A 72089-nucleotide genomic window follows, 5' to 3' on the forward strand; every position below is an offset into this window, starting at 1 on the left:
GACCTTCCATAGAGAAGTGCAATGGTTCAAGAAAGTACATTGTATTTTAGTAAAAGGCAATGGAAATGGCAAGAACTTCTGCCCCTAATACCTAAATCCCATGAATGAATTAAAGAGAAGAAGGGAATAAGAGAGTCATGAGCCAGAGTAATGCTCAATTATATAGACAAATAGACTCCTTCCTACAACATAGATAGCTGGGATGCATTTGTTAATGACCATAAGAAAGAAGCATGTTGTTGGGTTAAGTCATGGAAATTATTTCTCTTTTGAGCTAGGAATGTGAAAATAATTAACAAGAAACCTCCAGTCATCAGGTCGTCTGCATACATTTTTAAGCTGAGGCAAATTAGACTGAGGATGGTGGGTGTATGGAACTAGTTGCCAGAGGAGTTAGTTGAGGCTGGGACTATCCCACCATTTAAGAAACAGGCAGGTAGACAATAGACAACAGGTGCAGGAGTAGGCCATTCGGCCCTTTGAGCCAGCACCACCATTCAATGTGATCATGGCTGATCATTCTCAATCAGTACCCCGTTCCTGCCTTCTCCCCATACCCCCTGACTCCGCTATCCTTAAGAGCTCTATCTAGCTCTCTCTTGAATGCATTCAGAGAATTGGCCTTCTGAGGCAGTGAATTCCACAGATTTACAATTCTGACTGAAAAGGTTTTTTCTCATCTCCATTCTAAATGGCCTACCCCTTATTCTTAAACTGTGGCCCCTGGTTCTGGACTCTCCCAACATTGGGAACATGTTTCCTGCCTTTAACATGTCCAACTCCTTAATAATCATATGTTTCGATAAGATCCCCTCTCATCCTAAATTCCAGTGTATACAAGCCTAGCTGCTCCAGTCTTTCAATATATGACAGTCCTGCCATTCTGGGAATTAACCTAGTAAACCTATGCTGCAAGCCTTCAATAGCAAGAATATCCTTCCTCAAATTTGGAGACCAAAACTGCACACAGTACTCCAGGTGCGGTCTCACTAGGGCCCTATACAACTGCAGAAAGACCTCTTTGCTCCTATACTCAACTCTTGTTATGAAGGCCAACATTCCATTGGCTTTCTTCACTGCCTGCTGTACCTGCATGCTTCCTTTCAGTGACTGATGCACTAGGACACCCAGATCTCATTGTACGTCCCCTTTTCCTAACTTGACACCATTCAGATAATAATCTGCCTTCTCATTCTTACAACCAAAGTGGATAACCTCACACTTATCCACATTAAACTGCATCTGCCATGCATCCGCCCACTCACACAACCTGTCCAAGTCACCCTGCAAACTCATAGCATCTTCCTCACAGCTCACACTACCACCCAGCTTTGTATCATCTGCAAATTTGCTAATGGTACTTTTAATCCCTTCATCCAAGTCATTAATGTATATTGTAAATAGCTGTGGTCCCAGCACCGAGCCTTGGGGTACCCCACTAGTCACTGCCTGCCATTCTGAAAGGGACCCATTTATCCCCACTCTTTGCTTTCTGTCTGTCAACCAATTTTCTATCCATGTCAGTACACTACCCCCAATACCATGTGCTCTAATTTTGCCCAGTTATCTCATATTATTGGCTAGCTTACCCTCGTACCTCATCTTTTCTCCCCGTATTGCCTTTTTGGTTATCTTCTGTTGCACTTTAAAAGACTCCCAATCCTCTGGCCTCCCACTCTTCTTTGCTATGATATACTTCTCTTTTATTTTTATGCTGTCCTTGACTTCCCTTGTCAGCCACGGGTGCCTCTTACTCCCCTTAGAATCTTTCCTCCTCTTTGGGATAAATTGATACTGCAACTTCTGCATTGTTCCCAGGAATACCTGCCATTGCTGTTCCACCGTCTTCCCTGCTAGGGCCTCCTTCCTGTCAAATCTGGCCAGCTCCTCCCTCATGCCTCTGTAATCCCCTTTGCTATACTGTAATACTGACACTTCCGATTTTCCCTTCTCCCTCTCAATTTGTAGAGTAAAACTTATCATATTGTGATCACTGCATCCTAATGGCTCTTTTACCTCGAGTCCCCTTATCAAATCAGGTTCATTACACAACACTAAATCCAGAATTGCCTTCTCCCTGGTAGGCCCCAGTACAAGCTGTTCTAAGAATCCATCTCGGAGGCACTCCACAAACTCTCTTTCCTGGGGTCCATTACCAACCTGATTTTCCCAGTCTACCTGCATGTTGAAATCTCCCATAACCACCGTAGCATTACATTTGCGACATGACAATTTTAGCTCTTGATTCAACTTGCACCCTATGTCGAGGCTACTTTTTGGGGGCCTGTAGATAACTCCCATTCGGGTCTTTTTACCCTTACAATTCCTCATTTCTATCCATACTGATTCTACATCTCCTGATTCTATGTCACCCTTTGCAAGGGAGTGAATATCATTCCTTACCAACAGAGCGACCCCACCCTCTCTGCCCACCTGTCTGTCTTTTCTATACGTTGTGTACCCCTGAATACGGATAGGACAGGTGCACGGATAGGACAGGTTTGGAGGGATATGGACCAAACACAGGCAGGTGGGACTAGTGTAGCTGGGACATGGCAGTGGTCTGAAGAAGAGTCTCAACCCGAAAGGAGGTGGGGTAGCGTTGCTGGTTAGGGAGGAGATTAACGCAATAGAAAGGACGGATATTAGCTTGGAGGATGTGGAATCAATATGGGTAGAGCTGCGAAACACTAAGGGGCAGAAAACGCTAGTGGGAGTTGTGTACAGGCCACCTAACAGTAGTAGTAGAGTTGGGGATGGCACCAAACAGGAAATTAGAAATGCGTGCAACAAAGGTAAAACAGTTATAATGGGTGACTTCAATCTACATATAGATTGGGTGAATCAAATTGGCAGAGGTGCTGAGGAAGAGGATTTCTTGGAATGTATACGGGATAGTTTTCTCAACCAACATGTAGAGGAACCAACGAGAGAGCAGGCTATTCTAGACTGGGTATTGAGTAATGAAGAAGGGTTAGTTAGCAGTCTTGATGTGCGTGGCCCCTTGGGCAAGTGACCATAATATGGTTGAGTTCTTCATTAGGATGGAGAGTGACTTAGTTAATTCAGAAACAACGGTTCTGAACTTAAAGAAAAGTAACTTTGAGGGCAAGAGATGTGAATTGGCCAAGATAGACTGGCAATTGATTCTTAAAGGGTTGACGGTGAATATGCAATGGAAGGCATTTAAAGACCGCATGGATGAACTACAACAATTGTTCATTCCAGTTTGGCAAAAGAATAAATCAGGGAAGGTAGTGCATCCGTGGCTAACAAGGGAGATTAGGGATAGTATCAAAACAAAAGAGGAAGCGTACAAATTGGCAAGAAAAAGCAGCCTACCAGAGGACGGAGAAATTCAGAGTCCAGCAGAGGAGGACAAAGGGCTTAATTAGGAAAGGGAAAATAGATTATGAAAGAAAACTGGCAGGGAACATAAAAACTGACTGCAAAAGCTTTTATAGATATGTGAAGAGAAAAAGATTAGTTAAAACAAATATAGGTCCCTTGCAGTCAGAAACAGGTGAATTGATCATGGGGAACAAGGACATGGCAGACCAATTGAATAACTACTTTGGCTCTGTCTTCACTAAGGAAGACATAAGTAATCTGCCGGAAATAGCAGGGGACCGGGGGTCAAATGAGATGGAGGAACTGAGTGAAATCCAGGTTAGTCGGGAAGTGGTGTTAGGTAAATTGAATGGATTAAAGGCCGATAAATCCCCAGGGCCAGATAGGCTAGCCCTAGAAATAGTGGATGCATTAGTGATAATTTTTCAAAACTCTTTAGATTCTGGAGTAGTTCCTGAGGATTGGAGGGTAGCTAATGTAACCCCACTTTTCAAAAAGGGAGGGAGAGAGAAAATGGGGAATTACAGACCAGTTAGTCTAACATCGGTAGTGGGGAAAACTGACGGCAAAATGGCGGCGCGCGTGCAGACGCAGCGGCCCCACGCTCTCCCGATTTTTCGAGTGTTTTTAATGTTTTTTCAAGTTCGTCAAGTTTGTCACTTCAACAACTCTGGACAGTCAGCAGTAGACAGTATAGTCGTGAGTTCTTGCTGGACAAGAAAACAATAACATCAACAACACTGGACGCTACGCTTGCAGAGGAACTTAGCGGCCTCAGAATACTCTGCCTGACCTCGGCCTCGAGTGCTGCCCCCCGGCTGGAAAGGAGACGCCGCAGGCGGTGTGAGAGGAGACGCCGCAGGCGGTGTGAGAGGAAGCAGAAGAGGGGTAAGTGCGGAGGCATCCGGGCTAGGCTAGCGGCTAGCCCACACAGACCGGCTATTCCGAGCATGCTAATGGCTAATGTACGCTCACTGGACAATAAAATGGACACTATAAGACTTCTCCGGTCGACCCAGCGTGAGGTGAGGGAATGCTGTGTTTACGTTTTTACGGAAACATGGCTTAATGACAACATCCCGGACTCCGCTGTTCAGCTCGACCGGCTAACATGCTACCGATCGGACAGAGCTACGGTTAGCGGGGGGAAGACTCGCGGCGGCGGTGTGATTGTTTACATCAGTGATGCTTGGTGTCGGGACGCTGTGTTGGTCTACAAACACTGTTCACCGCTGGCGGAGTTTATGTTTGTGAAGTGCCGGCCTTTCTACCTCCCGAGGGAGCTAACAGCTATCCTGTTAGTCGCTGTTTACATCCCTCCCAGTTCCAACAACAAGGACAGAGAGGAGGCACTCTGTGAACTGTACCGGGCCATCTCTGAGCAGCAGACAGCACACCCAGATGACTTTCTCATCGTAGCTGGGGACTTCAACCATGCTAACCTAAAAACTGTCATGCCTAAAATATACCAGCATGTTGATTTCCCAACACGAGAAAACAACACCTTGGACCTTGTTTACACGACCATCAAAGGAGCATACAAGGCTTCCCCCCTCCCCCACATCGGCCTCTCTGATCACCTCACCGTTCTGCTGAAACCGGCATACAGACCCCGGGTGAAAGTCACCAAACCGGTTTCAAAAGAGGTACGTGTTCAAGATTCAAGATAGCTTTATTTGTCATCCAATATTGGACGAAATTCAGTCACCCACAGTCCAACAATAAAAGCATTAAATAGGCATTAAAATTACACAACCCCAAAACCCACAAAAACACAGTCCAACAATAAAAGCATTAAATAGGCATTAAAATTACACAACCCCCAAAACACACAAAAAAAGAAACATCCATCAAAGAAACATCCATCACAGTGAGTCTCCTCCAGTCCTCTCCTCACTGTGATGGAAGGCCACAATGTCTTTCCCTTCTCCTGCCGTCCTCGCCCGCAGTCAGGTTGTTGTGGTTGCAGGCCGCGCCGGACGGTCCGCAGCGGGCCAAGCCCAAGGCGAGTCGCAGCCGCTCCCGCAGCCTCCGAAGACGGCCGGCTCCTCCGATGATAAGTCCGATCTGGGGCGGGCGAACACGCTGCTGCTGTTGCTGCACGTGTGGCTCCCGACATTGACATTAGGCCGCGCCGGACGGTGAAATGTCCACGACCCAAGCTCCGCGATCCGGGGCGGGCGAACCCGCTGCCGCTGCCGGAGCTCCCGATGTCGGCATCCACGCGGCCCGAGCCTAAGGCGAGTCGCAGCCGCTCCCGCAGCCTCCGAAGGTGTGGTCAGAGGACAGCACAGCTGCACTCCAAAACTGCTTTGAGACTACAGACTGGGACATGTTCAAGCAGGCAGCAACATACAACAACACAACCAACATTCAGGAATACACAGAGACAGTTACAGGCTACATCACCAAATGCATTGATGATGTGACCCACACCAGAGCCATCACCATCCGGGCTAACCAGAAGCCATGGCTGACAGGGGAGGTCCATGGGCTGCTGAGGGTCCGCAACGTTGCCTTCAGAGAGGGCAATCCAGCCGGTCTCAGAGCAGCCAGGGCCAACCTTTCCAGTGGCATCAGGAAAGCCAAACAACACTACACCCGGCGCATCACAGCCCACTTCAGTGACAGCAGAGACACACGGAGCCTGTGGAAGGGTATTAGGACAATCACGGACTATAAACCCTTACCACAGACCTGTGACAGTGACACCTCTCTCCTGAACGACCTCAACGGCTTCTTTGCACGCTTTGAAGCACAGAGCAACACACCTGCGCAGAAAACAACTCCCCCCCCAACGACCAGGCTATTTGTCTGTCTCCAGGCAGTGTGAGGAGCACACTGTTAAGGGTTAACACCCGAAAAGCTTCTGGACCTGACAACATTCCTGGTCGTGTGCTAAAAGACTGCGCAGCTGAGCTCACAGATGTCCTCACAGACATCTTCAACATCTCCCTGAGCCAGGCTGTTGTTCCCTCGTGCTTCAAAGAAACCACCATCATACCTGTGCCCAAGAAGTCTTCTCCATCCTGCTTCAACGACGACCGCCCTGTAGCGCTGACTTCAACCATCATGAAGTGCTTCGAGAGGCTGGTCATGAAGCAGATCAGATCCAACCTCCCCTCCTCCCTGGACCCGTTTCAGTTTGCATATCGAGCTAAGCGGTCCACTGAGGATGCCATCTCCTCTGCTCTACACCCAGCCCTCACCCACTTGGACACTAAAAACTCATATGTTAGGATGCTGTTCATAGACTTTAGCTCAGCATTCAACACCATCATCCCCCAGCAGCTGGTTTGTAAACTAACAAATCTGGGCCTCAGCCCCCTTCTCTGCAACTGGCTGCTGGACTTCCTCACTGCCAGACCCCAGTCTGTACGGGTCGGCAGCAACACATCGGACACCATCACGCTGAGTACGGGGGCCCCACAAGGATGTGTGCTAAGCCCCCTGCTCTTCACCTTGCTGACCCACGACTGCACACCCACCCACAGCTCCAACCACTTCGTTAAGTTTGCGGACGACACAACCGTGGTGGGTCTCATCAGCAACAACGACGAGACCCACTACAGGAAGGAGGTGAACCAGCTGGCCGCGTGGTGCACAGACAACAATCTCTTCCTGAATGTGGAGAAAACAAAGGAGATTGTTGTCGACTTCAGGAGAACGCACACCCAACACCCCCACCCACTGACCATCAATGGTGCTGCTGTGGAGCAGGTGAGCAGCACCAAATTCCTGGGGGTGAACATCACCGAGGATCTCTCCTGGAGCAACACCACGTCCATCGCCAAGAAAGCCCAGCAGCGCCTCTACTTCCTCCGCAAACTGAAGAGAGCGGGAGCCCCCACACCCATCATGTACACTTTTTACCGAGGCGCCATTGAGAGCATCCTCAGCAGCTGCATCACTGTGTGGTTCGGAAGCTGCACAGCCTCCAGCCGCAAGCCCCTGCAGCGCATAGTGAACACTGCTGAGAGGATCACTGGCGCCTCACTCCCAACACTCCTCGTCCTTTACACCACCCGCCTCACCCGCAAAGCATTGAGCATTGTGGGTGACCCCTCCCACCCTTCCAACAGCCTCTTAACCCTCCTTCCTTCAGGGAGAAGGTTTCGCAGCCTGAGGTCGAGCACCACCCGACTAAAGAACAGTTTTTTCCACCAGGCTGTCAGGATGCTGAACTTTCTCCCCTCCCTTCCTCCTCTCTCCCCTGCCCCCATTGGACCTGGACTTTAACACCCCACACACATGCACATCCAGCACCAGACACTTTTTTTTAACGCTGCTATGGACAGGCTTTGCACTACTATTCTTTTTTTTTTTTTTTAATTGTAATATGTTCATCTTCATCTTTTTTTCATTGAAGTGACTATATTTTATATTGATTGTTGTTTGCTGTGCCTTTTTAATTTTAACTTAATTTAATGCACTTTATTCCTCGGGATTGTGGGAAACGGTATTTCGATTTTCTGTCTGTGTAAACTAACTGAAAATTGACAATAAAGTTGACTTTGACTTAAAGATGGGATAGCAGCACATTTGGAAAGTGGTGAAATCATTGGACAAAGTCAGCATGGATTTTTGAAAGGTAAATCATGTCTGAAGAATCTTATAGAATTTTTTGAGGATGTAACTAGTAGAGTGGATAAGGGAGAACCAGTGAATGTGTTATATCTGGACTTCCAGAAGGCTTTCGACAAGGTCCCACATAAGAGATTAGTATGCAAACTTAAAGCACACGGTATTGTGGGTTCAGTATTGATGTGGATAGAGAACTGGCTGGCAGACAGGAAGCAAAGAGTAGGAATAAACGGGTCCTTTTCAGAATGGCAGGCAGTGACTAGTGGGGTACCGCAAGGCTCAGTGCTGGGACCCCAGATATTTACAATATATATTAATGATTTGGACGAGGGAATTGAATGCAACATCTCCAGGTTTGCGGATGACACGAAGCTGGGGGGCAGTGTTAGCTGTGAGGAGGATGTTAGGAGGCTGCAACGTGACTTGGATAGGTTAGGTGAGTGGGCAAATGCATGGCAGATGCAGTATAATGTGGATAAATGTGAGGTTATCCACTTTGGTGGCAAGAACAGGAAAGCAGACTATTATCTGAATGGTGGCCGATTAGGAGAAGGGGAGATGCAATGAGACCTGGGTGTCGTGGTACACCAGTCATTGAAAGTAGGCATGCAGGTGCAGCAGGCAGTGAAGAAAGCGAATGGTATGTTGGCATTCATAGCGAGGGGATTTGAGTATAGGAGCAGGGATGTTCTGCTGCAGTTGTACAGGGCATTGGTGAGACCACACCTGGAGTATTGCGTACAGTTTTTGGTCTCCTAATCTGAGGAAAGACATTCTTGCCATAGAGTGAGTACAGAGAAGGTTCACCAGATTGATTCCTGGAATGGCAGGACTTTCATATGAAGAAAGACTGGATAGACTCGGCTTGTACTCGCTGGAATTTAGAAGATTGAGGGGGATCTTATAGAAACTTACAAAATTCTTAAGGGGTTGGACAGGCTAGATGCAGGAGAATTGTTCCCGATGTTGGGGAAGTCCAGAACAAGGGGTCACAGTTTAAGGATAAGGGGGAAGTCTTTTAGGACCGAGATGAGAACATTTTTTTTCACACAGAGTGGTGAATCTGTGGAATTCTCTGCCACAGAAGGTAGTTGAGGCCAGTTAATTGGCTATATTTAAGAGGGAGTTAGATGTGGCCCTTGTGGCTAAAGGGATCAGGGGGTATGGAGAGAAGGCAGGTACGGGATTCTGAGTTGGATGATCAGCCATGATCATATTGAATGGCGGTGCAGGCTCGAAGGGCCGAATGGCCTACTCCTGCACCTATTTTCTTTGTTTCTATGTTTCTATATCCCTTGACTCCACTAGCCCCTAGCTCTAACTAACTCTCTTTTAAATCCATCCAGTGAATTGGCCTCCACTGCCCTCTGTGGCAGAGAATTCCACAAATTCACAACTCTGGGTGAGAAAGTTTTTTCTCACCTCAGTTTTAAATGGCCTCTCCTTTATTCTTAGACTGTGTCCCCTGGTTCTTCTCCATGGTAACAGCATAGCCAATGTACTAAGTAATTGAAGCTCAACATCGCACTTTCCTAATCCCTCACCGGAAACTCCTACCTCCAGGAAGAGACAACAAACAATTTGAGAAGGAGAATAACGATGTAGGCCAGTGTAGTATATTAAAAATCTTTGGAAAACTGGCTCTACTGCCCAAACTCTGTTACAGACTTGAAACCCCGCCAGCAATGATATTTATGTTAAATTACCCAGAGTTAATAATATTTTTTCTTTGGAGGTGTCCTTTTCACCTGTTTGTCCTGCTTCACTGCCTGATTCTCTATGGGGATGCTGATTTGGTATTGTTATTGGTTTATTATGGTCACATGTAACGTGATGCAGTCGAAAATTGTTTTGCATGTAATCTGAGCAGATCCTATCAAACACAAGTACATCAATTAATGCACAAGAGAAGATAGATTGCAGGTATAAAAGTGCAAGGAGCGCAGCAAGATAGATTGGAAAATCAGGAATCAGAGGGCCATTCAAGACTGATAGCAGCTGTACTTGAATCTGAAGGTATGTGCTCTCAAATGTTTGCATCCTTTGCCTTATAATAATAACTAGACCAAGTGAACCCGTTGGGCCCAAACCTCTCCTGCATTGGTGCACGACCCTGTCCTCCCTCCCTCCCCTGTCTCCTCAACCTCTCCCCCACTGCCCCTTCCCTCCCTCCTCCCTCCCCCCCTCCCCTCCTTTTAAACTTTAAAATGTGAATAACTAAAAACATAACACCGATTTCAATAAAACTACTTGCATTATCACTAAAGTGACAAGGGTGAGTAGGGTGGGCCCAAAATTGTCACGCTATCGTGTACCGTTTTGGCTGAAGTTCAGTCACAAACAAGATAACAAACAAGAGTTTTAATTTGGACTGCACTACAGATATCGGAGTAGAGCAGTTGTATCCACTTCCTGATTCCCTCCCCAAAGCCCATTTTGGAGAGCACGTCCCTCATGTACGTGTGCGATATCCTGTCGAAGGCCTTCTCCTGGTCCAAGCTGACCAGGCAGGCATCCACCCGTCTGTCCTGCACGTAGGCAATGGTATCTCTCAGCAGCACCAGGCTGTCTGAGATTTTCCTGCCAGGTACAGCACAGGTTTGGTCCGGGTGGATCACCTGTCCCAGAGCAGACTTGACCCGGTTGGCGATGGCCTTAGACAGGATCTTGTAGTCTACATTCAACAATGTGATGGGTCTCCAATTCCTTAAGTCATTCATCTCCCCCTTCTGCTTGTAGATCAGGGTGATGTTGCCCTTCCTCATAGAGTCTGACATGCTGCCGGCTAGAAGTATATCGTTGTACACTTCCAGCAGGTCCGGGCCCACCCAGTCCCACAGAGCCGAGTACAGCTCTGCCGGTAAGCCATCGCCTCCGGGAGTCTTACTCGAGTCAAAGGAACGGATGGAGCCAGTCAGCTCCTCCAGGGTCAGTGGTTGGTCCAGACTCTCCCGCTTGCTGTCGTCCAAGACTTCCGTGATGGAGGACAGGAAGTTCTGGGAGGCGGTGCTGTCCGTGGTCTTTACATCGTACAGATCCTTATAAAAGGATCTGCAGATCTTGAGCATGTCTGTCTGCGAGGATGTTACCGAGCCGTCCTCCTCCCTAAGGCTTTTGATCACAGAGCTCCCCCTGTGAACCTTATGGAAGAAGTAACGTGAGCACGTCTCATCCTGCTCAACATGGCGGACCCTGGACCGGAAGATGATCTTGGAGGATTCAGAGGTAAAGAGCCGAGCTTGCCGGCCCTTCAACTCTCTCAGTTCCTCCCTCACATCCACCCCTCTCCTCTGCAGAAGGAGTAGCTGCTGCAAATCTGTCTGGAGTTGACACAGTTCCCTCTTACCCTGTCTTGCTCTCTGAACACCTTTGGAGACGAAGAACTTTCCCCGTCAGGTCTGGAGTCAGGCAGGGTTGCCCTCTTTCCCCTGTCTTGTTCGTCTGTTGCATTGAACCCTTTGCCGAATCCATCAGGAAGGATGCGAGCATAAGAGGAGTGACACTGCCAGGCAGTGGGGGCACTCAGGTCAAGGCCTCCCTGTACATGGACGATGTCGCCGTCTTCTGCTCGGATCCAGGGTCGGTCCGCAGACTGATCAGCGTCTGCGACCAGTTTGAGTTGGCCACGGGGGCCAGGGTAAACCGCAGGAAGAGCGAGGCCATGCTCTTTGGCAACTGGCCCGACCGATCTTCCATCCCCTTCACCATCAAGCCTGACTTCCTGAAGGTGCTGGGGATCTGGTTCGGGAAGGCTGAGGCATGTGACAAAAATTGGCTGGAGTGGATAGCCAGGGTGGGGAAGAAGCTGGAGCTGTGGAAGCAGCGCTCCCTCTCCATCACGGGGAAAAACCTGGTCATCAGGTGTGAGGTGCTCTCGGGGCTGCTGTACTTGGCGCAAGTGTGGCCCGTCCCTCCCTCCTACGCCACGGGGATCACCCGGGCCGTCTTCCGTTTCATCTGGGGGTCGGCGATGGACCGGGTGCGACGAGCCACAATGCACAAGTCGGCAGACAACGGGGGTAAAGACGTGCCCAACGTCGCCCTCATTCTGATGGCCACTTTCGTGTGTGGCTGCATCAAGCGGAGCATAGAGCCAAGGCACGTGGGCACCAAATGCCACTACCTACTGAGGTTCTACCTGTCCCCGGTGTTGCGAAGGATGGGCCTGGCGCAGATGCCACGAAATGTGCCAGTCAGCTGGACATTGCCGAACCATCTGTCGTTTGTGGACAGGTTCTTCCGGACCAACACCTTTGACCACAAGTCCATCGGGCAGTGGTCAGCACGGAACGTCCTGCAGGCACTGCAGGGGAATGACTCCATGGATCCTGTGGCGTGGTTCCCAGAACAGACAGCCCAGCTTGTCTGGCAAAATGCCTCATCGCCAGTACTCACCAACAAGCACCAAGACCTGGCTTGGCTGGCAGTGAGGGGAGCCCTCCCAGTCAGATCCTTCCTGCACCGCCGGAACCTCACTACCAGCGCACGCTGCCCTCGGGACGGCTGCTACGGAGAGGAAACGGTGGCCCACCTCTTCAAAGAGTGTGGATTTGCCAGGAGAGTCTGGAGAGGTCTGCAGGGGTCCCTGTCACGATTCATTCCGAGCAGCTCCGTCACAGAGGACTCTGTGCTCTACGGACTGTTCCCAGGGACGCATTCCGAGACTGACATCGAGTGCTGCTGGAAGGTCATCAACTCGGTGAAAGACGCTCTTTGGTCTGCCCGATCCTTGTTGACCTCCCAGCGGAGCGAGCTGTCCGTCAAGGAATGTTGCCGACTGGCCCACTGCAGACTGCAGGAGTACGTGCTGAGGGACGCTCTGAAGCTCGGTGCAGCCAACGACAAGGCCCTGTGGGGGAGGACCACAGTCTAGGGTCCTTCCGCTGCTGGACATGGGGGGCAGGGTGTGGTGGAGAGAGACGCCCCTCCAAATAAGGGATATGTATGTAAATGTCTAAGTAAATGCCTGTATTGAATATGTAACCTCCGGAAATGTCGGATGGGTTTGTTTAAAAAAGATGTTTTGTAAATGATATTTATTACTTGAATAAAGTATTTTTTGATTAAAAAAAACAAAAAAAAACAAAAAAAAAACAAAGAGTTTTAGTATATAGATAATAATAATATATTCCTTTATTTGTCCTACAGTTTGTTGCTCACACAGAAATGTGACCAATGAACCTATGTATTGCAATAATAAATGGAATTAGTAAATAGAACAGCAAGTTCTCTAAATAGAGGCAAAGTTTGCCCAATATTGACAGAGTTATTGATCTGTAGGATCATTGCTTTTAAACTTTCCTGAACAAGGCAACATTTTACAGAAGTCTATTGATCACCTTTGATTTCAGACAGTGAAGCTGGACATGGCACTGCAAGAGAATCTGTCAGTTGTGCTCCATGCAGCGGGAGATTTGAGACTGGTAACATTATCCTTTTTTTATGCCTTGCATTGTATATGTAGATAATTATGGTGGGTAAGCACTGTTTATCTTGCTCAAGTGGCAATTGATTCAATGAACATCCAGGAGCAGTCTTTGAGGTGAATGGGATTATATATGGAGGAATTTGGAGCACCCGGAGAAAACACACAAGGTCACGGGGAGAACGTACAAACTCCACACAGGCAGCACCTGAAGGAAGATGATTGTTTTAGATTTAGATTTAGATTTTGAGATACAGCGCAGAAGCAGGCTCTTCGATCCCCGCACACTAACACTATCCTACACCCACTAGGGACAATTTTTACATTTGCCCAGCCATTTAACCTACATACCTGTACGTCTTTGGAGTGTGGGAGGAAACCGAAGATCTCGGAGAAAACCCACGCAGGTCACGGGGAGAACGTATAAACTCCGTACAGACGGCGCCCATAGTCAGGATCGAACCTGAGTCTCCGGCGCTGCATTCGCTGTAAGGCAGCAACTCTACCGCTGCGCCACCATGCCGTTCATTACTTTAACATAGAATTCAGGAGGAAGGTGATGCCAATACTCTTCTCTACAATAAACAAACTCCTCAGCCCCCTGGACACCATCTCCCAATCATTCACAGTTGACAAATGCACCACTTTCCTTTCATTCTTCCAAAGCAAAATAGACAACATCTACAGCACCTTAACCACCAACGCACCTGCTCCCCCTCAAACCACCTGCCCCCCCTTATCCTGTCAGCCCCTGCCTCAGTTCTCCCCAATCTCCACCACCGACCTCTCTGACCTCTTCACAGGAATAAAAACTGCCACCTGCTCTCTGGACCCCATCCCCTCCAGCTTTGTCAAGGCCTGCCTTCCTGCTCTCTCTCCACTTATCACTGCAACAATAAACTCCTCCCTGTCCACTGGCATCGTCCCGCCATCCCTCAAAATCGCTGCTGTCACCCCCATTCTGAAAAAACCTGGTCTAAACCCTGACACCCCAAACAACTTCAGACCAATCTCCAACCTACCCTTTCTGTCCAAAGTTTTGGAACGTGCTGTAGCTTCCCAACTAAAATACCACCTCTCTACCAATAACCTGTATGAAACTTTCCAATCTGGATTCCGCTCAAACCACTGTACTGAAACTGCGCTCCTCAAAATCACAAACGACATTCTCCTCTCCTCCGACGCTGGCAACCTCAACATCCTCATCCTACTTGACCTCAGCGCCGCCTTTGACACCATAAATCACTCCATTCTCCTCACCCGACTTGAAACCTCCCTTAACATCACCGGCACAGCCCTATCCTGGTTTAAATCTTACCTCTCTGACAGACACCAGTTCATCTCCATTAACAACTGTAAATCCCCCACCGCTCCCCTCCCCCAAGGTGTCCCCCAAGGCTCAGTCCTTGGCCCCCTCCTCTTCATCCTCTACCTGTTCCCCCTTGGTCAATTAATCCGCCGTCATGGTCTCAACTTCCACTGCTTCGCCGATGATATCCAGCTCCTCATCTCCACCAAGTCAATCTCCTCCACCACACACTCTACACTGACAAACTGCATTACTGAAATAAAATCTTGGCTTCAATCAAACTTCCTCAAACTCAATTGCAACAAATCTGAAATCATCATCATTGGTCCAAAAATGCTCACCAAATCCACCCAAAACTTCATCCTCAACATTGATGGTCTCCCAGTATCCACCTCACCTCACATCCGGAATCTTGGAATCATCCTTGATCAAACCCTCTCCTTCGACAAACACATCAAACACATCACAAAGACAGCCTTCTTCCACCTCAAAAACATTGCCCGTCTCCGTCCATCCCTCTCCTCCACAGCTGCAGAAACCCTCATCCACGCCTTCATCACCTCCCGTCTGGACTACTGCAACAGCCTCCTCTATGGCGCACCCTCAAAAATCATCAATAAACTTCAATACATTCAAAACTCCGCTGCCCGTCTACTCACACACACCTCGATCCGTGACCATATCACCCCCGTCCTTTATAAACTCCACTGGCTCCCCATCCCCCAGAGAATCCAGTACAAAATCCTCCTCATAACCTACAAAGCCCTCCATAACCTGGCCCCATCCTACCTGACCGACCTCCTCCACAGGCACACTCCCACCTGCACCCTCCGCTCTGCCGCTGCCAATCTCCTATCCCCCCACATCCGGACTAAACTCAGATCCTGGGGGGACAGGGCTTTCTCCATCGCTGCTCCCACCCTATGGAACTCACTACCCCAAACCGTTAGAGACTCCCCCACACTCACCACATTCAAAACATCGCTGAAGTCTCACCTGTTCAGTACTGCCTTCAACCACTGAAGGTCACCTCACCTACTGTCTCCTTTCTCTGTTCATTTATTTATTTACTTATTTATCTATTTATTAATTTCCCTATGTTCTCAAAATCTCTGTAAAGCGTCTTTGAGTATATGAAAAGCGCTATATAAATAAAATGTATTATTATTAATGTGGAACCTGCCACCAGAGGAAGTAGTTAAAGTGAAGGGAAGTGCAGATGCTGGTTTAAACCAAAGATAGAAGCGTCTCGACCCGAAACATCACCTATTCCTTTTCTCCAGAGATGCTATCTGACCCGCTGAGTTACTCCAGCTTTTTGTGACTATCTTCAAGTAGTTAAGGTGCATTAATTTCAAGGGAATCTTACTGAAAGACTGGAGTAATTAATAGTTGGAAATGTTTAATATACTCAACATCATCTATGGAGATAAAAACAGAGTTAATAGTGACACCGAGACAGTTGAATAGTTTATATTTTAATTTATTCTATCTGGATTACTGAAGATGGTATATATTTTGTTCTCTGGTTGTTTATTACTATATGTTTTCCAAGAATCATGATTGCATAATATTGGTCCTGTTTAATAGTCAATTCTGTGAAAGCCAACGAGGCTGTATATTGGGTGAGAACTGCTACACTACCAAAGCACCTGTAAAACAGTAGGTTGCAATCCATCGCTTTGACTAGCCGGAATGTAAAATCACTTGAGATAGTTTGTGCTGATCTAATTCGTGGTGCCAAAGATAAGAATCTAAAAACCAACTACAAAAGAGAACCACTACACTACCCAGAAAAGAAAGAGCTTCTGCACATTTTGTCTGCTCTGTGTCACATCTGTGAAGGATGAAACCTCGGACTAATAAAGATCTCGTCTTTTCTCCACAGGAGCAGCGACCAGTTGCGGCACCAAGATCTCATGGCAAGTTGGTTCGCGTCATCCATATTGCAGCCATAAAGCCACAGAGCAAGGAAGCAGGCCCTTCGACCCAACTTGTCCATGCTGATCAAGATGGCCTATCGGAGCGATTTAGAGGGATTTAGGCCAAATGCTGACAAATGTTAGACACATTTGTCAGCATTTGGCCTAAATCCCTCTAAATCTTTCCTAAATCCGCCTAAATCTTTCCTGCCTTTCTAAACCTTTCCTATCAATGTCCCTGTCTAAATGTCCTTACACCCACCACCCTGTGTGTGAAAAGGTTTCCCCTCAGGTTCCCATTAAATATTTCCTCTCTCACGTTAAACCTATGACATCTGGTTCTCATTCCCCCACTCTAGGCAAAAGACTCTGCATTTATCCCCTCTTGATTTTATGCACCTCTCTAAGATCACGCCTTATCCTCCCGAGCTCTAAGCAATAAAGCCCAAGCCTACCCAAGCCTCTCCCTATTGCTCAGGCCTTCACATCCTTGCAACATCCCAGTGAATTTTCCCTGCACCATTCCCTGAAGCAGGGTGAAGTACATTAAGTATTTTTCAGACATGAGAATACTTTTCAAATAACCTTTAGAAATGAAACTTGAATGAAACCAAGTAGATTGTAGTTGCAAAATAGATATCTGTTGTACTTTTTACATAAACCCCACATCTCACAGCAATCTGTGATGAGGAAATGAGATACTTGGCAGTCCTTCTTATTGGACCGGTTAAACTCCAATTTCTCCATAAGTATCAAGCAATTGCTGGAATTACAGTAGAAAAACACGTTTAACTCCCCATGAAAACTTAAACCTATAATGACTGAAGGGCTTAAGTTCCAACCTGTGGCGTGCACCAAGACATGTGTAGGAAGGAACTGTAGATGCTGGTTTAAACCGAAGATAGGCACAAATGCTGGAGTAACTCAGCGGGACAGGCAGCATCTCTGGGGAGAAGGAATGGGTGACGTTTCATGTTGAGACCCTTCTTCAGACTGACGTCAGGGGAGAGGAAGATACATAGATAAGGAAGTGGAGTGTGAAAATAAGACAAAGAAAATGGAGATCAAGGAAAATGTAGAGTAGATCATTGTTAACTGGGAGAAGATAACAACAAAGCAAACAGATAAAATGTAGTTGAAGACAGTAAGATTAGTCGGAGAACTGGGAAGGGGGAGGGATGGAGAACGAGGGTAAGCAAGGTTTACTTGAAGTTAGAGAAGTCAAATGTTCATACCGCTGGGGTGTTATCTGCCCAGCAACATATGAAGTGCTGTTCATCCAATTTGCGCTGGGCCTCACTCTGACTGCCTGTCCCGCTGAGTTACTCCAGCATTTTGTGTCTAATGCATGCTCTGTATCAGAAAACTCTTTAGATACTTCAGCGGTGGTGATATGTAATGGACCACTCCTTTCAGAGGTTCTGCTGAAGATCAACTCTGTCGGAATCTGTGGAACAGACATCCATTTCTGGAAAGATGGAGGATGTCCGGGTTTCATCATCAACAAGCCCTTGATTCTGGGTCATGAATTCTCAGGCACTGTGGTGAAAGTGGGCTCTGAAGTTCAACACCTCAAAGCAGGTTAGTCATGAAGCATTCTGCAGCATTACCTGAATCGGGGGGGGGGGGGGGGGTCATTTAAGACAGGTTCAAAATTACATGTGATTTTGAAGGACTGAAGTATATCTTGCACTTACAGGAACATCATTACCCAGAGGATACATATTTAAAGTGATTGGTGAGATTTGAATTGTTTTAAGCAACAGGTACAGGGTGGCACAGTGGCTTGGGGTAGCACAGTGACGCAGCTGGTAGAACTGGGTCAATCCTGACCTTGGATGCTGTCTGTGTGGAGTTTGCACGTTCTCCCTGTGACCGCGTGGGTTTCCTCCAGGTACATTAGTTTCCTCCCATATCCCAAAGACCTGCAGGTTTGTGGGTTAATTGGCACTCTGTAAAATTGCCCCTACTGTGTAGGGAGCGGGTGAAAAAAAGTGGGATAACATGGAACTAGCGTGAACAGGTGTGATCAATGGCCAGTATGGACTCGTTGGGCCGAAGGGCCTGTTTCAATGCTGTATCTCCAAACTAAATTCTGAACAAAACTAAACTTGAGATCTGGAATGAATTGACGGAGGAAATGATGAAGGTAGAATCAGTTGCCCAGTTGGAGGAAATTCTGTGTTTAACCTGTACCCTGAATCTGGCTTTAATCTCTCCAATCTCTCCCTACTCCACCCCAAGTCACAGGTGTTGCCCGGCCTTAAATACGTACTCGGGTACCGACTCATGGCTAGCACCTCCCACACTGAGACACCGCCATCTAGCGCCGATGGTTCGTTCTGCCCTTGGGTTGCCACCAGGTGTCACCACATTATAATATTTATTTTTATAATACTATTCTGTGCAATATCTTATATTCTGACAAGGTGCAATATCTATATTCTTATAAGGGTGCATGCGTAGGCATAATGTGTATGCGTGTGTGAATCTGTGTGTATGTGTTACAGTGTGTGCACGTGAGTAGTTTTTATTTATTTTTCTCACTCTTTTACTGTTATTTATTGTTATTTTCTATCTTGTACATTTGAGCTCAGCTCCGGCAGTGCGCCTGAATTTCGCTGTATGCACCACTACAATGACAATGAAGAAATTCTATTCTATTCTTTCTATTCTAAAATACACAATTTCCTGATCAGTATTATTGCACTCAAACGTTGCACTCAAACATTGGTAAACATTGGTAAAAAATGTTGTAAACATTGGTTTCCAACCCCGAATGATTACTTCAACTTAGGCTAGATGTGTCTTGGTATCTAAAAACTAGGATAAATATATTTATTATTTCTCCTAACATTTAATTGTTCCTGCATTACTTTGCCCTCTTTTCCCATCATGTTTTCCCAGTATCTATGGCCTTGAGTTAAACATATTACAAATTACTCATCTTTCTTATAATTTTCAGAATTTAATACATCAAATCTCTAGGAAAGGTAAATGTGTACAGATATATCGACACGGAAACATTTGTCGTCTATGACAATAAAGAGGACCTAGACCAATTAAATGTTTGCTCAAATGACTCTTAAATCTTCGGTGGTATCACAAACCGCTGGAGTAACTCAGCAGGTCAGGCAGCATCTCTGGAGAGAAGGAATGGGTGACGTTTCGGGTCGATACCGTTCTGCAGACTGATGACGTTTCGGGTCGAGATCCTTCTTCAGACTGATCACGTTTCGGGTCGAGACCCTTCTTCAGACTGATGAAATCATCGGTACACTACGGAGGTTTGGTTTATATGCAGACTCTCGACACAAAAGATCGACAATTCCTCACCCCCCTCTCCCCCTTACAACTGCTGCTTGACCTGCAGAGTTCCTCCAGCAGTTATTTTTTGCTCAATGTGCGAAAGACAGTTGTTAAATTCAAAGGTAGACACAAAATACTGGAATAACTCAGCGGGACTGGCATTCTCTGGAGAGAAGGAATGGGTGAAGTTTCGAGACCCTTCTACAGTTATTAGTTTGAATAGGTGAACACAAAAGTTTAATATTCCAATGTTTAGGCAATGTACATTGCATTTAGTAATAATGACTGCTTTTATGCAGGCACATTGTCTAAGAATATAAACTGCAAAACATGTAGATTAATTTAGTTTATCTTAGCTTAGCTTAGATAAGGGCATTCGATTCAATTTGAGATACCAGCTATCAGAAAGATGTGTATAGCAATTAATTCTTCCCTTGCACAATTAAAGCATGGAATAGTCTTCACCCTACTATAGTTATTCAACCAGACGCAACTAAATTTAAGCCAGTTCTTCTCCAAGAAGCCCTTCTTTCTTAAGTCCATACTCCGCCATCTCCAGTTTAAATTCCATTTGGAATATTTTGGAGGACCAAGAACCAAGATTAGTTTAATTTTGTTTTTTATTGTCACATATACCGAGGCACAGTGAAAAGCTTTACCTCAGCTTTAGCTTAGGGTTAGGGTTAGAGAAAGTCAAAGAAAAACATTATGCAGAAATACAATCAAGCTGTCCACAGTGTATGAATAAAAGATAATGCAAAAGATTGTGCGGCACAGTGGCGCAGCGATAGAGTTGCTGCCTTACAGCGAATGCAGCGCCGGAGACTCGGGTTCGATCCTGACTACGGGCGCCGTTCTCCCCGTGACCTGCGTGCGTTTTCTCTGAGATCTTCGGTTTCCTCCCACACTCCAAAGACGTACAGGTATGTAGGTAAATTGGCTGGGTAAATGTAAAAATTGTCCCTAGTGGGTGTCGGACTCGTGTCGGTGTGCGGGGATCGCTAGGCGGCGCGGACCTGGTGGGCCGAAGGGCCTGTTTCTGCGCTGTATCTCTAAATCTAAAAATAAAGGGTACAACATTTAGCGCCAAGATATAACATTGAAGGCACATTACTGGCAGACCGGTGATATTGCCTGTTTCGGAGAACAGGCTTTTTTAAATGTTACCCATATCAATCCAATTGCAGTACCAACATTATGGTTTGTAGAAAATGCACAGTACCAGTGTTTACATTACTGACTTCTAGGTGATAGTGATGACACCATTAACTTGTTGAAAACCAAGCATCAGAAATAAATGCATTGTCACCACGGACTATGATCTTGTTTTGCTGCAGGTGACAGAGTTGCCGTTGAGCCTGGTGTTCCCAGAGAGAATGATGAGTTTGTTCGAACTGGACGTTACAATTTGTCACCAACTAGCTTCACCAGTGGTCTTCCTCCTGATCATGGGGGGATGTGCCAATACTATGTCCATGATGCCAGCTATTGCTTCAAGTTAGTTTCGCTATTTACTGTTAGTTTCATATCTTTAAAAAATCCTTTATCCATGATTTCAAAATATTGTTTTTTTTTTAATATAGAACTGTTAGTTTTATATCTTTTAAAAAAATCTACCTTTGTAGAATTGGAACATATCCAATGTTATAGATTCAGAGAGTGATACAGTGTGGAAACAGGTCCTCCGACCAGACTTGCCCCCACTGACCTACATGTCCCAGCTACACTAGTCCCACCTGCCTGCGCTTGGTCCATATCCCTCCAAACCTGTCCTATCCATGTACCTGTCTACTGTTTCTTAAACGTTGGGATAGTCCCAGCCTCAACTACCTCCTCTGGCAGTGTAAGAAAATAACTGCAGATGCTGGTACAAATCGAAGGTATTTATTTCACAAAATGCTGGAGTAACTCAGCAGGTCAGGCAGCATCTCAGGAGAGAAGGAATGGGTGACGATTCGGGTCGAGACCCTTCTTCAGTCTGAAGAATGGTCTCGACCTGAAACGTCACCCATTCCTTCTCTCCTGAGATGCTGCCTGACCTGCTGAGTTACTCCAGCATTTTGTGAAATAAATACCCCCTCTGGCAGCTCGTTCCATACACCCACCACCCTTTGTGTGAAAAGGTTACCTCTCAGATTCCTATTAAACCTTTTCCCCTTCACCTTGAACCTTTGTCCTATGGTCCTAGATTCCCTTACTCTGGGCAAGAGACTCTGTGCATCTACCCGATCTGTTCGATCTACCCAATGTAATTAGAAAAGGTGAAGCTTTCGCTGAATGTAGAGAGTGTTTGCCTCCAATTTTGTGTTCTTGTCTTGTGATGTTCCATTTCTCTGTCTCTGAAGTTAAGGCTTTCCTCTCCACCACATTGGTTGTGGTTTACCTGAAATAGTTTGGCATGGTTCCAAACTATCCTCTATAGTTCTAGAGTAGCAGGATGCATATAAATTCCAAAATTGGACACCTTCCCCATGGAAGTACACTAACTCCTCTTTTGCTTTGCTGCTGTATCGACCAGTTCCAAAATATTTTACATGTTTATTTAACCTTATAATCGCGAATATTTACACAAAAGGAGAGAGGCAGTTTACTTTACAGGATTTGGTCAAAAACAAATTTTACTTTCGCAAGTTTTTCCTCGTGACACTCTGTGGTTTAAACATTGATGTGCGCACATCATCAAAAATAATGTAGACTTCCAAAGTTCATGTTTACCTTGGTTGCATCTGAGATTTGGGGAAAGAAACATAAGAACAGATGATAATGTGATAATAATGCATTGCGGACTCTGGGTTTATGCCAAGGATAGGCACAAACTGCTGGAGTAACTCAGCGGGTCAGGCAGCATCTCTGGAGAAAATGGAAAGGTGACCTTTCGGATTGGGATCACCTTCTCTCCACCTGAAACGTCACCTTTCTATTTTCTCCAGAGATGCTGCCTGACACCCTGAGTTACACCAGCATTTTGTGTCTATATAAGAACGGATTGTTGTTTGTTTAACCTTCCCTGTTCCACAATGCTTTTATAATTTACTAGACCAAGTGGACCCTTTTGGCCCAAACCTCTGCTGCATTGGTGCAGCCCCCTCTCCGACCCCACTACCCCCTCCCCTCTTCCCCCCCTCCCCCCTCCCCTCCCACCTCCCTCCTCCCCCCTCCCTTCCCACCTCCCTCCCTTCCCACCTCCCTCCCTTCCCACCTCCCTCCCTTCCCACCACACTCCCTCCCCTCCTCCCCCTCCTTCCACCTCCCTCCTCCCCCCCTCCTCCCCCTCACCCCTCCCTCCCTCCGTCTTTCCCCCTCCCTGTCCCCTCTTCCCCTCCCCGCTCCCTCTCTCCTCCCCATCCTTCTCCCTCCCTCCTCCCCTCCCCCCCTCCCCCTCTCCCCGTCCCTCCTTCCCTCCCTCTCCCCGTCCCTCCTCCCCTCCCTATCCCCATCCCTTCTCCCCTCCCTCTTCCCCTTCCCTTCCCCATTCTCCTCCCCTCCCCTCCCCCCCACTCTATCCTCCTCAACTCTCCTTATCCTCCCTCCTCATCTCCCGCCCTCCCTCCCTCCCCCCCCCCCCACCCTCCCTCCCTACGAGATAGATTTAAACTTTAAAATGTGAATAACTTAAAAAATATATCACCGATTTCAATGAAACTTCTTCCATTAGCACCAAAGGGACGACGGTGAGTAAGGTGGGCCTAAAATTGTCACACTATCGTGTACCGTTTTGGCTGTAGTTCAGGAACAAACAAACAAACAAACGAGAGTTTTAGTGTGTAGATGATGGTGTCGTCTTATGGCTCTCATGTCTCGTTCTTTCAGGATTCCAGACTTGCTGAGTTTTGAAGAAGGTGCACTGGTCGAGCCTCTTTCTGTTGCGATTCATGCCTGTCGCAGAGCAGAAGTGAAAATGGGCTGTAAGATCCTCATCTGCGGAGCTGGTAAAGAATTGCTGATGACACAAAATACTAACACATTCTAGTATCATTAATCTTTATATTTTCAATGCACATTATTCAAGTGAACCGGCCTCCGGTGCTGTTTTGAGAGTGAAACTTGTAAGGTGATATTTTTCTGTGTTTTTTAACATTAGTTGGGATCAAAAAAGAATGACCATGTCATGGAGTCATATGGCATAGAAACAGTTCTTTAAGCTGACCAACTTCAAGCACCCACTGCCCTAGCCCATCACTGACCCCCACAGAACCAACGACTGCACCTAAACTCTACCACTCACCTACTTGTGGCAATTTACAGTGACCAATTAGCCTAACACTTGTGAGGGTCAGAAGGGTCTCCACCCAAAATGTCACCCATTTTTTTTATCCAGAGATGCTGCCTGTCCCGCTGAGTTACTCCAGCATTGTGTCTAACCTAACACATGCATATCTTTGGGGTGGGTTAAAACAGGAGCACCGGAAGGAAACTCCAACCTTTTTCTCCAGAGATGCTGCATGACCCGCTGAGTTACTCCAGCACTTTGTATCTATCTTCAGTATATACCAGCAGATGGTTGGACAAAGGCCAGAGATGAAAAGACAAAAGGTAGTCAGATAAGGAGACTATAGACAATAGACAATAGGTGTAGGAGGAGGCCATTCGGCCCTTCGAGCCAGCACCGCCATTCAATGTGATCATGGCTGATCATTCTCAATCAGTACCCCGTTCCTGCCTTATCCCCATACCCCCTGACTCCGCTATCCTTAAGAGCTCTATCTAGCTCTCTCTTGAATGCATTCAGAGAATTGGCCTCCACTGCCTTCTGAGGCAGAGAATTCCACAGATTCACAACTCTCTGACTGCAAAAGTTTTTCCTCATCTCAGTTCTAAATGGCCTGCCCCTTATTCTTAAACTGTGGCCCCTTGTTCTGGACTCCCCCAACATTGGGAACATGTTTCCTGCCTCTAACGTGTCCAACCCCTTAATAATCTTGTACGTTTCGATAAGATCCCCTCTCATCCTTCTAAATTCCAGTGTATACAAGCCTAGTCGCTCCAGTCTTTCAACATATGACAGTCCCGCCATTCCGGGAATTAACCTAGTAAACCTACGCTGCACGCCCTCAATAGCAAGAATATCCTTCCTCAAATTTGGAGACCACAACTGCAGACAGTACTCCAGGTGCGGAGAGAAGGAGCATGAAATGTATTCCAGGGTTGTGAAAGAAGCTATGGAAAAGGCAGTTAACTAGCATAAAACTCTTGCATATGCAACATTATTTTCTAATTGATGTACCATTCATTCCTTTATTAAGGGACAATTGGACTTATGAATCTGTTGGTCGCCAAGGCAATGGGGGCAAATCAAGTGGTGATATGTGGTAAGGCACACAGTCAGCACTTGTTTTTAAACTATTCCCAACAGGTACATTGGAGTAGTCCTTTATTTCTTTATTTTGCTGGTAATAATATGGCAACTTGTAATTTTCCATAACTCAAATCTAGAATTGGAACCCTCTACCTTTTCCTCTGTTTATGAGTCAATATTTCATTCACTGAAAAGGGGGAAATAAGCAGCAAAGTGTGTTTAAAAAGGATCAATTTACTGATGCAAGGAAGTGGTGAGATTCCCACAGACTCCAAATTGAATAAGAGACCAGCCGCCAATTAATTCCCCTTTCCTCACACCCACATTAAACTCCAAACTCTTCTACACTGATTAGCTTTCTGCATCCTATCCTGCATCACAGTACATCATGATACTAAGGGACCAAGGTTACTACCAGATCTGGTATGAATTCACTCTGAATATTTCAGGCCTCTTTTTTGATACAGCACAAAAATGGGCTCCTCGGCCCACCAAGTCTATGCTAACACCCCATTATTGTAGATTTGGCTCACTTACATTACTAACATTTGCCTGCATTGGGGCCATACCATTCTGTTTATGTAAGTGTCTGTCTAAATGTCTCGTAAACATTGCAATTCCAACTGATTCCACCACCTCCAGTGGCAGTGTGTCCCAGATATCAACCACTCGGTAAATAACTTTCCCCTTTAAATCTCCTTCCATCCACCTTAAACCTTTTCCTTCTTGTTTATGATACCCACAGCACTGGATAAAGATTTTGACTCATCTCTGCTTCTCATAATTTTATCTACTACTCCTGTCTAGTCACCTTCCAGCCTTCTTTGCTCCGTGAAACATAAGCACAGCCTGCCTAATTTTCCCCTAATCCTGAAGTCCTCTAATCCAGGCAACATCTGGTGACTCTGCTCTGCACCCTTGTCAGCACAATCATGTGCCTTAACCTTGTGAGCCAGCCCACAGTGCGCAAATTTTGTCAAAAGCCGTACTATGATTCACATAGACATCATCTACCATCATCAATCTTCAGTACATTTGCTACCACTGATGAAAGATTCACAACGCTGTAGTTACCTGAATGCACGTCATGAACGTGTGAATGCACACTGCAAACCGGCCCTATTAACGATACAAAATGCCCCATTTTTGCATTGGAAGCTTCTATGACTGTTTTGCTTTTTAAAGTTTTTTTTTTAGCTAACTTTTAAACCTTCATAGGATTAAACAAAAGCAAAGGCTTTGAACATGTCCTTCCAATTTATTTGCTCATGGTTTACCGAAATTCTAATTGGTCATTAAATATATATTGTATTGTTTAAAAAGTCATTATTTGAAAGTTAACATGAAAATGGTACACACTAATAGGCAACGAAATATGAGAAAGTTCTGTGAGCTAGACTTTGAGAATTATGAAATGAACTAAGTTAGAGCCTTTGTTCATGATATTTTAATCAAAGTGATATTTCCCTTCCTAATTTTGCAGGTGGGGCAGGAACAATCATTTGGTAGAGGTACATAGAGTGTAGAAATTATAGGCTTGTAACATTGGGGGCAGTGGGGTAGAGAGCCTTTTCCTTGTTCTTTAGTATAGAAGTTGGCTAACTAATAATTATTGGGGAGGAAATACTATGCTGTAAATCAAAAGCATATGCCAAAATATCAGTAAACCAACTGAACCTGGTATTTTCCGAACCACAAACAATAAAGATTCCCGGCTAGTTTTGTTTGGTTTGGTTTGGTTTAGTTTATAGACACAGCGCAGAAACAGGCCCTTCGGCCCACCGGGTCTGCACAGACCAGCGATCCTCGCACACTGACACTATCCTACACACACACACTAGGGGAGATTTACACTTATAACAAGCCAATTAACCTACAAACCTGTACATCTTTGGAGTGTGGGAGGAAAGCGAAGATCTCGAAGAAAACCCACGCGGTCACGGGGAGAACGTACAAACTCCATACGGACAGCACCTGTAGTCGGGATTGAACCCGGGTCTCTGGCGCTGCAAGCGCTTTAAGGCAGCAACTCTACCTCTGTGCCAACTAAGCAAATTTGATCTGTAAATAGTCCAAAAGTTGTTCTTTTGGAATGATAAAAGAAATTTTGTCTTACAGATTTGTCAAGCGACCGGCTAAAAATGGCAAAGGAAATGGGGGCTGATTATACGCTGAAAATTGAAAAAGAGACAGCCGAAGAAATGGCCCAGAAAGTGAAGGCTGCCCTTGGCTTGATGCCTGATATAACCATCGAGTGCACTGGGGCAGAGATCTGTATGCAAGCTGGCATCTATGTAAGTACCATAACAAGATATCTGCATCGTACTTACTGCCAGTTATCCTTGCTTGTGTTTATGACTGTGCCTGGTATAGTAATATTTTAACTGAACTGTATACAAAAGAGGAATTTCACTGTACCCAAGTGCATGTGACAATAAAGAACCTTTGAACCATTTCTGGGCACAAAAGCTACATCTAATCATAAGACCATAAGACATAGGAGCAGAATTGGGCCATTTGGCCCTTTGCGTTTACTCCACCATTCAAACTTTTGTAACTTTGTTGGCACCAGCATGTGGTGAGTCTTGCATACGGCCATGGTGAGGTCTGCTGTGTGATTTTACCGGGTTGTATGCAAACCGAAGCATTTCGCTGTACCTAGGTACGTACATATGACAATAAAGTACCATTGAATCATTGATCTGTTTTTTTGTCATCCTTCATCAGAATGAACTATTTATTTTACCACTGAGAAAAGGACTAATCCACTGTGTATTTCCAACATTTTCTGTTTTTACTTTGCAAAACTGCAATTTTTTTGATTTTCCATCAGGCAAGTCAAGTCGAGTTTATTGTCATATGCACAGGTACGCTGAGGTACGGGTACAAAGGCGGCACAGTGGCGCAGCGGGTAGAGCCGCTGTCTCACTGCGCCAGAGACCTGGGTTCGATCCCGACATCGGGTGCTGTCTGTGTGAAGTTTGCATGTTCTCCATGTGACTGCGTTGGTTTGCTCTGGGTGCATCAGTTTCCTTCCACATCACAAAGATGTGCGGGATTGTAGGTTAATTGCCCTCTGTAAGTTTCCCGTAGTGTGCAGGGAGTGGACGAGAAAGTGGGATGACATAGGACTGGTGTAAACGGGTGTTCGATGGTCTGCGTGGACTCAGTTGGCTGAAGGGCCTGTTTTCAAGCTATGTCTTTCAATCAGTCAAATAAAATTGTGCTTGCAGTGGCTTTACAGACACATTGACTCAGATATGACACAAAACATAAATCGTCCCTAAAGTGGACAAGTCTGTGCAAAACAAGACATTAGTACAAAACACAATTAGAAAATGAGGGCATGAAAAAGAGGTAGTCCTTTTATCGCGGGGGTAAACATGTAATGAACCCAGTGAACTGCCTTAAGAAAATTGTGCACCTGCAATGTTCATCCAGTTTACTTTCAGCCGTGTGAAAGTATGGAAGAACGTGAGCTGGAGAATCATCAATATTAAATAGCATTACTGCTATCAAATCACTAACACGTGCTACTTAAGGTCATCGTCTGCTTTCTACATTGGCATGACCTTGGAGGTGTGCTACATGCTATGTCCTCTAACAATCCCGTGAGCCTCCAAAGACGTACAGGTATGCAGGTTAATTTGTTGGGCAAATGTGAAAATTGTCCCCAGTGGGTGTAGTGTTAATGTGCGGGGATCGCTGGGCGGCACGGACCCGGTGGGCCGAAGGGCCTGTTTCTGCGCTGTATCTCTAAATTTAAAATCTACCGAGTGTCACTTTGAAATACGTCAGGTATTCACTGGAATTTAGAAGGATGAGAGGGGATCTTGCAGAAACATATAAAATTCTTAAGGGATTGGACTGGCTAGATGCAGGAAAAATGTTCCCCATGTTGGGAGAGTCCAGAACCAGGGGTCAAGGTTTAAGAATAAGTGGTAGGCCATTTAGGACTGAGATGAGGAAAGACTTTTTCACTCAGAGAGTTGTAAATCTGTGGAATTCTCTGCCACAGAAGGCAGCGGGGGCCAATTCACTGGATGGTTTCAAGAGAGAGTTAGATTTACCTCTTAGGGCTAAAGGAATCAAGGGATATGGGGAAAAAACAGGAACAGGGTACTGATTTTAGATGATCAGCCACGATCATATTAAATGGCTGTGCAAGTTTGAAGGGCCGAATGGCCTACTCTTGCACCTATTTTCTGTGTTTCTAATATCCAAGGAAATCAGCATTAATAATCGATATTATTTACACATTATTTACACACTACACATTGCCTTCCATCACAGTGAGGGTATGCCTAGAGCAATCACTGTGATGGCTGTTTTATGTTAAAAAAATTATCTGTGTGTCTTTGCTCTTTAATGTCTACTGCCGGACCCTGACGTGAGAGGATGCTGGCGTTGAGTATTCGCCGCTTTTCCGTCAGGATAGTTTGTCTGTTTGTTTCTATGTTAATTGTTTTTGTAAAGCGCTTTGAGCATGTGATAAGGCGCTATATAAAATAAATGGATTATTATTATTATTATTGTTTCCTAGGCCACGCATTCAGGAGGGGTTTTGGCTCTAGTTGGTATCGGTCACGAGTTTGCAAAAATTCCAATATTACATGCACTCCTTCGAGAAGTGGATATTCGAGGAGTTTTTAAATATTGTCACACGTAAGTATTGATATTTTCTTGCCCGTTTATCATTTGAAATCACAGAGCCACAGAGCCACAGAGCATAGATTTAGGCCCTTTGGCCCATCGAGTTATTACTGATCAATAAACCCATCTACATTATTCCTACACTCTTCCCATTTACTTATTTCACTTATGTTTTTGGTTTTCATTAAACAGACAGAAACCAAGCAATACCTCAATATCACTGTAGGAAGGAACTGCAGATGCTGGTTTAAACCAAAGATAGACACAAAATGCTGGAGAAACTCAGCGGGACAGACAGCATCTCCAGAAACAAGGAATGGGTGACCTTTTGGGTCGTCTGAAGAAAGGTCTCGACCCGAAACGTCACCCGTTCCTTCTCTCTAGAGATGCTGCCTGTCCAGCATTTTGTGTCTATCTCAATATCACTCACTTTTAATTAATTTACAGTTAAAATTGCAATTAAAGCATCACAGTGTTGTAACTAGTAGATTTGTACCAGCATCTGCAGTTATTTTCTTACACAGTGTTGTAACTAGTAGAACCACTGCCTCACAGTGCCAGATGCCCAGGTTCAATCCTGACCTCGAGTACTGCCTGTGTGGAGTTTGCACATTCTCCCCGTGACCGGTTACATTTCATCTGGGTGCTGTGTCTTGCATCCCAAAGACACATTGGTTGGGTTAGTTAATTAACCACTGTAAATTGACACGTGTGGGAGGAGGATGGAATCTGGGTGGAGTTGATGGGAATGTGGGATTAATGTAGGATTAGTGGGTAAATGGTTGGTAAAGACATAGTCCAAGGGCCTGGTTCTGTGCTGAATGTTTCTATGTATCTAAGGCTCTATGACTCGGTGTAAATGTGTACTTTTACAATTTGCCAATGTTCGGACAAGGAAATCAATCTGTAGAAATGAGGAACTGCAGCTGCTGGTTAATACATAAAAGGACACAAAGTGCTGGAGAAACTCAGCAGGTCAGGCAGCATCTCTGAAGAACGTGGATAGGTGACGTTTCGGGTTGAGACCCTTCTTCAGATGGGTTAGTCTGAAGAAGGGTCTCGACCTGAAACGTCACGATCCATGTTCCCCAGAGAATCTGCCTGACCTGCTGAGTTACTCCAGCACTTTGTATCCTTTTAAGGAAAACCACCCATCTGAGTTTGGCATTCTCAAAGCCACCTGGCATTAATTTATAGCTCCTGCCTTAGATTGTAGTGAATATAACCCCAGTCGATCCATTCTTTCATCATATGTCAGTCCCGCCATCCCGCGAATTAACCTGGTGAACCTACGCTGTACTCCATCAATAGCAAGAATGTCCTTCCTCAAATAAGGAACCTGTTAATTTATACTGGGTCGCAGTGATAAAGGAATGCAGCACACAACCAGGCCCTTCGGCCCACCAAGTCTGTGCTGACAACCTTCCATTTTGCACTTGACTGCACTGGTGTGTTACCAGTGCACCTGGCACCTGTGGTCACCTGCACAGGACTAGCACTTTGAGGGAGAAAGGTGATGAAAAGGCAGCATTTCACCTTGTTCAAAGCACAGTAGTGATTACACCATTATTTTATTGGAGCTGAAAATATTTATTGATGGTATTGCTCTTCATTTCTTCTCAACGCACCTCACAATTAACGAATCAATTGACTTAAAATGAAAGTCTGAAACCAAAACAGAACACGCTGGAAACACACAGCAGGTGGGCAGCACCAGTGGAAAGGGAAGCAGAGGTAACGTTTCAGGTCGAAGGGTCTGATAACCTTTAGCTCAGTTTTTCTCGCAATGGCTGCTGCCCGACCTGGTGAGTGTTTCCACCAGTGTCTGCAATTAATCCTGGCCATTAGCAGGAAATATTGTCTTATAGGAAAAGCATCAGCCAATCTATGAAGTAATCGAAGATGAAAAAGATGGCCAGGATCTTAGTTCAGTTTAGTTTATTATATTAGAATATTATTATTATATATTAGAATATAAACTTTTAGCAGTAATTCCCTCTTCCACATTATATTGCCATAGACTAGTGCATACCCACCTGAGAGGGCAGATGAGTCCTTTGATGATTAGAAAAGTACTACTTCCATTAGTGCGGCTCACCCTCAATAGGGTAATATGAGCATCATATATTTTGTACACAGTCCACAAGAGGGCAGCACGATGGCACAGCAGTAGAGTTGCTGCCTTGCAGCACCAGAGACTCGAGTTCCATCCTGACCTTGGGTGCTGTCTGTACGGAGTTTATACGTTCTCTCTGTGACCATGTTGGTTTCCTCCGGGTGTTCCAGTTTCCTCCCACATTCTAAAGACGTGCAGGGTTGTAGGTTAATTGGCTTCTGTTAATTGTCGCTAGTGTGTGGGATAGAACTAGCGTGGGCCGAAGAGCCTGTTTCCACGCTGTGTCTCTACACTAAAACTTTGACGTCACTGAGAAGATAACTTTGCAACGGCAACATATGGCAAATGGCATGTTGGCCTTCATACCGAGAAGATTTGAGTATCGGACCAAGGAGGCCTTACTGCAGTTGTACAGGGCTCTGGTGAGACCGCACCTGGAGTATTGTGTGCCGTATTGGTCTCCTAATTTGAGGAAGAACATTCTTGCTATTGATGGAGTGCAGCGTAGGTTCACCAGGTTAATTCCCGGGATGGCGGGACTGACATATGATGAAAGAATGGATCGACTGGGGTTATATTCACTAGAATTTAGAAGTATGAGCGGGAATCTTATAGAAATATATAAAATTCTTAAGGAATTGAACAGGCTAGATGCAGGAAAAATGTTCCCGATGTTGGGGGAGTCCAGAACCAGGGGGATTCACAGTTTAAGAATAAGGGGTAGACCATTTAGGACTGAGATAAAGAAAACCCTTTTCACCCAGAGAGTTGTAAATCTGTGGAATTCTCTGCCACGGACGGCAGTGGAGGTCAATTCACTGGATGTATTAAAGAGAGAGTTAGATTTAGCTCTTAGGGCTAACGGAATCAAGGGATATGGGGAGAAAGCAGGAACGGGGTACTGATTTTGGATGATCACCCACGATCATATTGAATGGCTGTGCTGGCTCGATGGGCTGAATGGCCTACTCCTGCACCTATTTTCTATTTTTCTATATAAAATTTCAGTTGTTAAAGTACAAAATAATTCTACGTTGCAACAGCTACTGAAGGTCGTGATAAAACACCAGGACAGTAAGTTTAGTTTCGTTTAGATACAGAGCGGAAACAGGCCCTTCGGCCCACAGAGTCTGCGCCGACCAGCGATCCCCACACATTAACGCTACCCTACACACACTAAGGACAATGTACATTTATTGAAAGCAAATTAACCTACAAACCTGTACGTCTTTGGAGTGTGGGAGGAAACCGAAGGTCTCGGAGAAAACCCGCGCGGTCACGGGGCGAACGTGCAAACCCCATACAGACAGCATCTGTAGTCGGGATCGAACCTGGGTCTTTGGCGTTGTAAGGCAGCAACTCTACCGCTGCGCCACCGTGCTGCCCGGCATTGAATCATCAGCTCAGGGTTGTACGAGAGCCCTCCTGCAATGTGTACCATAACATATTTCATTTCATTTCATTTCATTTTATTTTATTTCGAACATGTTAAAAGACATCAATTAAAAAACAAAATAAACAAAAAAACAGAAGAAATACAAGGAATTTCATCCATTACTTAACATATGCGAAAAGGAGTAGGAAGAAGTGTGAACTTATTTAATCCAACCCCCATTCCCTAATCAATATTTATCAAGTATCAGATATTAATACAAAAATACTCATACACCCTTATATGTTCATATAGATATACTTATTTAAATAATGATGTGTTATTATATGTAGACCCCTGGTGACTGTTAATCCCCCTCCTCACTGTACCTAGAAAAAATCATGTGTTTATATTTGTTTTTAAACTGGATGATGTTTGAACATTGTTTTAATTCCGCATTCATTCTGTTCACATAGGCAACACCTTTATAAATTGTTGTCAAGAATATAATCCAAAATCAAATCCCTCAATGCACCCTGCATGTTGTAACCTGTAGGTGTATACTTGGGGTATTCTTACCACATGGTTACAATCCAAACTTTGGTTAGGCTTGATTTGTGGTTGAAAGGGAAAGGACTACATCATGTGGTTTATGATTTTCCATCTTCTGACAACCTTGACTCAGTTGCTGACATTCTCTCTCACTGCATTGGCCTCTAGAGGGCATCAGAGATGCTTTATGACTGAACTGTATGAAGCTTCAATTCAACTAACGAATGAAAATGCCTTTATTCATTCAAATTGTTTTTGGTCTTCCATATTCCTCTAATCATTTTTTTAATGCACCTATAAAAGCATTATAAAAGTGCTTTATAATGCTTATAAAAGTGCATTTAAAATACGAGGAAAGGTAATATTTAGCATGCTGCAATCCACATCCTCTGTCTTCTTCTTTCGTGAACATCATCCATGCTTCAAATGTTAGAAAATAACTGCAGATGCTGGTACAAATCGAAGGTATTTATTCATAAAATGCTGGAGTAACTCAGCGGTCAGGCAGCATCTCAGGAGAGAAGGAATGGGTGACGTTTCGGGTCGAGACCCTTCTTCAAACGTTACATCACTGTCATCGTCCGTTCTGAAAAGGGACGCAAGCTTCCGGTGACAATCAGTGGGAGCCATCACTTGCACAATAGATGATGGTGGTAGCAGAATTAGCTCAGGCCATTTCCCAGTTTCCAGCCCCGCGACGTGGACTCTGGCGCCATCCTCTGTCTAAAAAATGCCATCATGTACCTGAGTGCTCACTGAACTGCACTGGTCCAGTTATCTCACTATTAATATCAGATTAATTGCTCTATTTCTTCACTCAATTTCAGTGCATCAATGGCCCATGACCCACAGAACAGCAGAATTACACTGCATGTCGTGGCCCACTGAGACTATGTTACTTTATGCAATATTTTTACATTTCTCCTTGTGCTGCTTCAGTATAAACTAACAACTCAGGCATATATAAACCTGATACGTGCAGCAAGCAACTACAGATGCTGGTTTACACTGAAGATAGACGCAAAATGCTGGAGTAACTCAGCGGAACAAGCAGCATCTCTGGAGAGAAGGAATGGGTGATGTTTCGGGTCGAAACCCTTCGTCAGACAGTCTGAAGGAGGGTCTCGACCCGAAACGTCACCTGTTCCTTTTTCTCCACAGATGGTGCCTGTTCTGCTGAGTTACTCCAGCATTTTGTGTCTATCTTCATGTATACACATGGGATTGGTTAGGAAAGGGGAGAAAGTTTCACGATATTGATAGACTTTCAGAAGAAACATAAGAGGGATATAACATGAACCAAACAAGAGGAAGAGAACCTTATCTCCCTACTGTCATTATCTCCCCATGTCATTATCTCCCCACTTAACCAAATATTCTCGTCATTTCCAAAAGGGATGTAAGAAATAAGTGGGCAAATCGTGAGAAATATGAGGCTTTATATAGGAGATTTTCCCAAGGAAAAGAAAAATTAAAGTCAAAAGACTGCAATGATGTTTCTGTTTATGTTAAAAGGCAATAGGGAGATTAGGGACCTTTCCCGTTAAGAGGACGATGGAAGGCCAAAAATAATTTAAATAAATAAAAATAAATAATGAAGCGTAAGAAAATAACTGCAGATGCTGGTACAAATCGGAGGTATTTATTTCACAAAATGCTGGAGTAACTCAGCAGGTCAGGCAGCATTTCAGGATAAAAGGAATGGGTAAGAAGGAATAAATAATGAAAGTTATTTGCAACAGCGTTTTTATTCCTGTTTGTTGTAAGTGCTAACAGTGAAGCTTGGTATACTTCAGCCATGAAGCATCTTTGATTTAAAAGATTATCAAGCATTATAGAGTCATAGAGTGATACAGTGTGGAAACAGACCCTTCGGCCCAACTTACCCACAACGGTCAACATGTCCCAGCTACACCAGTCCCACCTGCCCATGTTTAGTCCATATTCCTCCAAACCTGTCCTATCCATGTACCTATCTAACTGATTCCTAATCGTCAGAATAGTCCCAGCCTCAACCACCTCCTCTGGCAGTTTGTTCCATACACCCATCACCCTTCGTGTGAAAATCGTGGACTAGAGGTCATTGGTTCAAGGTGAAGGGGAAAAGATTTAATAGGAATCTGAGGGGTACCTCAGATTCCTATTCAATCTTTTCCCCTTCACCTTGAACCTATATCCTCTGGTCCTCGATTTCCCCTACTCTGGGCAAGATATTCTGCTTGTAATAATGGGCAAGAAAAAATCTCAAGTGTTCTTAGAAGTGTAAGAGTACCCTGAAAAATGATTTATTACCAACTATCTTTGCTCTTCTTAGGTGGCCCACAGCAATTGACATGTTGGCTTCAAAGAGGATTGATGTGAAGCCTCTGGTCACACATCGCTTTGCCCTGAAAGAAGCTCTCAAGGCTTTTGAAACAACAATGAAGGGAGTGGGCATCAAAGTGATGCTGAAGTGTGATCCAAACAACTTGGGTCAATAGAAGGTACTTCCACGACGTTGAGTATTATTTTCATGTTTGCTCTGGGCCTCGTTGAATCTATCATCTTGTCACTTGTAACGTTTGGACTTTTCTCTTGAAGAGCACAAACGCACAGCTGGCCTGGTCTCTATTTCCATTTCATTCTTCATCTTATCCAGCCCTTTAACAAAACTATCTTCCTCGATTTGGGTTGTATGGGAGATACTGTTACATAGAGTCACACAGCATGAAAACACATGCTTCAGCCCAGTAAGTTCATGTCGACCATCAAATACCCACTTTAGAGTAACCTCCTCCAACCTCATCTACTGTATCCATTGTTCAAGATGTGGACTCTTCTACATCGGCGAGACCAAACGTAGACTGGGCCATCGTTTCGCTGAACACCTTTGCTCATTCCGCCTGAACCTACCTGATCTCCCGGTTGCTAAACACTTTAATTCTCCTTCCCATTCCCACACTGACCTTTCTGTCCTTGGTCTCCTCCATTGACAGAGTGAGGCTAAACACAAATTGGAGGAACAGCATCTCATATTTCGCTTGCACAGCTTACAGCCCAGTGGTATGAATATTAATTTTTCTCACTTCCGGTAGCCCTGGCATTCCCTCTCTCTCTTTCCCTCCCCCACCAGTCGCACCAGCTTCTTATTTTCACCCGACAAACAGTTAACAATGGCCTGTTTCTTTTATCATCGTTACTTTTTTGTATGTCTTTTATTCATTGTTCTTTATCTCTCTTCATCATCGCCTATATCTCTTTTTCCTTATCCCTAACCAGTCTGAAGAAGGGTCTCGACCCGAAACGTCACCCATTCCTTCTCTCCAGAGATGCTCTCTGTCCCACTGAGTTACTCCAGTTTTTTTCCAGATTATTTACAGTAATCCTACACTGATCCCATTTTGCTCCCCCAACATTCCCACCATCTCACTCCCCCAGGTTCTACCTATGCATTAGAGGCAATTTACATTGGACAATCGACTTACCAGCAAACACGTCTTTGGGATGTGGGAGGGAACCCAAGTGGTCACCAGTCAGGAGCTGTGGCGGTTAATTCTACCCCTCGTGCTGCCCCTGTTGCAGTTGAAGCTCATTGCACCTCATCTCCCAACCCCCCCCCCCCCCCCCTCAATCAATCTGTATCCTTTATCAGCTTCAAGCTGGGACCTTTTCTCCAATGCCCCCCGACACAGATGTTGGATGGTGTTCCAGTAATTCCAAGGATTTATGGCATTAACAGTATATCTTACAAGGTTTTGGTGAGGCCACATTTAGAGTATTGTGTTCCGTTTTGGTCACCCTTTCTATAGGAAAGACGTTGTTAAGCTGGAAAAGGTGGCGAGAAGATATATGAGGATGTTGCCAGAACTCAATGGCCTGAGCTATAGGGAGAGGTTGAGGAGGCTAGGACTGTATTTGTTAGTGTGCAGGAGGATGAAGGGTCATCTTATAGAGGTGTTTAAGATCATGAGAGGAATAGAGAGATAGGCTAAATGAATAAAGGAACAGTTAGGGTATTTCCTTTCCAGTAATAAGGGAATCAAGAACCGGAGAACTTAAAATTTAAGGTGCAGGGGGGAGGATTTAATAGGAATTTGAGGGGCAACTTTTATACACAAAGGGTGGTAAGTATATGGAACGACTGCCAGAGGAGGTAATTGAGGCAGGTACTGTCACAATGTTAAAAATATTTGCACAGGTACATGGATAGGATATATGTTTTAGAAGGATATGGGCTGAATGCAGGCAGATGGGAACTGTTGGTTGGCGTGGGCAAGTTGGGCCGAAGGGCCTGTTTCCACACTACGACTATGACTGTTGATACTTTGAGGAATCACCTAAGAGGACAAAGCCAGTGAAATGGTTTCAGCGAAGGTAGGCACAAAATGCTGGAGTAACTCAGCGGGTCAGGCAGCATCTCAGGAGAGAAGGAATGGGTAACGTTTTGGGTCGAGACCCTTCTTCAGACTGATGTCAGGGGAGAGGGCGGGACAAAGATAGGATGTAGTCCGAGACAGGAAGACTAGTGGGAGAACTGGGAAGGGGGAGGGGAAAGAGAGGGGAAACAGGGACTACCTGAAGTGGGAGAAGTCAATGTTCATACCGCTGGGTGTAAACTGCCCAAGTGAAATATGAGGTGCTGTTCCTCCAATTTGCGCTGGGCCTCACTCTGACAATGGAGGAGGCCCAGAACAGAAAGGTCAAATTGGGAATGGGAGGGGGAATTGAACCACCGGGAGATCAGGTTGGTTGAGACGGACTGAGCGGAGGTGTTCAGCGAAACGATCGTCGAGCCTGCGCTTTGTCTCGCAGATGTAGAGAAGTTGACATCTGTAACAGCGGATGCAATAGATGAGGTTGGAGGACGTGCAGGTGAACCTCTGTCTCACCTGGAAAGACTGTTTGGGTCCTTGGATGGAGTCGAGGGGGGAGGTAAAGGGACAGGTGTTGCATATCCTGCAGTTGCAGGGGAAAGTACCTGGGGAGGGGGTGGTTTGGGTGGGAAGGGACGAGTGGACCAGGGAGTTTCGGAGGGAACAGTCTCTGCGGAAAGCAGAAAGGGGTGGAGATGGGAAGATGTGGCCGGTAGTGGGATCCCGTTGGAGGTGGCGGAAATGTTGGAGGATAATTTGTTGTATGCGACGGCTGATGGGGTGGAAGGTGAGGACGAGGGGGACTCTATCCTTGTTACGAATGGGGGGAGGGGGAGCAAGAGCGGAGCTGCGTGATGTAGAGGAGACCCTAGTGAGAGCCTCATCTATAATGGAAGAGGGGAACACCCGTTTCAGCACCAATTCCCACCTGATTTTTTTGTTCTGCCACCATAAAACCTGTGTTACAAGATGTTTTTCCCCACACCGTTACTACTCTTGACTCATTCATCGCCTGTGCCCTGCACATTTCATTTACTTTTGTTATGCAATGCAACCCATTCCTTCATCACGGCCTCTGTATTTAATTCCTCTGAGGCTATTATTTTTTCTTGCGTGGATTGGATGAAGGGTCACGAACCTGATACGTTTACCTGGCCCTTTCCCTTTTCTCCACAGGTGTTGCCTGAGCTCTTTATATCTCCAAGCATGGCCTTTGTATCTCCAGCTGTGATCTGCAAGAGGAATTCAATTACATTTCCCAGACACTAGAATAGTGTTCGAAAATAAAAGTGATCTTCGCAAACAGTTGTTGAAATGTACATTTAATCCGACATCTTAAATGTCCATCAGCTATCTTTCAATATCACATCAGCTTCATACCTGTAAAATAAATAGCCTAAAATGCAATTAAAGAACTAAGTGATTTCAAATTACCCCCAATGAAATAATATGCTCCAGGCACCAGACAATTACAACAGCTAATTTGTACAGTGCCCTCCATAATGTTTGGGACAAAGACCCATCATTTATTTATTTGCCTCTGTACTCCACAATTTGAGATTTGTAATAGAAAAAATCACATGTGGTTAAAGTGGACATTGCCAGATTTTAATAAAGACCATTTTTACACATTTTGGTTTCACCATGTAGAGATTACGCCAGTGTTTATACATAGTCCCGTCCCCCCATCCCCCCCCCCCCCCCCCTCCATTTCAGGGTACCATAATGTTTGGAACACAGCAATGTCATGTAAATGAAAGTAATCATGTTTAGTATTTTGTTGCATATCCTTTGCATGCAATGACTGCTTGAAGTCTGCGATTCATGGACATCACCAGTTGCTGGGTGCCTTCTCTGGTGATGTTCTGCCAGGCCTGTATTGCAGCCATTTTAGCTTATGCTTGTGTTGGGGGCTAGTCCCCTTCAGTTTTCTCTTCAGCATATAAAAGGCATGTTCAAATGGGTTCAGATCGGGTGATTGACTTGGCCACTCAAGAATTTACCATTTTGTAGCTTTGAAAAACTCCTTTGTTGCTTTGAGGCATTTGTTTGAACATGGGCAGATAGGATGTGTCTATACACTTCAGAATTCATTATGCTACTACCATCAGCTGTTGTATCATCAATGGAGATAAGTGAGCCAGTACCTTCAGCAGCCAGACATGCCCAGGCCATAACATCCCCACCACCGTGTTTCACAGATGAGGTGGTATGCTTTGGATCTTGGGCAGTTCCTTCTCTCCTCCATACTTTGCTCTTGCCATCACTCTGATATAAGTTAATCTTCGTCTCATCTGTCCACAAGACCTTTTTCCAGAACTTTGGTTGCTCTTTCAAGTATTTCTTGGCAAACTGTAACCTGGCCATCCTATTTTTGCAGCTAACCAGTGGTTTGCATCTTGCAGTGTAGCCTCTGTATTTCTGTTCATGAATTCTTCTGCGGGCAGTGGCTGTTTCAAATCCACACCTGTGGAGGTCTTTTTTGGCCTGCCAGTCTCTTTGCGATTAGTAAGCTCACCAGTGCTCTCTTTCTTCTTAATGATGTTCCAAACAGTTGATTTTGGTAAGCCTAAAGTTTGGCTGATGTCTCTAACAATTTTATTCTTGTTTCTCAGTCTCACAATGGCTTCTTTGACTTTCATTGGCACAACTTTGGTCCTCATGTTGATAAACCGCAATAAAAGTTTCAGACTAGGTGCTGAGAGCTCTCTTATGCCGGCATTAAAGAAGCGATTAAACACACATGAGCAATTACTAAGACCTGTGAAGCCATGTGTCCCAAACATTATGGTGCTCTGAAATGGGGGGGACTATGTATAAACACAGCTATAATTTTTACATGGTGAAACCAAAATGTGTAAAAATGGCCTTTAATAAAATCTGACGATGTGCACTTTAACCACATGTGATTTTTTTTCTATAACAAATCTCAAATTGTGGAGTACGGAGGCAAATAAATAAATAATGAGTCTTTGTCCCAAACATTATAGAGGCACTGTATAGTGATGAGTAATTCTGTAACTGAGCTGCTAAAATGCCAGTTATCGAGCTTATTCTGCCGTGTGTCCTTGAACAATTAAGATGTTTTGCAGCATTGTCAGCAACAGCTTTATGCTAGTGACCTTTTGCCCCGTTCTGAGCGAACCCAGCTCAGTTTATCTGTGAGAAATTTACTTCACACTCAAAGCATGTCTGTGTTATATTTTTGATGATGAAACAGCTTGATTGTGTGTCGTTGTGCAGCGGACATGTGAATAGGAGAGGCTTAGAGGGATATATATAGGGGCCAAATGTGGGCAAATGGGACTAGCGTAGATGTGCATCTTGCTTTACAAGGATGAGCTGGGCCAGACTGCCCGTTTCCATGCTGTATATCTCTATGACTCACTATATGTGGTCTAATGTAGCTTCCCAACTCAAATACCACCTCTCTACCAATAACCTGTATGAAACTTTCCAATCCGGATTCTGCTCCAACCACTGTACTGAAACTGCGCTCCTCAAAATCACAAACGACCTTTTCCTCTCCTCCGACGCTGGCAACCTCAACATCCTCATCCTACTTGACCTCAGCGCCGCCTTTGACACCATAAATCACTCCATTCTCCTCACCCGACTTGAAACCTCCTTTAACATCACCGGCACAGCCCTATCCTGATTCAAATCTTACCTCTCTGACAGGCACCAGTTCATCTCCATTAACAACTGTAAATCCCCCACCGCTCCCCACCCCCAAGGTGTCCCCCAAGGCTCAGTCCTTGGACCCCTCCTCTTCATCCTCTACCTGTTCCCCCTTGGTCAATTAATCCGCTGTCATGGTCTCAACTTCCACTGCTTCGCCGATGATATCCAGCTACTCATCTCCACCAAGTCAATCTCCACCACCACACACTTTACACTGACAAACTGCATCACTGAAATAAAATCTTGGTTTCAATCAAATTTCCTCAAACTCAACTGTAACAAATCTGAAATCATCATCATTGGTCCAAAAACGCTCACCAAATCCACCCAAAACTTCATCCTCAATATTGATGGTCTCCCAGTATCCACCTCCCCTCACATCCGGAATCTTGGAATCATCTTTGATCAAACCCTCTCCTTCGACAAACACATCAAACACATCACAAAGACAGCCTTCTTCCACCTCAAAAACATTGCTCGTCTCCGTCCATCCCTCTCCTCCACAGCTGCAGAAACCCTCATCCACGCCTTCATCACCTCCCGTCTGGACTACTGCAACAGCCTCCTCTATGGCGCACCTTCAAAAATCATCAATAAACTTCAATACATTCAAAACTCCGCTGCCCGTCTACTCACCCACACCCCGATCCGTGACCATATCACCCCCGTCCTTTACAAACTCCACTGGCTCCCCATCCCCCAGAGAATCCAGTACAAAATCCTCCTCATGACCTACAAAGCCCTCCATAACCTGGCCCCATCCTACCTGACTGACCTCCTCCACAGGCACACTCCCACCTGCACCCTCCACTCTGCTGCTGCCAATCTCCTATCCCCCCCCCCTCCGGACCAAACTCAGATCCTGGGGGGACAGGGCTTTCTCCATCGCTGCTCCCACCCTATGGAACTCACTACCCCAAACCGTCAGAGACTCCTCCACACTCACCACATTCAAAACATCACTGAAGTCTCACCTGTTCAGTACTGCCTTCAACCACTGAAGGTCACCTCACCTTCTGTCTCCTTTCTCTGTTCGTTTACTTATTTATCTATTTATTCACTTCCCTATGTTCTTTAAATCCCTGTAAAGCGTCTTTGAGTGTATGAAAAGCGCTATATAAATGTAATGCATTATTATTATTATTATTATTAATTGAATTACAAGGCTGCTCACTGCATGATAAGCGCGTCATTGAATGAAAGTATCCAGATGACATCAGAAAGTGTGTAGGAAGGAACTGCAGATGTTGCTTCATACCAAAGATAGACACAAAATGCTGGAGTAACTCAGTGGCCCAGGCAGTATCAATGGAGAAAAGGAATGGGTAACGTTTCAGGTCGACACCCTTCAGTTCCGACCCGAAACGTCACCTATTCCTTTTCTCCAGAGATGCTGCCTTACCTGCTGAGTTACTCCACCACTTTGTGACATTGGAAACTGCAAGCATAAAAACTCAATAGTTGTTAATGTGACACAGACAGATTAAATTGCAGTCACTTCATACTTTATTTTTTACAAGTGTAGAGTGTGTGCTACATATTGATGATATTTGACACTGCAGTAAACCTTTGATAATCTAGCATGCCAAGAATTTTGGTGGCAGATTGGACTGTCTGACCTGCTGAGTTAGTTACTCCAGCATTTTGTGTCTATCTTCATAAATCAGCATCTGCAGTTCCTTCCTGCACATACAGACTTTTTTTGACCAATGGATGCAATTCCTATCAAAGACAGACACAAAATGCTGGAGTAACTCAGCGGGTCAGGTAGCATCTCTGGAGAAAATGGACAAGTGATGTTCTGGGTCTGACCCTTCTTCTGAACTCTGAAGAAAGGTCCCAACCCAAAACAAAGTCAGTCTAAAGAACGGTCCCGACCCAAAACGTCACCCATTCCTTCTATCCAGAGATACTGCCTGTCTTGCTAAGTTACTCCAGCATTTTGTGTCAAACTTCAGTTTAAACCATCATCTGCAGTTCCTTTCTACACATGTTGACACTGCAAACTGAACACAGAACAGCTCTGAACCTTGAACCACATGTTTCCCTTGACCTTGGTCCTGTTACCTTTTCCCATTCTCTTATAGTCATGGAGTGTTGTGGGACATGGTTTCACAGTGTATTTCACAACTTCAGTTACATGGTGTGGCCAAGCTTATAATCATAATCATACTTTATTAGCCAAATATGTTTTGCAACATACGAGGAATTTCATTTGCCATAACAAAAAAAAGGAACAGAACACACAAAATACATTTTAACATGAACATCCACCACAGTGACTCCTCCGCATTCCTCACTGTGATGGAAGGCGAAACAAAGTTCAATCTCTTCCCTTATCGTCCATAATTAGTGGACAAACAGATTCAGTACCAGCTTTCTGAAGGGAATTGGGAAAGTACTTTTTGGAAGGAAATTTCCAAGGTTACGAGGCAAGAGCAGGTGATTCTAAACATTTGCAGGCGTAACTCTCGTGGTACCAACCACGTCTCCGTGTCTCCACCTTAATTCCAGCATGTTTACAGGCACATTCTAAAGTTCCCTTTGACATTACGTGCACTGAGCTGGATTATGCAAATGAGAGAGAAAAGGTGAAGTATATGTTTCCGGATTCCATCGTGTAAACGTGTCGGATTTAGTCACTGGTAATCCAGGAAACCTGATCAGAAGGTAGGTAACTAGGTTAATTCACAAAGTCTTCCTCATTCCTGTGTTCCTCCTGCTAAGAACTCAGAATTCACACAGGTAGGAATGCGGAGGGCGGCATGGTGGCGCAGCAGTAGAGTTGCAGCGATAGAGTTGCAGCGAATGCAGCGCCGGAGACTCAGGTTCGATCTCGACTATGGGTGCTGTATTGTACGGAGTTTGTACTTTCTCCCCGTGACCTGCGTGGGTTTTCTCCGAGATCTTCGGTTTCCTCCCACACTCCAAAGACGTACAGGTTTGTAGGTTAATTGGCTGGGCAAATGTAAAAATTGTCCCTAGTGGGTGTAGGATAGTGTTAATGTGCGGGGATCACTGGGCGGCGCGGACCTGGTGGGCCGAAGGGCCTGTTTCTGCGCTGTATCTCTAAATCTAAAATCAAATCAAAACTGCCCTTAAGTTAGTCTTGGAAACTGATCTGCCACATACTGCAGATCTCCTCCAGAGCAGCCCAGGTTATGGCGGCACAGTGCTTTAACCTACAAACCTGCACGTCTTCGGGATCTGAGAGGAAACCAGAGCACCCGGAGAAAACCCACGCGATCACTGGGAAAATGTTCAAACTCCGCACAGGCAGCACCCATAGTCGGGATCAAACCCGGGTCCTTGGCACTGTGAAGCAGCAACTCTACTACTGTGCCTCTGTGCTGCCTTTGTACCCGTACCTCAGCTAAAAAAAACTATATTGTGGATAAGTCTTCATTTTTATTAAGCTTTGTCAGACTTGGTCATAAATGATAGGAGCAGAATTAGGCCATTCGGCCCTTCAAGTCTACTCCGCCATTCAATCATGACTGATCTATCTCTCCCTCCTAACCCCATTCTCCTACCTTCTCCCCATAACCCCCGACACCCATACTAATCTTTGACAGCACTGGGCCTATACTCGCTGGAGTTTAGAAGGATAAGGGGGGACCTCATTGAAACGTACTGAATAGTGAAAGCCCTGGATAGAGAGGATGTTTCCACTAGTGGGAGAGTCTAGGATCAGAGGTCACAGCCTCAGAATTAAAGGACGTTCCTTTAGGAATGAGATGAGGAGGAATCTCTTTAGTCAGAGGGCGGTGAATCTGTGGAATTATTTGCCACAGAAGGCTGTGGAGGCCAAGTCAATGGATCTCCTATTGACACCCTATCAACCTAAACTCTACTGTACCCTAACATCAACCGTTAAATTATACTGACAGCCAAACAAAATCTACCAGCAATAAACCCATTGGTAAAGGGCGATTGTTTTTAATAGTGTCGCTGTGAATCCTTTCTCCTGGCAAATGCTGAGATTTGTTTTCAAGAAAGATTATTAGTGATCTATCTGATTTGGTGTCATGATATGCCCTCTTAATACATTTCTGGGGTATGTTCAGTATTTAGATCATCATCATTGTCATTATGACATTCAGCTCATTTCACCCTATCAGTGAATGAAAGCAGGCACGGGTTACTGATTGTGGATGATCAGCCATGATCACAATGAATGGCGATGCTGGATCGAAGGGCCAAATGGCCGCCTCCTGCACCTATTTTCAAGCAGATAAGCATTTAGTGCAGATAAGGACCATAAGAAGTGAATTTGGTGCTCTGGGGCATGCATAATGCCATAGACACAGGTGTTACTGAGCTCAGTATCACCTGCGAACTGTTACTGATCAACGATGTCACAATGCCAACATGCCATCATAAAGCAAATAATGTTTCAGCTGTGATAAAAGTCGCCATTTGCCTCCGTCTATATTGTGTAAATGCTGGCTGCACACTGCCGGTCAGCAACAATCTAAAAGCACCAAAGAAAACAGTGAACACATAGACCACAAATGAACACAAAAAAAAGGGCTGTGTGTGCTTATTACCAAAATCAGAATAAAACCAAGGCATTAAAAAATAAACAGACAGTCAGGACTGTAAGAGATTGAGCACAGCTTAAAAGGACAAGATTATTAGAAGTTATAAGCGGTGTGAATTATGAGCAGGAATGGGCTATCCAAGCCTCTCAAACCAGTTTCACCGTTTAATAAGATGGTAGCTGACAATGGAATAAGTGTTTTGAGTTTTGTTCTAGTTAATGTAAGTACTGTGTGACAGTTGCCATTGGTAATGGTTTATTATTGCCACGTGTACGGAGATATAGTGGAAAACTTTGGTTTAGTTTAGAGGTACAGCACAGAATCAGGCCCTTTGGCCCACCAAGCCTGCACCTGCCAACAATCCCCGTAGCACTAGCACATACTGTACACCAAGGGAAATTTACAATTTTTGGAGTGTGGGGGGAAACCGGAGCACCTGGGAAAAACCTAAGCAGTCATGTGGAGAACCTACAAACTCCATACAGACTGTACCCGTAGTCAGGATCAAAACAGGGTCTCTGGTGTTGTAAGTCAGCAACTCTACCGCTGCGCCACCTTGCCATCCCAGTGTGTCCTCTGGTCAAATCATACCACATATCATCAAGAGTACCATCAAGCCATACAAAAGGTAATTCAAAGAGAAAAATAATCAGAGTACGGAATATAATGCTACATCAGAATGCGGAATATAGTGCTACATCCTTACAGTGTTACAGCTGCAAGGAAAGTGCAGAGAAAAAAAAATGCAAGGGCCGCAATGAGGTAGTTTGGGAGATCAGAAATTTACCATAAGTGTCAGTTCAGTAGTCTGATAAGCGGGGATGAAGCAGTTTCTGAATTTGGTGGTATGTGCTTCTAAGCCTTTGTATCTTTGGCCCAAGAGGAGAGGGAAAAAGAAGGAATGACCGGGGTGTGAGTGGTCCATGATTATATTGTCTGCTTTATCGCATCAATGTGAAGTTGGTAAAATGGATTATTTCTCCCTCGATCTTTCCTCAGTAAATATACTGAACCAACACACCGTTCTTGCTTCAACAATTTTTTCGTCAGCCCCGGGCGACTTACTCTAGTCCACAGCCTCTGACTCCCCAGAAGTAAGTGGTTTACAATAGGCATAGTACAGGTTTATAAGCGGTAGCAAGCAGAAGCTAATTTGGCGCGCTTTCTTGATCCTCCAATCATATCATGACATGTTATGTGTGGAAAGGCAAAGTTCAGGTTCCTCACGACAAGCGCATCATCTCATTATGGTGAGACCAAGCGCAGGCTCGGCGATCGTTTCGCTGAACACCTCCACTCAGTCCGTCTTAACCACCCTGATCTCCCAGTAGCTCAGCACTTCAACTCCCCCTCCCATTCCCAATCTGACTAAGATTGTATTCACTCGAGTTTAGACGAATGAAGGGGCTCTAACTGAAAGATTCTATCAGGGATGGACAGACTGGGTGAAGGGAGATTTTTCCCCAGGTTGGAGTACCTAGAACAAGGCAAGATAGTCTCACATTTTGATTGACTGGATTGATGGAAAAATACAGTATGGAAATAGGCCCTTTGGCCCATCAAGTCCACACCCATTCACACCAGTTCCATGTTATCCCACGTTTGCACCTACACACTAGGGACAATTTACAGACACCACTTAACTTACAAAACCGCACGTCTTTGGGATGTGGGAGAAAACCGACCCGGTTACCTGGAGAATGGAAAAACTCCACACAGACAGCACCCGAGGTGAGGATCGAACCTGGATCTCCAGCGCTGTGAGACTGACATCCCTACCAGCTGTGCCACAATCCTGCTTGGTACAGGGCAAGAGGTTTGGGACTGAGATAACAAGACATTTCTAAGATGCCGATGGTGAATGTGTGGAAGTTGCTACTAGGCAGGATGGTTGGGGCCAAGACACCAAATATTTTTAAAGAAATAGATCAATACATTTCAAGATGCAATAAAATCATGGGCATGGGTATGTGAATATGGGCAGTCAAAATTGCATTAAATAACAGTGCAGGCTCGATGGGCTGAATGGCCCCTGGATTCAGTCTAAAAAAGGGTCCCAACCCAAATCGTCACCTATCCATGTTCTCCAGAGATGTTGCCTGAAATGCTGAGTTACTCCAGCACTTTTTTTGTAAACCAGCATCTGCAGTTCCTTGCTTCCACACATCACCTTCCATTGTTATGGCCAGACGACTGGGTCAAAGCATCTCTGAAACGGCAAGGCTTGTGGGGTGCTCCCGGTCAGCAGTGGTGAGTACCTACCGACAGTGGTCCGAGGAGGGACAAACCACAAACCGGCGACAGGGTGTTGGGTTCCCAAGGCTCATCGATGCACGAGGGCAACGAAGGCTATCCCGTCTGGTCCGAACCGACAGAAGGTCTACTGTGGCACAAGTCACAGAAAATTTTAATGGTGGTCACGGGTGGAATGTGTCACAATACACAGTATGTCGCACCCCGCTGCGTATGGGGCTGCACACGGAGGACCAACAGCATATTAGGCAGGTGGTTATAATGTTTTGGCTCATCAGGTCATAATGTTTTGGCTGATCGGTGTATATATAGACTTGAACTTAAGTCTTTGGAGACCTCTGAGCTATCTTTAATCAGACTTTATCTTGCACTAAATGTTGTGCCCTTCATGTGGACACTTGATTGTAGTCATCTTTTGCATTCATTTTTCTCTTTTCTTTATACTTTCTTTTTCTTTCTTTTTATCATTCTTGTCTTTGGACGGCACACAAACAAAAGCTTTGTGAAAATAATAAATTAAACGAATCCAAACTGCCAGGGTGAGAGTTGAATATCTGGAGACCAGTTATCTAGACTAACCACCATTACAATATCACAGAAACATAGAAAATAGGTGCAGGAGGAGGCCATTCGGCCCTTCGAGCCAGCACCGCCATTCATTGTGATCATGGCTGATCATCCACAATCAGTAACCCGTGCCTGCCTTCTCCCCATATCCCTTGATTCCTCTAGCCCCTTGAGCCCTAGCTAACTCTTTTAAATTCATCCAGTGAATTGGTCTCCACTGCCTTCTGTGGCAGAGAATTCCACAAATTCATGTAAAGCATTCATAAAGCATTTATCATAACGCATTTTCTAAAAAGCAGTTCTTTACTGTAAAATCAGTTAAAACCCATGCTAGACTGAGACTGCAACCACACTATAAATGGAGTGATGTATTGAAAATGGGTTCACTGTATCTCTGGGGCCAGAACACAAAGGACAATGGTTCCAGAAGCTTAGAGCAAGAGATAAGAAAAGAGTGACACAATAAACTGCAGATGCTGGAAGCTTGGGCAAAGCACAGAGTCCTGGAGGAACTCAGCTGGTCAGTCAGCATCTGTGAAGGGAATGGACTGAAGAGTCTTAAGAAGGATCCCGACCCTTCTGTCCATTTCCCTCCGAGGATGCTGCCTGGCCTGCTGAATTCCTGCAGAGAAAACAAAAACAGTGCTAGTTTGACTTGGTGGGAGCCATCCATATAAGGTTGCCAACTGCCCTGTATAAGCCGGGACCGCCCTTGTCCCGTATTAGTAGGGTTGCCAACTTCCTCACTCCCAAATCTGGGACAAAGGGTGAAGTCACCGCCCTGCACCCCACGTGCCCTCACCCAGCCAGCGGCCACGTGCTCCCGCTCCACCAATGGCGGCCAGGGCCGCTGGCTGGGTGAGGCCACGTGGGGCACGGGGCGGTAACGTCACCCTTTGTCCCTTATTTGCAGACTTTATCTGCTGAGGAGACTCAGGTCCTTTGGAGTGCAGGGGACACTCCTAAGGACCTTCTACAACACGGTGGTTGCATCGGCCATTTTCTATGGAGTGGTCTGCTGGAGCAGCAGCATCTCAGCGGCGGAAGGGAAGAGACTCGACAAGCTGGTCAGGAAGGCCAGCTCTGTCCTGGGTTGCCCCCTCTACTCAGTGCGGGCGGTGGGAGAGAGGAGGATGATGGCAAAGTTAATATCGCTGCTGGACAACGACTTCCACCCCATTCAGGACACTGTCACTGCACTGAGTAGCTCCTTCAGTGACAGACTCCTTCACCCCAAGTGTGTGAAGGAGAGATATAGGAGGTCCTTCTTTTCCGCTCCTGTGAGACTGCACAACCATCACTGCTCCCAGCAGACGAGTCAACAGTAACAGTTAAGGAATACACTGTAAATTGATGACAATTTATCCTTTTCTTTACTTTTATTTATAATGAATGATCTCTTGCTATCCACTTTGCTGCTGTAACAGTGTAAATTTCCCCGGTGTGGGACAAATAAAGGAATATATTATTTGGGAAGTTGGGAACCCTACATCCATCCTTGTCCTTGGACAACCCAATTCCACTGGGATCTGATGGGGAAACAATTTTTACTTGCCCCAGTACCAATTCTGAGACCCTGGGATGGAGGGTGGGGGAGGCAAGGTCATGATGATTAAGGATGGGGGGGGGGGGGGGGGGGGGAGGATGGGGGGGGCTATGTTGAGCAAAGCTCACTTCTAATTGGTCAAAACCTGCTAGAGGGGGGTAGATATTCACTAGTCATACCCAGCTGGGTGGGACATACCCCCTAACAGACGTAACCATGGGAGCTAATGACGCCCCCCCAACGTCTCAAAGGTTGCCATGGATGTTGTCTATGACCTGGCTTCACTAAACCCCCCCTGGCTGGGGTTGACAACTCAAGTTATACAGTTGCTCTGGTGCAGGAAGGGCGGGCGTCTCATCAGCTGGAGGGAAAAGGGCAGAATACGTCCTAGAGAGGGGAAACTAGTGGTTGAATTGGAGCCATTACAACTGCAACGGAGATTGCAGCCCAAAGTCCAGATTACAAGTCCGAAGTGAGGAGGAAACTAACTTCAAACTAACCATGTCGCAGGAGAACTTAGCTTTAGTCTTGGCCTGTGGAGAGCTGAAACTGGTAAATCAAACGGCTTCTTTTATTTTCCACCCTTTTACATCATCTCTCATGTGAAATCACAAGGTCGGGGAGGGGGGGGGGGGGTCTCGATATCAACGCACAGATAGCGGGCACGGCTGGTAGAGTTGTTGTTTCATAGCACCAGGGTCCCTGGTTCGATCCTCAGCTCGAACTGTGTCTGGGTCGTTGTGTCTGGGTCGAGTTTGTGGACTTTGTTTGTTGGAACTTCTCTCACTGCGATTCCTCCCGCAAACGCAAGAGACGTGTGGCTTAATTGACCCCTGCGAATTGCTCCCCCTCGTAGTGAACGCGAAAGTGGGATAATATTTGATCTGGTGTAGATCCATTATAGATCTGGTGGGGAAAAAAGAGTGACCGGAAAAAAAGAGAAACTTACTAGTATAGGTAATAATTTTGTGGAATCAAAACCCGCATGGTTTTCTGTTAAAGAGTGACCGTGCGCGCATGGACTAGGTGGGCCGAAGGGTCTGTTTCCACGCTGTGACTCTGAGCTAACGTGCATTAAGGAGTATACTATGGCACAAGTATGGGGTAATGGACAAGGTCAGAGTATGTACAACTATGGTACATGTTCTGGGAGAGTGGGTGAAGAAGGTGGGGTTGTGTGGTCGAGTTTGTGCCTTGTGTTCATCCAGCTTTGCCATCAGTCCACTGCTCGCTTCAAAGCAAGGCAACGTGGCTGCCCGTGAAATCCCCGTTGACGAGGGCAATGTAATCTTCCCCCTATTGTTGTCAATACGTGACAGGACTATGTATGTCATGGCGACGTGACACCAGTCCCATCCCTCCCCCCCCCCCCCCCCCATATCTACACCGCAACGCCTTTGTTCAACATGACACAAACCCAGACCCACGCCCTTTGTAAACCAAACTCCCCCCCCCCAGATCACTGCCTCTCAATTCTTACCGTCTGGTTAGATTAGATAAAAGATAAACCAAAAGGTTTCTTCGTCCCAAAGGCAGGAGACAAAAAAAAAACCAAGGAAAAATCTTAGAGCTTTTAATTTTCTCCTCGAATTAGCACTTCAAAGGAATCTAAAATACTTGTCTCTGCAGTCCTACCATGACATTGTGATGGCTTCCCACCTCCAGTTTAAATTCCATTTGGAATATTTTGGAGGACCAAGAACCAAGGCCCTTCTTATGTACATATTCTTCATTTAATTGTTTCTTTCCATCAATCAAGCTAGCCTCTCTTGCTTAGCATCCTTTGTGGATGCTTATCATTCTTCCCCCCGCTAAGAATAAGTAGACGATACTCTGGCACACGAAGAAAGATCATAGAAGCGAATGCTTGAAAGAATGCTGGAGTAACTCAGCGGGTCAGGCAGCATCTCTGGAGAGAAGGAATGAGGGATGTTTCGGGTCGAGACCCTTCTTCAGAATGAGTCTTATTGTTGTAAATGCTGATGTAGTGGCACAAGGGAAGCTGTGATGTTGAACTCGATGACATTAAGAGTGAATGAAGGAGGCACTGGAATGAAGAATACGTAGGCAATCAACTCATGGGTAAATGTAATATTCAATTATTCATCCCAGGTTAACTATAGTTTATGGAAGTCTGTGCAGTTTGAGTTTTAATTTTAGCCACCACCTTGTATACTGTACAATGTATTAAGAAGAATTACAGCCCTTTAACACTCTTGTCAAAGACTACCTAAGAGATGCAGAAGCAATTCTGGAGCTAACTCACTCTGAGAAACTTACTAGTATAGGTAATAATTTTGTGGTATCAAAACCCACATGGTTTTCTGTTAAAGAAAATCCTACCCAGGTTTCAGGACTTCCAGGTTTTCCCAGTTATTGATCAACATTGCAGAATTATGGGTCTTTGTTTCGACAAGGTCTCATCACCAAACAGCATTGATGAGTCAGATGTTTTTGTTTCAAGTGGCATTCTCATGTTCTGACGGCAAAGAATTAGGTTGGTTTCTCCCTACGACTATCCAATGACCCTGACCTGTTTATTGTCGCAAATAAATCACAGGGCTTATACACCAGCACAAGGAGTGTTACAAAGAAAGATAACAGAAATCAGTGCTTGAAAGAATAATAATATATTCCTTTATTTGTCCCAGTTGCAGTGTTACAGCAGCAAAGTGGATAGCAAGAGACATTCATTATAAATAAAAATAAAGATAAGGATAATTGTCATCATTTACAGTGGGGGTTTTTTAACTGTTACTGTTAACTGGTCTGTTACTGCCTCTCAATTCTTACCGTCTGGTTAGATTAGATAAAAGATAAACCAAAAGGTTTCTTCGTCCCAAAGGCAGGAGACAAAAAAAAAACCAAGGAAAAATCTTAGAGCTTTTAATTTTCTCCTCGAATTAGCACTTCAAAGGAATCTAAAATACTTGTCTCTGCAGTCCTACCATGACATTGTGATGGCTTCCCACCTCCAGTTTAAATTCCATTTAGAATATTTTGGAGGACCAAGAACCAAGACCCTTCTTATGTACATATTCTTCATTTAATTGTTTCTTTCCATCAATCAAGCTAGCCTCTCTTGCTTAGCATCCTTTGTGGATGCTTATCATTCTTCCCCCCGCTAAGAATAAGTAGACGATACTCTGGCACACGAAGAAAGATCATAGAAGCGAATGCTTGAAAGAATGCTGGAGTAACTCAGCGGGTCAGGCAGCATCTCTGGAGAGAAGGAATGAGTGATGTTTCGGGTCGAGACCCTTCTTCAGAATGAGTCTTATTGTTGTAAATGCTGATGTAGTGGCACAAGGGAAGCTGTGATGTTGAACTCGATGACATTAAGAGTGAATGAAGGAGGCACTGGAATGAAGAATACGTAGGCATTCAACTCATGGGTAAATGTAATATTCAATTATTCATCCCAGGTTAACCTCTATAGTTTATGGAAGTCTGTGCAGTTTGAGTTTTAATTTTAGCCACCACCTTGTATACTGTACAATGTATTAAGAAGAATTACAGCCCTTTAACACTCTTGTCAAAGACTACCTAAGAGATGCAGAAGCAATTCTGGAGCTAACTCACTCTGAGAAACTTACTAGTATAGGTAATAATTTTGTGGTATCAAAACCCACATGGTTTTCTGTTAAAGAAAATCCTACCCAGGTTTCAGGACTTCCAGGTTTTCCCAGTTATTGATCAACATTGCAGAATTATGGGTCTTTGTTTTTGACAAGGTCTCATCACCAAACAGCATTGATGAGTCAGATGTTTTTGTTTCAAGTGGCATTCTCATGTTCTGAGGGCAAAGAATTAGGTTGGTTTCTCCCTACGACTATCCAATGACTCTGACCTGTTTATTGTCGCAAATGAATCACAGGGCTTATTCACCAGCACATGGAGTGTTACAAAGAAAGATAACAGAAATCAGTGCTTGAAAGAATAATAATATATTCCTTTATTTGTCCCACACCGGGGAAAGTTGCAGTGTTACAGCAGCAAAGTGGATAGCAAGAGACATTTATTATAAATAAAAATAAAGATAAGGATAATTGTCATCATTTACAGTGGGGGGTTTTTAACTGTTACTGTTAACTGGTCTGTTGACTTGTCTGCTGGGAGCAGTGCTGGTTGTGCAGTCTCACAGCAGTGGGAAGGAAGGACCTCCGATATCTCTCCTTCACACACTTGGGGTGAAGGAGTCTGTCACTGAAGGAGCTACTCAGTGCAGTGACCGTGTCCTGCATGGGGTGGGAGTCGTTGTCCAGCAGCGATGTTATCTTTGCCATCACCAAGAAAGAAGAGAGTATTATTACCTGTACCCAATTTTTTGAGTAACTTTGATTGATACATTTCTAGAGTAATGCCACAAAGGATGCTGAACAAGAGACATTAACTTGATTGATTAAAAGACCACTTTAATGAAGACTGCATCCACATAAGAAATCACCACGCTGCCATGATGGGACTGTAGATACAAGTATTTTAGATTCCTTTGCCAATTCGAGGAGAAAATGAAAAGCTGTAAGATTTTCCTTCAAACATAAAGGCAGGAGACCCATTCAGTACAATAAAAATAAAGACAAAAGCTGTAAGAGTTTGTCTTTATTTTTATTGTACTGAATGGGTCTCCTGCTGTTATGGTTGAAGGAGAGGCACAAGATTTGCTCAGCTTTGTGTGTGCTTTGTGACTGTTGAAGGAGACTTGATTCCCAAGTGAGTTAAAGAATTCATGGGTTTAATAGAGGAGAGTTTCTATGTGTAATTAACAGCTGAAGTCTTTATCAAATAAGTTATTCCAGGAATACCTTCTATAAAATACTTTTCCTCTCTTCATAGGAAAAACGTCCAGTTCCAGAGTTATGCCCTGGTGGTGAGTTTATCTTTCCTATTTAAACAGCACATTGTTCAGTGTAATATTTGTATTATGCTTAAGTGTTGATTCTTCTTGAGAAAATGTTATTAAGCAGGAAATTAATCAGCCCTGAGGAAAAAAAAAATCAAAGTCCTTATTCCTGCTAGGATGTACACTCAGTTTCTTAGAATCAAACTGGGAATGCAAAGCAGAAATGAAAACCTATTATGACATTAAGTTTCATTTCATTCTGGGGAGTACAAGACTTTCAGAGTTACAATGCCCCCCCCCCCCTCCCCCCCATATGTTAATTGATAACATTATAGATAACATTGTAGAGAGCTTAGCATGTCGAAAAGAAATGAGCCAGCATCAAACACCCAATATCTGGAACTGTGAGAAAATAGCACTTTCTTTATCTGATGCTTAGAGTTTGCACATTCTCCCTCTGACATGTGGGGTTCTGTTTTTCTCCCACATCTCAAAGATGTGCTGGTGACTGGGTTAATCAGGTACGACTGCACATTTACCCCTAAGACAGGTGGCTGGAAGGAGAGCTGGGGGAATGCACATGTCTCTCTGCGTGTGAGAGAGAATGGTTTATACATAAATAAATGGAGTCGTGGAATAGCTCTGAGACAGGATGGCCAAATAACCTCCTACTTTGCTGTAAGGAAATAATTGTTGCACCCTCCTGTTTTTGGGGGGATATTTATTTTAATAAATACATTGATTTTGTTACACCAACTTTATTACTGCCATGATCCCACCAACCACCTACCTCACAAGACATTGGCCTGTATTTTCCATTCAGTAACAGACCCGAAGGGAAGCAATTTCAATGATTTAGATTGATTAGTAGGACTAGATGTTACAATCCCTAAGGTTTGCACTACAATTGACTGGTGTTGTTCTTGGGGGTGACCACTAGGTGATGTTGCTACCATGGGTTTCTTGTTTGGCCATTTGTAGCTGGAGTTAGGCATCAGGTTTTAGCAAGACCCCAACTTTAAGCTGACTCAGCGGCTTGGCATTTAGAGGAATTCTCTCAGAAACCAAACTTGGAAATAAAGAGTGTAGGAAGGAACTGCAGACGCTGGTTTAAACCGACGATAGACACAAAAAGCTGGAGTAAATCAACGGGACAGGCAGCATCTCTGGGAGAAAAGGAATGGGTGACGTTTCGGGTCGACACCCTTCTTCAGTCACACATTCCTTCTCTAGAAATGCTGAGTTACTCCAGCTTTTTGTGTCTGTCTTTGGAAATAAAGAGCACAATTTGTAATTAATTCTGGTCTCCTTAAGAAAGGAAATGTTTAACACAGAGGCAGTGTGACAAAGATTCACGAGACCGAATCTAAGGATGGTGGGGCTTGACTACGAGAAAATACTGAATAAGAATTATATTTTGGAGAAATCAGAAGAATGTGAATACTTACAACATTTTAAAAAGCCATGAGGGGCTTGATGCTGGGAGGAGGTTGCTCTTGCCTGAGGACTAAGGGGGTACAAGTCAGAAATTAGTGAGCAAGCCACTTAGACTGAGGTGAGGAATCATTTCTTCACTGAAATGGTGGTGAACCTTTGGAATGGTCTACCAGAGAAAGAAGTGGAGACTGTGTTAATTCAAACAAGATTCTGTGCATTAAGGAAACAAAAGTTAAAAGGGGATAATGTTGGAGAAGCAGCATTGATGTGAAAGATCTTGTTCGAAGGGCCAATTCACTCTCTTCCCACTCCCATTTCTAGCGTTTTATTAGAATTAAAAAATCTGGGCCATTAATGTACCAATATAACATGCCATGACTATTAGATTGATTGGTGCCTTCCTCTGAGCAGTAACATTAGCAGGGAGCTCAGGCCAAGTAAAATGATCAACATGTACATTGATTCAAAATCAGGTTCAAGATTTCCAATTTCCCTATTGCACTTGCAAAAATGCATTCAAGGAAGTAGTTCTCTCGTGCAACAGAATTACACCATCAGAAAAACTGTATAGCTGTACCTCATGCCAGTATTTTATGCTGAACCAGTTCCCCATACCTGTCAAAGTTTTCAAATGGAAAATTATGGGTGTATATTTATTTAGCTTACAAATCTATTACGCACGCCGTGCTTTGCAACAATTCCAATAATTTATTTTCTTAATACTCCAGACATTAAATTTTAGTTGTGTGAATCAGTTGGCATTTCTTGAGGGAGTGCTTGCAATCTTCATCTGAAACTATGTTAGACGTCAAGTCAAGTCAAATTTATTTGTCACATACACATACTCGATGTGCAGTGAAATGAAAGTGGCAATGCCTGCGGGTTGTGCACAAAAATAATTACAGTTACAGCATATAAATAAAGTTAATAAGTTACTAAACATAACACAAAAAGTGTCGACAAAAATTTAGTCTTTGGGGTTATCAAAGTTGACAGTCCTGATGGCCTGTGGGAAGAAGCTCCGTCTCATCCTCTCCGTTTTCACAGCGTGACAGCGGAGGCGTTTGCCTGACCGTAGCATCTGGAACAGTCCGTTACTGGGGTGGCAGGGGTCCCTCATGATCTTGCTTGCTCTGGATCTGCACCTCCTGATGTATAGGTCCTGCAGGGGGACGAGTGTAGTTCCCATGGTGCGTTCTGCCGAACGCACTACTCTCTGCAGGGCCATCCTGTCCTGGGCAGAGCTGTTCCCAAACCAGACTGTAATGTTGCCGGACAGGATGCTCTCTACAGCCCCAGAGTAGAAGCACTCTGATACACTCGATGAGGAAAAACCTTTTTCAGTCAGAGAGTTGTAAATCTGTGGAATTCTCTGCCTCAGAAGGCAGTGGAGGCCAACTCTCTGAATGCATTCAAGAGAGAGCTAGATAGAGTTCTTAAAGATAGCGGAGTCAGAGGGGGGGGTATGGGCAGAAGGCAGGAACGGGGTACTGATTGTGAATGATCAGCCATGATCACATTGAATGGCGATGCTGGCTCGAAGGGCCGAATGGCCTACTCTTGCACCTCTTATCTATTGCTACTAGATAACCAGAGACCGGGAGCAAAAGGAACTGCAGATGCTGAAAACTTGTGTAAAACACAAAGTGCTTGAATAACTTGGCGTGCCAGGCAGTATCTTCCTCAATTTTCCTTGCATAAATGCTGCCTGCCTGACCTGCTGAGTTACTCCAGCACTTTGCATTTCTATTGCGACTTTTGCAACTTCGTAATGCAAAATAATTGACCAGACAATTATGTATTTTGAAAAGTGTTGTAGGTGCAGTCAATCCTCATGCAGCCAACCCCCTTAGAAAGCATGTTGGGTCAAGACCAGATAACCGTAAAATTACAATAACTGAGAGCTAGGTGTTGGCTAATGTCACAGTGTTCGTTCTTCAAAGTTGTACAATGAAATTTTTTATAACCACTGGCCAAGGCAAACAAATTCAGTCTGCATCTGGCTCCTGTATCTATATATGGCTCCACCTCAGTAGTGCACTGGTTTAGTTTAGTTTAGTTTAGTTTAGTTTGGTTATTGTCAAGTGCAGTGAAAACTGAATACAATCAAGCCGTCCACAGTATACAGATACAAGATAAAGGGAATAATGTTTAGTGCAGGATAAAGTCAAGTAAAGTCCAATTGACGATAATCTGAGAGTCTTCAATGAGGTAGATGGTAGGTCAAAGATAGACACAAAAAGCTCTATTGACTCTAGCATTTTCCCCACTACCATTCGCTTTCTTCCCCAACTCCAGTCTTCACTATTCCCATCTACCGACCATTTATCTGAAAGTCACCACCAACAGTCGGCCCTGTTCACACCTCCCTGACTCTACCCCCTCCATTGAAGATAGACACAAAAAGCTGGAGTAACTCAGCGGGTCAGACAGCATCTCTGGAGAGAAGGAATAGGTGCTGTTTCAGGTCGAGGCCCTTCTTCGACCCAAAACGTCGCCTATTCCTTTTCTCCAAAGATGGTGACTGACCCGCCGAGTTACTCCAGCTTTTTGTGTTTATCTCTGGTTTAAACCAGCATTTGCAGTTCCTTCCTACACATGGATGGTAGGTCAGTACCGCTCTCTAGTTGGTGAGAGGATGGCTCAGTTGCCTGATAACAGCTAGGAAGAAACTGTCCCCGAGCATGGAATTGTTAGTCTAGATACTCTTGTTCAGGCTCTGGAGTATAGATTGAACCTGTGGCTGCAGAACTCAGTGCTTAAAGACTGGCTTGGCTTCACTCAAGCAGTCTGCTTGTTAAGTCATTGAGCAGTCCCAGTAGTGTCAGCTCCTAAATGGAAAATACCTTGCTTGACCTTCCCCACTCAATGCTCGAGCCTGGTTGTGCATATGGTACAAAGGCAGCAGCAATGGTTCATGATGGTGACTCAGGGAGCACATTTTCTGCATAATACTATGGGGAATCAAAACAGTGAGGGGGGACCTAATTGAAACATACTGAACAGTGAAAGGCTTGGCTAGAGTGGATGTGGAGAGGATGTTTCCACTAGTGGGAGAGTCTAGGACCAGAGGTCACAGCCCCAGAATTAAAGAATGTTCTTTTAGGAAGCAGATGAGAAATTTCTTTAGTCAGAGGGTGGTGAGTCTGTGGAATTCTTTGCCACAGAAGGCTGTGGAGGCAAAGTCAGTGGATATTTTTAAGGGGAGATAGATAGATTCTTGATTAGTATGGGTGTCAGAGGTTATGGGGTGAAGACAGGAGAATGGGGTTAAGAGGGAAAGATAGATCAGCCATGATTGAATGGCGGAGTAGACTTGATGGGCTGAATGGCCTAATTCTACTCCTATTCCTTATGACCCCTTACAACAGTCATAGAAACATAGAAAATAGGTGCAGGAGGAGGCCATTTGGCCCTTCGAGCCAGCAGCGCCATTCATTGTGATCATGGATGATCATCCACAATCAGTAACCCGTGCCTGCCTTCTCCCCATATCCCTTGATTCCACTAGCCCCCTAGAGCTCTATCTAACTCTCTTTGAAATTCATCCAGTGAATTTGCCTCCACTGCCCTCTGTGGCAGAGAATTCCACAAATTCACAACTCTCTGGGTGAAAAAGTTTCTTCTCACCGCAGTTTTAAATGGCCTCCCCTTTATTCTTAGACTGTGGCCCCTGGTTCTGGACTCCCCCACCTTTGGGAACATTTTTCCTGCATTTAGCTTGTCTAGTCCCCTCTCAAGTATGTTTCTTTCTTTTTTTCCTAATCAGATGTGCAGCACTTTGGCCAAGTGGGTTGTTTTTAAATGTGCTATACAAATAAAATTGACTTGACTTGACTTGACTTCTAAACTCCAGTGAATACAAGCCTAGTCATGCCAGCAATGGTCATGTTCTGCTGTAGATGTCCAAAGAAAAAGCAAAGTCTGGCATTCAAGGAAGTTTCTTGAATCTGTGATTGATTTGTTTGTGTTCTAGCAAACCCTCCCTAGGTAGGGACATATACGACAAGTGTGATTGGCATTTTAGATAACAGCTCCAAAATGAGTTCCATCAACTATGCAGCAGAGCAAGGTTGTAAAGGCTGCTTTATGAGATCTTTGACATTTCACATTTTTTTGTAAAACCTCTCTCTGCTTCACATTGAAAGTATCACAAAATGCTGGAGTAACTCAGCAGGTCAGGCAGCATCTCAGGAGAGAAGGAATGGGTGACGTTTCTTCAGTCTGAAGAAAGGTCTCGACCCGAAACATCACCCATTCCTTCTCTCCTGAGATGCTGCCTGACCTGCTGAGTGACTCCAGCACTTTGTGATGCTTTTGATTTGTACCAGCATCTGCAGTTATTTTCCTACACACTCTGCTTCACATTGCTCGGTTTTCAAGTTTTTGTGCTTTTTCTTTAGATGTGCTGCTGAAGATTAATTCTGTCGGCATCTGTGGTACCGATGTCCATTTCTGGCTGGAAGGGAAAGTTGGCGATTTTGTCGTCAAGAAACCCTTCGTTCTTGGCCATGAAGCCTCAGGGACCGTGGTGAAAGTGTCCTGTGGTGTGAACCATCTGAAAGCAGGTCAGTGGGCACGGAGTTTTGCATTGCACAAGAACACTGGGAGAACCTGTTAATTCATAGGAAGACTAGCAGTGGAAGAACAAGTCAACTTGATCCTTCCTGGAGGTAGACACCAAATGCTGGAGTAAAACTCAGCGGGACAGGCAGCACCTCTGGAGAGAAGGAAATGGGTGACCTTTCGGGTCGAGACCCTTCTTCAGACTCAGGGGGGAGAGGGAGATACACAGATAAGGAAGTTTAAGGTGTGAAAATAGGACAAAGGGAATGAGGATCAAAGAAAAATGTAGAATAGATCATTGTTAGTTGGGAGAAGTTAACAACGAAGCAAACAGATAAAATGTAGTCGGAGACAGTAAGAAAGTTCCTTGCTGTTACTTTACAAGAGCCCTTCCAATCCTTTATAGTGTATCTACACTTATAGTGTATCCACACTTTATATTGCAGTTGTTTTCCTTTCTCCTCCCTCATCTTTATTTAACTTCTCACTTACTAATCATTTACTAATTATCACTTGTGATAATGGAGACACAAGGACCTACAAATTGAAGAATGGTCTCAACCCAAAATGTCGACTATTCATTCCCAGTGCCTGATCTGCTGAGTTACTCCAACACTTTGTGTTTTACCTGTGATAATGGGTTCAGTTTCTCTCTAGTTTTTCTCACGTTTATGTTTGGATGTATTGGTAACTACTGTACATTTAAATGGAATCAAAAGCAGATACATCGTGTCTAAGTCCCTTCTTCCAAATCCCATCGTTATTTTAAATGGTCCCTCCCCCAGTTGTCCTTCGGTACATGGACAGGAAAGGATAAGAGGGTTATGGGCCGAACACTCTGAGCAGGTGGGACGAGAGTGGAATGGGGTATCTTGGTTGGCATGGGAAAGTTAGACCAAAGGGACTATATGTTTCCGTGCTGTATGACTATGACTCGATTGCCTCCAACATAGAACGTAGAGCAGTTCAGCACAAGAACATGCCCTTCGGCCCACAATATTTGTGCTTGGTGCCACGACCTACTCTTATCCGCCTGCACACAATCCATGTCCCTCCATTCCCTGCCGAAAAGCTTCTTAAATGCCACTGGGCCTCCTCCAGTGCCACAGTGAGTCCCACCGGAAATTGGAGGAACAGCACCTCATATTTCGCCTGGGCAGCTTGCAGCCCAGTGGTATGAACATTGACTTCTCCAACTTTTTAGATAGTTCCTCTGTCCCTCTCTTCCCCTCTCCCTTCCCAGATCTCCCACTGTCTTCCTGTCTCCACCTATATCCTTCCTTTGTCCCGCCCCCCTGACATCAGTCTGAAGAAGGGTCTCGACCCGAAACGTCGCCCATTCCTTCTCTCCTGAGATGCTGCCTGACCTGCTGAGTTACTCCAGCATTTTGTGAATAAACACCTTCGATTTGTACCAACATCTGCAGTTATTTTCTTACACTTCCTCCACCACCACCCTGGCTTGTTCTTCTTGTCCTCTAGTCCCTGCAACGACCCACCATTATCCATTTATCCTGGTCCTTGCAGGAGCCATCCACCCATAGCACATCATGTGCAGCTGTTTTCCTTCCTCCTCCCTCATCTTTATTTAACTTCCCACTCACTAATCATTTCACCTACTGTTTGTGATAATGGAGACACAGGGAACCACAAATTGGACTCCCTAGTTGTACAAAAGTGAAAGCACGTGTGCCGACAGGCAGTGTTGGTGTTCATTGTTTTGTGCCTTAAGTATCTTGTTTTCCCCTTTGCCACAGGCGACAAGGTTACCATTGAGCCGGGTGTTCCCAGGGAGAATGACGACTTTGTTAGAATTGGGCGCTACAACCTGTCCCCAACCAGCTTCACAAGCGGTATTCCTCCCGATGATGGTGCTATGTGTCGATTCTATGCCCACAAAGCAAACTACTGCTACAAGTTAGTATTCTGCCGCATCCTGTTATAAAATGCTGTTAGGTTTAAGGTGAGAGGGGAAAGATTTAAGAGGAACGCAGGGAAGCGAGTAGATTTACATATGATGAGCGTTTCATGTGTAGTGCAGATAGGTAAGGAGTACCAAGTTACAATGGTGGGAAGACTGAGATCTATCTATCTGTTAGACATGCCTTTCCACATGCCTTTCCAAAAGCATCAAACGCCACGATTGGATCTGCCTCCACCTCCACCCCTGGCAACGCATTTCAGGCCCCCACCACTCTCTGTGTAAAAAAACCTGCCCTGCATATCGCCATTAAGCTTTTCCCCTCTCACTTTATGTCAATAGACAATAGACAATAGGTGCAGGAGGAGGCCATTCGGCCCTTTGAGCCAGCACCGCCATTCAATGTGATCATGGCTGATCATTCTCAATCAGTACCCCGTTCCTGCCTTCTCCCCATACCCCCTGACTCCGCTATCCTTAAGAGCTCTATCTAGCTCTCTCTTGAATGCATTCAGAGAATTGGCCTCCACTGCCTTCTGAGGCACAACTTTCCCCAATGCAACACCTTATCTTCAAGGAACATGAGTTGAAAACAATATTGTTTTTGCATTTTTTACAAAAATATAATCGGCCTTTGTTTAGTTTAGTTTAGTTGAGAGATACGCCACGCAAACAAGGCCCTTCGGCCCACCGGGTCCGCACCGACCAGCAATCCACGCACATTAACACTATCCTACACGCACTAGGGACAAATTAAACTACAAACCTGTGCGTCTTGGAGGGAGGGAGGAAACCTGAGAACTCGGAGAAAACCTACGCAGGTCACGAGGAGAACGTACAAACTCCGAGCAGACAGAACCCGTAGTCAGGATCGAACCCGGGTTTCCGGAGCTGCAAGCGCTGTAAGGCAGCAACTCTAGTATTCTGCCCAAACAGCTTTGCTTGCTCTAACAACGATGGGATGTCAGCATTGCTTGTGTTTCAGATTTGGACAATAAAGCTGCTTCTAGTCAATCATCTTGTCCAGTGAAGCTGCTGCCCCACAGCTCCAGTAACACAAGTTCAGTTCTGATCTCGGGTGCTGTCTTGTGTGAACTTTGCACGTTCTCCTTGTGATCATGTGGGCTTCCTCTGGCTGCTCAGGTTCCCTCCCTCACAAAGTCAAAGTCAAGTCAAAGTCAATTTTATTGTCAATCCTCAGCCAGTTTACACAGACAGAAAATCGAAATACCGTTTCCCACAATCCCGAGGAACAAAGTGCATAAAACTAAGTTAAAATTAAAAAGGCACAGCAAACAACAATCAACATAAAATATAAAATATAAAATATAGTCACTTCAAATGCGTTAAAAAAAATTTTTTTTAAAGTGTCTGGTGCTGGATGTGCGTGTGTGTGGGGTGTTAAAGTCCAGGTCCAATAGGGGCAGGGGAGAGAGGAGGAAGGGAGGGGAGAGAGTTCAGCATCCTGACAGCCTGGTGGAAAAAACTGTTCTTTAGTCGGGTGGTGCTTGACCTCAGGCTGCGAAACCTTCTCCCTGAAGGCAGGAGGGTGAAGAGGCTGTTGGAGGGGTGGAAGGGGTCACCCACAATGCTCAATGCTTTGCGGGTGAGGCGGGTGGTGTAAAGGACGAGGAGTGTTGGGAGTGAGGCGCCAGTGATCCTCTCAGCAGTGTTCACTATGCGCTGCAGGGTCTTGCGGCTGGAGGCTGTGCAGCTTCCGAACCACACAGTGATCACCCCCAAAATGTGCAAGTTGGTACGTTAACTGGGCTCTGTAAATTGCCCCAAGTATGTAGATGAGTGGGTTGATGGTTATTACACAGAGAATAAAATGGTAAGATGGGCAGCATAGCATGGTGGCGCAGCGGTAGAGTTGCTGCCTTACATTTTGGCAGAGGCCCGGGTTCGGTCCTGACTAAGGGTGCTTGTCTGAGTAGAGTTTGTACATTCTCCTCGTGACCCGAGATCTCCAGTTTCCCACGCAAAAACTGTGCACGAAACCTCTTCATATATTCTCTATACTTTCCATAAAATCATGCTCTGTAGTGTTGGTACCTGTCTTAAAAAAAACACCCTTTGCCACTTCTATGTTCCTTTGGGGTGATAACCTTTCACTTGTTGAAGGGGTGTCCCCACCAGACTCTGCCCCTCAATGTCCAGCAGCGGATGGACCCTAGACTGTGGTCCTCCCCCACAGAGCCTTGGCGTTGGCTGCACCAAGCTTCAGTATGTCCCTCAGCACGTACTCCTGCAGTCTGGAGCAGGCCGGTTGGCAACATTCGCCGACAGACAGCTAGCTCGCTCCACTGGGAGACCAACAAGTTTCGTGCAGACCAAAGAGTGTCTTTCACTCAGTTGATGATCTTGATATTCGTCCCTGAATGATTTCCCTGGAAGCAGTCCTTAAAAACTTGTTCACTCTGAGAGTTGTGAAGCTGTGAAAAGCTTTTTCCGTCAGAGAGTTGTGAATTTGTGGAATTCTCTGCCTCAGAAGGCAGTGGAGGCCAATTCTCTGGATGTTTTCAAGAGAGAGTTAGATAGAGCTCTTAATGATAGCGGAGTCAAAAGGGGGGTGTGGGGAGAAGGCAGGAACGGGGTTACTGATTGTGGATGATCATCCATGATCACGGTGTATGGCGGTGCTGGCTCGAAGGGCCGAACGGCCTAATCCTGCACCTATTGTCTGTCTATAAATCAGAGAGCCCTCTGTAACGGAGCTGTTCATGATGAACCGTGAGAAATCATTCTCCAGACACTCTTCGCAAATCACACTCGGTTTGCAGCCATTCCGAGGGCAGTGTGCATTGGTAATGAGGTTCCATCTGTGCAGGAAGGATCTGCCTGGGGGGAAACCGCCTCTCTCACCAGGTCCTGGTTGTGTGGGTCATGGTGCTTGTTGGTGAGTTCCGACTTTGAGGCATTTCACCAGACAATGCTGGGCAGTCTGCTTCAGGAACCACACCACAAGATCCATCAAGCCCATGTCCCTCGGCGCTAATTGTTGTATGCTCACTATTTCAGACTCCCTGAATGCGTAACTTTAGAAGAAGGTGCTTTAGTTGAGCCACTTTGCGTCGCACTACATGCCTGCCACAGAGGACGAGTAAAAGTGGGTCAGAAAGTTTTCATCTGCGGAGCTGGTAAGTGGCTGTTTTTCGCCAATATCATCTCTGAAACCTTGCAATGAATTACATGTTTCCTTCAGTAAAGACGATGAATAATCTTATCCTCTACACTAAGCAGCAAGCAATTAACCAGCAAATAACAGTGAGAAATCTCCAGTGGAATCAAAGGTGTTTATTCGCAAAATGCTGGTGTAACTCAGCGGGTCAGGCAGCATCTCAGGAGAGAAGGAATGGGGGTGACGTTTCGGGTCGAGACCCTTCTTCAGACTGATGTCAGGGGGACGGGTCAAAGGAAGGATACAGGTGGAGACAGGAAGACAGTGGGAGATCTGGGAAGGGGGAGGGGAAGAGAGGGACAGAGGAACTATCTAAAGTTGGAGAAGTCAATGTTCATACTGCAAGCTGCCCAAGCGAAATATGAGGTGCTGTTCCTCCAATTTCTGATGGGCCTCACTATGGCTCTGGAGGAGGCCCATGACAGAAAGGTCAGACTTGGGAATGGGAGGGGCAGTTGAAGTGCTCAGCCCAGATCAGTTTGGTCAATGCGGACCGAGCGCAGGTGTTGAGCGAAGCGATCGCTGAGCCTGCGTTTGGTTTTGCCGATGTAAAGAAGTTGACATCTGGAGCAGCGGATGCAATAGATGAGGTTGGAGGAGATGCAGGTGAACCTCTGGCGCACCTGGAAAGACTGTTTGGGTCCTTGGATGGAGTTGAGGGGGGAGGTAAAGGGACAGGTGTTGCATCTCCTGCGGTTGCAGGGGAAAGTGCCCGGGGATGGGGTGGTTTGGGTCGGAAGGGACGAGTGGAATCAAGTTCTTTTGACCCATTTCCACTCTGCGAACTCAGTTCACAGTTAGTATAAGAAAATAACTGCAGATGCTGGTACAAATCGAAGGTATTTATTCACAAAATGCTGGAGTAACTCAGCAGGTCAGGCAGCATCTCAGGAGAGAAGGAATGGGTGACATTTCGGGTCAAAACGTCACCCATTCCTTCTCTCCTGAGATGCTGCCTGACCTGCTGAGGTACTCCAGCATTTTGTGAATAAATCAGTTCACAGTTAGATTTGTTACTCTGCATTTGCCAATTAATTCCCTACTTAAGTTCTTAGAGCTCTTGGGGCTGAAGGAATCAATGGATATGGGGAAAAAAGCAGGAGGGGGATACTGATTTAGAGGGGTACTTGATTTAGGATGATCAGCGATGATCATATTGAATGGCGGTGCTGGCTCGAAGGGCCGAATGGCCTCCTCCTACACCTATTTTCTATGTTTCTATGTGCTGGTTCAGGAAGCTTTAAAATATCCAGAACAAAGCTGTCCATTTACGTGCATCCATTTCCAAATGCGGTCTGAAGAAGGGTCCTGATCTGTAATGTCACCCACCGATCCATGTCCTCCAGAGGTGCTGCCGGTCCCACTGAGATACTCCAGCACTCTGTGTCCTTTTATATTTCTATAACCTCTCCAGATCATATGGAGTTGATATCCATCTGATCGAGAGAGAAATTATATAAATGCAAAAGGGCACAAAATGCTGGAGCAACTCAGTGGGCCAGGCAGCACCTCTGGAGAACATGGATCGGTGACGTTGCAAATGTATCTAGGAAGTAAAACTCCATGTCTTTCTAACAATTGTTTTCTTTAATCTGTTCAGGACCAATTGGCCTGATGACTCTTCTTGCTTGCAAAGCCATTGGAGTGACCCTGACTGTAGTATGCGGTAAGTCTTTACAGAGTACATTCCTAGCCTGAATTAGTTCTTTTTCCATTGCAACCAACGGTTTTCCTGGTGTAACCTTGGCCTCTCATCCACTGGACCCCGAGGTGCTTGGGCTCCCATGCTCTATTTTTTAGCCCTGTCAAAAGTATTTCCAGGCTCCAGTTCCTGGTTCAAAGCCTTGGAAATCTCTACGTAATGGGACCGTGGGGTCCCATCACTAATACCACCCATAGCAGCGTACGAGGGGAGCTGATTGTCAAGTGACAACTTGGGTTTGGGAAACAACTGCTGGTTTTGCCACCACTATTTCCTTCCCATCAATAGATTAAGTCTCCCAGGTGTTGTGGGGGCTGGAATGTGACTTGATGGCATCCAGTTCTGAGGCTCATCGCTTAATTGCTGGTTCGAGCGACATACATTGCCTGCACTGGGGTCGAAAACACCTTTTACTGGCTCAGGCAGCGCCTCGTCCACATGCTGGCTTTGTCCCTTGCAGCATCAGAAGAGGGAAAGTCGGCTTAGAGGGAACTGTTCAACACCTTTGCACCCAAGCAAATCTCTGCGGCTGTGAACACAGGTCACAAACTCTTGCAAGCATGGAAGCAGGCCCTTCGGCCCACTGTCTCCATGCTGGGCATCAGGCACCTATTTCCACCAGTCCAATCCTACCTTAATCCCAATTTGGTTTCTCCACAATCCCGGATTCTCCCAACAATAATAATAATAATAATAATAATAATAATAATAATAATAATAATAATAATAATAATAATAATAATAATAATAATAATAATAATAATAATAATAATAATAATAATAATAATAATAATAATAATAATTACTTTATTCGTCCCACAACGGGGAAATTTGCAGCATTACAGCAGCAAAGTGGATAGCAAAAATAAATAAACATTCATTAAAAAAATATATATTAAAATTATATTTTATTTTTATTTTTTATTTATTTTATTTATAGGGCATCAGGCACCTATTTCCACCAGTCCAGTCCTACCTTAATCCTAATTTGTTTTCTCCACAATCCCGGATTCTTCCAACAATAATAATAATAATAATAATAATAATAATAATAATAATAATAATAATAATAATAATAATAATAATAATAATAATAATAATAATAATAATAATAATAATAATAATAATAATAATAATAATAATAATAATAATAATAATAATAATAATAATAATAATAATAATAATAATAATAAAAATAATAATAACAACTTTATTCGTCCCACAATGGGGAAATTTGCTGGGTAAATAAATAAGCATTCATTAAAAAAATAAAATAACGGTAATTATCTTTATTTACTGGTCTGCTGGGAGCAGTGCTGATAAGAGGTCATTTAATTTAAGAGGACAATTGACAGAGAGCCATTAAAACAACCGAGCTGCACATCTATGTGATGTTGGGGGGGTTCCAGGGCGCCCAGAGGAATCCCACATGCAGGCGATGTGATGCACAGTTGTACTCGCTCCTCACAGTGTTGTTCCTTTAGAGGTTCAGACTCATAAATCACCTCTTATCAGGAAGGGGGTGATTAGCAGGAAAAGCCCCACCACCCCTCCCCTCCGCCACGTCACAGAATTGTTTTGCATTCATATCAGCAGCATCAAGATCATAAGTGATAGGAGAGAAGCATTAGGCCATTCGGCCCATCAAGTCTACTCCGCCATTCAATCATGGCTGATCTATCTATCCCTCCCGCCCAACCCCATTCTCCTGCCTTCTCCCCTTAACCACTGACACCTGTGCTGCGAATCAAGAATCTTGATCCTAGTCAATAATCTTCATTCAGGCCCTAACATTCACTGTGGAAGTTCCCCCCTGGTTTGTCTTTGCAAAATGCAACACCTTGCACTTATCTGAATTGAACGACACTATAAAATTAAAATTAAAATTAGATTAAAATTAATTTTATGTTTGACCTGTCTCAGGATTTGTGGATTGCCTCTGTTCCCAATCCAGACATATATCTCTCTCTCTCTTTCTTTCCCTTTCTCTCTGTCTCTCTCCCTCTCTCTCTCCCTCTCTCCCATTTTCCCTCTCTCTTTCTCCAATTCTCTCTCTCACACACACTCACTTTCTCCCTCTTTCACTTTTTTAATTGAAAACAAAGAGCTGCTATTTTAGGCAAAATGCCCCATCTTACACTGGCCTAACCTACCTGCATTTGTCCCATATCTCTTTACATCCATATCCCTATCCCTATCTCAAGTCTCCTAAATGCCACTATTGCATTAGCCTCTGCCACCAGCCCCAGCAGTGCATTCCCAAACACCCACCACCCTCTGTGTAAAAAAAAAACTTGCCACGCACATCTGCCTTGAAGCCCTTTGTCTTAAAATTGGACAGCAAGTCACGAAAGGAGATGTTAGTTAGGGCAGGGGACCAAAAGCTTAGGTTGTGAGAAGTATTTTTAACGGAAGGAGGAAGAATCAGAACATAGAGCATAGGACAGTACGGCACAGAAGGAACAGGGCCCTTCAGCCCACAATGTCTGTGCCCAACATGATGCCCAGCTGAACTGATCTCATCTCCCTGTACATAATCCATATCCCTCTATTCCCTGCATTTCCACATGCCTTTCCAAAAGCATCAAACGCCACGATTGGATCTGCCTCCACCTCCACTCCTGGCAACGCATTTCAGGCCCCCACCACTCTGTGTAAAAAAACCTGCCCTGCACATCGCCATTAAGCTTTTCCCCTCTCATTTTATGTCAATAGACAATAGACAATAGGTGCAGGAGGAGGCCATTCGGCCCTTCGAGCCAGCACCGCCATTCAATGTGATCATGGCTGATCATTCTCAATCGGTACCCCGTTCCTGCCTTCTCCCCATACCCCCTGACTCCGCTATCCTTAAGAGCTCTATCCAGCTCTCTCTTGAATGCATTCAGAGAATTGGCCTCCACTGCCTTCTGAGGCAGAGAATTCCACAGATTCACAACTCTCTGACTGAAAAAGCTTTTCCTCATCTCAGTTCTAAATGGCCTACCCCTTATTCTTAAACTGTGGCCCCTTATTCTGGACACCCCCAACATTGGGAACATGTTTCCTGTCCAACCCCATAATAATCTTATACGTTTCGATAAGATCTCCTCTCATCCTTCTAAAATGTCATGCTATGTCCTCCAGTGTTGGACATTTCCACCCTGTCTACCCAGTGTATGTCCCTCATGATTTAATGTACTTGCAGGGGATGGCAGGGTTGAAACCAGTAATTGGGGAATGGAATGTTCTCACAACCTCATTCCCAACAGTCATACGGAAGGATGTAGCGCGTCGCTGGAGTATTAGAATGGATGAGTCAGTGTACTGTGTCGATCCATGAGCTAGTTCCCACCTGCAAGAAGGATGTATTTCTTAATCTCATTGCATTCTTTCAGATTTGTGCCAGGACCGTTTGGAAAAGGCAAAATGCTTGGGCGCCACAGTTGTCTTGAAAGTGGATAAGTGCACATGTCCAATGGAGTTGGCGCAGAAAGTAAAGTCCTCTCTCTGTGCCATGCCTGATGTGTGCATCGATTGCACTGGGGCTGATACCTGCATCCAGGCTGGTGTCTATGTAAGTCTCTGCCTTCACAACCGAAGGGGTTTTTTCAATCTGTACAAT

General features: G+C 45.0%; 2 protein-coding genes across 4 annotated transcripts in view; both read left to right on the forward strand.

The window, feature by feature from the left end:
• Positions 1-9823: 9823 nt before the first annotated feature.
• LOC144610846 (sorbitol dehydrogenase-like) lies at positions 9824-39717 on the forward strand. Of its 3 annotated transcripts, none has more exons than XM_078429814.1 (11): positions 9824-9951; positions 13287-13358; positions 16558-16591; positions 18008-18172; positions 21238-21397; positions 23711-23829; positions 25144-25209; positions 27315-27490; positions 29740-29861; positions 36204-36372; positions 39418-39716. In XM_078429814.1, exons 2-10 carry the CDS (start codon positions 13302-13304, stop codon positions 36367-36369), a joined length of 1065 nt encoding a protein of 354 aa, XP_078285940.1. In that variant the 5' UTR covers positions 9824-9951; positions 13287-13301; the 3' UTR covers positions 36370-36372; positions 39418-39716. The 3 variants fall into 3 exon arrangements, with proteins under 3 accessions (XP_078285940.1, XP_078285941.1, XP_078285939.1); XM_078429815.1 differs by lacking the exon at positions 9824-9951 and adding an exon at positions 12740-12877; XM_078429813.1 differs by lacking the exon at positions 9824-9951 and adding an exon at positions 12860-12881 and having other exon boundaries at positions 39418-39717.
• Positions 39718-55639: 15922 nt separating this feature from the next.
• Positions 55640-72089, forward strand: part of LOC144610834 (sorbitol dehydrogenase-like) — a 22819-nt gene continuing 6369 nt past the window's right edge. The window contains exons 1-6 of the mRNA XM_078429765.1: positions 55640-55705; positions 61519-61683; positions 63439-63598; positions 66624-66742; positions 68384-68449; positions 71863-72041. Coding sequence (XP_078285891.1) covers positions 63558-63598; positions 66624-66742; positions 68384-68449; positions 71863-72041 — 405 coding nt within the window. The 5' untranslated portion in view covers positions 55640-55705; positions 61519-61683; positions 63439-63557. The remainder of the gene's footprint in view (positions 55706-61518; positions 61684-63438; positions 63599-66623; positions 66743-68383; positions 68450-71862; positions 72042-72089) is intronic.

The sequence above is a fragment of the Rhinoraja longicauda genome, chromosome 38 (genome assembly GCF_053455715.1).
Source record: "Rhinoraja longicauda isolate Sanriku21f chromosome 38, sRhiLon1.1, whole genome shotgun sequence".
Taxonomy (NCBI): Eukaryota; Metazoa; Chordata; class Chondrichthyes; order Rajiformes; family Arhynchobatidae; genus Rhinoraja; species Rhinoraja longicauda.

What these genes read in the sequence shown, in the direction of transcription:
- LOC144610846 (XM_078429813.1), top strand. An exon ending in GTATGCAAGCTGGCATCTAT is followed by an intron (nt 27,491 to 29,739) that starts GTAAGTACCATA and finishes ATTGTTTCCTAG; the next exon opens with GCCACGCATTCAGGAGGGGT. An exon ending in GTTTTTAAATATTGTCACAC is followed by an intron (nt 29,862 to 36,203) that starts GTAAGTATTGAT and finishes TGCTCTTCTTAG; the next exon opens with GTGGCCCACAGCAATTGACA.